Here is a 72,089-nt window from a genome sequence, read left to right as displayed (position 1 = left end):
TTGCCTTTTAGTACATGAAGCTGAAAAATGTATTGCTGGAAAAGCGCAGCAGGTCAGGCAGCATCCAAGGAGCAGGAGAATCGACATTTCAGGCATAAGCCCTTCTTCAGGAATGAGGAAGGTGTGCCAAGCAGGCTAAGATAAAAGGTAGGGAGGAGGGACTTGGGGGAGGGGCGATGGGAATGCAATAGGTGGAAGGAGGTTAAGGTGAGGGTGATAGGCCAGAGAGGGGGTGGGGGCAGAGAGGTTGGGAAGAAGATTGCAGGTCAAGAAGGCGGTGCTGAGTCTGAGGGCTGGGACTGAGAAAAGGTGGGAGGAGGGGAAATGAGGAATCTGGAGAAATCTGAGTTCATCCCTTGTGGTTGGAGGGTTCTTAGGTGGAAGATGAGGCACTCTGCCTCCAGATGTCATGTTGCCATGGACTGGCGATGGAGGAGTCCAAGGATCTGCATGTCCTTGGCGGAGTGGGAGGGGGAGTTAAAGTTCAGCCACGGGGCGATTGAGTTGGTTGGTGCGGGTGTCCCAGAGGTGTTCTCTGAAACGTTCCGCAAGTAGGTGGCCTGTCTCCCCAATGTAAAGGAGGCCACATTGGGTGCAGCAGATGCAGTAAGTGCTGTGTGTGGAGGTGCAGGTGAATTTGTGACGGATATGGAAGGATCCCTTGGGGCCTTGGTGGGAAGTGAGGGGGGAGGTGTGGTGCAAGTTTTGCATTTCTTGCAGTTGCAGGGGAAGGTGCCATTAGTGGAGGTTGAGTTGGTGGGGGGTATGGACCTGACGAGGGAGTCGCAGAGGGAGTGGTCTTTCTGGAACGCTGATAGGGAAGGGGAGGGAAATATATTCTTGGTGGTGGGGTCTGTTTCGAGGTGGCGGAAATGATACGATGTATCCTGAGGTTGGTGGGTGGTGGGTGAGGACTAGTGGGGTTCTGTCCTGGTGGCGATTGGAGGGGCAGGGTTCAAGGACAGAGGAGCGGGAAGTGGAGGAGATGCGGTGGAGAGCATCGTCAACCACGTCTGAGGGGAAATTGCGGTATTTGAAGGAGGAGGCCATCTGGGTTGTTCGGTATTGGAATTGGTCCTCCTGGGAGCAGATGCGGCGGAGGCGAAGGAATTGGGAATGTGGGATGGAGTTTTTACAGGGGACAGGGTGGGAGGAGGTGCAATCTCGGTAGCTGTGGGAGTCGGTCGGTTTATAGTAAATGTCCTTGTTGAGTCGGTTGTCCGAGATAGAAATGGAGAGGTCTAGGAAGGGGAGGGAGGAGTCTGAGATGGTCCGGGTAAATTTGAGTTGGGGTGGAAGGTGTTAGTAAAGTGGATGAACTGTTCAACCTCCTCGTGGGAGCACGAGGTAGCGCTGATACAGTCATCGATGTAGTGGAGGAAAAGGTGGGGGGTGGTGCCAGTGTAGCTGTGGAAGATGGACTGTTCCACATACATGACAAAGAGGCAGGCATAGCTGGGGCCCATGCGGGTGCCCATGGCTACTCCTTTGGTTTGGAGGAAGTGGGAGGATTGGAAAAAGAAGTTGTTCAGAGTGAGGACCAGTTCAGTCAGTCGAAGGAGGGTGTCAGTGGAAGGGTACTGGTTAGTACGGCAGGAAAGGAAGAAGTGGAGGGCTTTGAGGCCTTCGTGATGGGAGATGGAGGCGTATAGGGACTGGATGTCCATGGTGAAGATAAGGCGTTGGGGGCCGGGGAAGCAAAAGTCATGGAGGAGGTGGAGGGCGTGGGTGGTGTCCCGAACGTAGGTGGGGACTTCTTGGACTAAGGGGGACAGGACCGTGTTGAGGTATGCAGAGATGAGTTTGGTGGGGCAGGAGCAGGCTGAGACAATGGGTCGCCCGGGGCAGTTGGGTTTGTGGATTTTGGGCAGGAGGTAGAAACGGGCGGTGCGGGGTTGTGGGACAATGAGGTTGGAGGCGGTGGATGGGAGATCCCCTGAGGTGATGAGGTTCTGGATTTTCTGGGAGATGATGGTTTGGTAGTGGGAGGTGGGGTCATGGTCAAGGGGGCAGTAGGAGCAGGTGTCCGCATTGTTGCTTCATTCAGACTTATCAGCTCACAGCATTTCTGCCTTGCCTTGCTGCTTAATTCAAATGGGAAGCCAGACTTAAAGTAGTGAGACTGGCAGACCATGGCCCTTGGAGAGAGCTGTGTGTAATGACAAAGTTACATTAAGCATGAGGTAACCTTGCACACCTCAGAAGATCATTTACTTTCTTACAGTATTGCTGGGTATTTCTTCTCACTATTGATGCTACATGCTTGTGCTCTGTGCTCTGTCTTGTGCTCTGCCTCCTTTTGGTGGTCCTGATGAAAGAGGATGGTCCTCCTCTTCAACATCTCATCTGTCTGGACTTCCAGGTTCCTTTCTATGAACTGAAGTGTCAATGTCATTATCTTGGCCACCTCCTCAAGAATGGTGGACAGTAGCAGACTTTGAATGATTGTTCCCGGTATGCAGGATGTGAAGGGATGTGCAGCTAGGATTAGTGCCTTAAGTTCCCCGCAGGGGTGAGCACTTGTGCCTCTGTGAGTGTATGATTGAACAAGAAGGACACATGGAACCTGGATGCCTAATTACAGAGGTGAGCAGTGGAAGATTCTGTGAGAGAACTTGCTATGGTTCACAGAGAGAAATCTTCCATGAAACCCTCTTAAATGGTAATTTGCCAACACATAGGAAGATTGAGCCCAAAGTAAGATAACATTCAAATTGAGAATTTAATGGTTTTAAACTCTCTAAAGACAATTCAGAATGTGGATGAACAAAACAAGTCATAACAATGTTTTGGCAACAGAGAAGTTGATTAATAATTACGATAATGTTCTAAAAAGGATATTATCATCTCTCATCACTAGCTCTAACCACCTCAGATTACTACATGGTTCAATTTGTATCTACTTTGCAGCTTCGTGGCATTCAATGCTTGTTAATGGTGAGGTAGAGAATGAAATGCAATTTTGAGAACAGCACAATTCAGGCAGCAAATTTTGGATATGGACATTTAATTGAACAACTGCTCCTTGACTGAAGTTACTGTAACATTTAGGCAGAAATAACAGTGAACGACATTAGTCTTGCTGCTTGACAATAGAATCTGGGTCAGTGCAGAAGAGCATTTGAAGAAATTTGTTCACAGATGTGTTTGATGTTATCTTTCCCTCATTGTTTTGTCTTCCTTTGTGGTCTTCTTCAGTTGGTCTACATTAATAGGCAACATTGTCACATTTTGACCTAGTTCCAGATGTGACTTGGTAAGCACTAAAATACTGGTTTGAAATTATGTAACAATAAACAATGAAATATTTGTTTTGGCTGACAAAATGAGCTTAACTAGATATTGGCATGCTCAAATTGACCACCTGGACGCTGAATTCCAGCACCACTCTATTCTAGACTCTGATTTCCAGCATCTGCAGTCCTTGTTTTTACCTAGCTGAAAATCTGCGTGTCAAGCTTTTGGCATTTTAAATGATAGAATGTACAAATCAGAACTGTTTATCTAAGTCCAAACAATCAAGGGGCTGTTCCTTTCATTTGGATGGGACAGGCAGACAACTGTACCATTTGTTTCCCACCTTGATTGTCTGTCCATCAAAGACAGCTACATATTGCAGCATACCAGTTATAGGGTGATATTAAGAAAGTGGGAGTGCAACTTCATTTGCTTTATTAGAGGTCCAGGACGCAAAGCAGATACACTTTACTTTTGCCTTCATGGGCTAATGTGCTTGACCTTACTTGGTGTATTAGCCTACTATTTCCGTAACACGGTAGAGACTTATAAACATCAGGCCCAAAAGTATCTGTCATTTGTTCCTGTATGAACCACAGGCAGTCTGTGGTTCAGGTAGAGTGCTAATACCAATTCCCCTTTCTAAGGGCCTATCTAATTAGCAATGGTAGAGGATAAATTGCTATTGACTTTTAACAAGAAGAGGAGCTTGTCTTAACAATAAGTGCAGTTTATTGCATGTTGACAATAGGTACAGATACAGAAAGAAGTTAGGCACAATTACAAACATTATTAGGAGCTGGAATTGACATGTCTGTCTCCATCAGGAGGTCAGGTTAAACTCCTGGTCCTCCACCCAAGATTGTGTGACATCATCAGTTTGAGTGGAGGCCAATGCAACCTCCAACATTCACCCTTTCAAAACCATGACCTTATGCAGCAGTATCCACCTCCTGCTACACCAGCCCCACCTCCACCCCATTCCATTCCTACATCAGCAGGTTTGTGAGGAGCAAATGGAAAATCCGCTGTTTAGTAAGCAATTCAGTAACCCTGACAGAAGGCTAGGGCAAGGTATTGAGGCCCTGATCTAATTCACTGCTCTTCTGTCATAATTCTGGAAGAACAGCTTGATCAGGAGCAAAAGTGAACTGTTAGTTTCTGTTACTTATTGCTGTTCTTTGTTCTTATTGAGTCATGCAGCAAGGAAACAGACCCTCCAGTCCAATTAGTCCACGCTGACCAAATTTCCCAATCTAAACTAGTCCACTTGCCTGCATTTGGCCCATATCCCTTTCCTATTCATGTATTTATCCAAAAGTCTTTAAAATGTTGGAACTATACCTGTATCCAACACTTCCTCAGGCAGTTCACTCCACATGTGAATGTAAAAAAAGTTGCCCCTCATGTCCTTTTTAAACCTTTCTCCTCCCACCTTATAAATATGTCACCTAGTTTTGAACTCACCCACCCTGGGGAGAAGACCCTTGTTATTCACCTTATCTATGCCCCTCATAATTTTATAAATTTCTTTAAGGTCAAGACAGAGGCTGGTGGTGGAGGGTTGTTTTTCAGACAGGAGGCCTGTGACCAGTGGAGTGCCACAAGGATCGGTGCTGGGTCCTCTACTTTTTGTCATTTCCATAAATGATTTGGATGCGAGCATAAGAGGTACAGTTAGTAAGTTTGCAGATGACACCAAAATTGGAGATGTAGTGGACAGCGAATAAGGTTACCTTAGATTACAACAGGCTCTTGATCAGATGAGCCAATGGGCTGAGAAGTGGCAGATGGAGTTTAATGCAGATAAATGCGAGGTGCTGCATTTTGGGAAAGCAAATCTTAGCAGGACTTATAAACTCAATGGTAAGGTCCTAGGGAGTAATGCTGAACAAAAAGAGACCTTGGAGTGCAGGTTCAAAGCTCCTTGAAAGTGGAGTCGCAGGTAGATAGGATAGTGAAGAAGGCATTTGGTATGCTTTCCTTTACTGCTTTCAGAGTATTGAGTACAGGAGTTGGGAGGTCATGTTGCGGCTGTACAGGACATTAGTTAGGCCACTGTTGGAATATTGCTTGCAATTCTGATCTCCTTTCTATCGGAAAGTTGTTTGTGAAACTTGAAAGGGTTCAGAAAAGACTTACAAGGATGTTGCCAGGGTTGGAAGATTTGAGCTATAGGGAGAGGCTGAACAGGCTGGGGCTGTTTTCCTTGGAGCGTCGGAGGCTGAGGGGTGACCTTAAAGAGGTTTATAAAATCATGAGGGGCATGGATAGGATAAATAGACAAAGTCTTTTGTCTGGGGTCGGGGAGTCCACAACTAGAGGGGATAGGTTTAGGGTGAGAGGGGAAAGATATAAAGAGACCTAAGGGGCAATGTTTTCACACAGAGTGTGGTACGTGTATGGAATGAGCTGCCAGAGGAAATGGTGGAGGCTGGTACAATTGCAACATTTAAAAGGCATTTGGATGGCTATATGAATAGGAAGGGTTTGGAGGGATATGGGCCGAGTGCTGGCAGGTGGGACTAGATTGGGTTGGGATATCTGGTCGGCATGGATGGGTTGGACCGAAGGATCTGTTTCCATGCTGTACATTTCTATGACTCTATGACACCCCTCAACCTCCTGCACTCCAGTGAAAAAGTCCCAGCCCTATTCAACCTATTTTTTAAAAATTCAAACACTTCCTGCCCGGCAACATCCTGTTAAATCTTTTCTGAACCCTCTCCAATTTAATAATATGCTTCATGTCACAGGGGAATCAGAACAATGACATTGTTTTTGTCATTGTTTTTTTCAATCAATTAATTGACCTTCTCAATCCTTTTTGGAATACAGTTACAGCCATTTCACTATGTGGATCCTCACAGTTGAGTATTTTTTGCCCAAACTCATTTTCCACACCAACAGCCCCAGGAGGAATATATAATTACTCTCTACCTACCCTTAGGAATAATTCAATCAATTGCAGAGATCAACAATTGCATCCCCAATGCTACCATCATGTTGACACCTGAGATCAACTAACTCAGGATAGAACTGGGTTTGAATTTGGGATCATCTTGCGCATAAGACTCTGTTACTTGTTTGAGAAATTATTCCTTAGTATTGTTAATAATGTCTTTCTTGGTTAATTTGTCTTGACTGCTGCTTTTGATTTTTCTTTTTAATTTTTATTTCTCTTTAGATGATTCTTGCAGAAATCAGAGTGGAACAACCTTTCAAAATCTGAACACCTAGCATGGAAATTTTCTTGACAGTCTCATGACTCAGACAATTTCAGAGAGAAGGTAAATATATCTGTTTGTTGGCGTTTGTAACTATCCAATCACCAAATGCAACACCTCTCTTTAATTTACCTCAGTAACATACAAACATACAAATTAAGAGATGGATTAGGCTGCTCGGTCCTTCAAACCTGCCTTACAATTCATTAAGATCAAGGCAGATTTGATTTTAACCTCAAATCTACATTCCTGCCCACCTGATAACCTTTCAAGTCTTTACTTATCAAGAAACTATCTACTATTCCCTTAAAAATATTGAAAGATTCTGCCTCCACCAACCTTTGAGGAAGAAAGGACCTATGATCTTCTGAGAGAAGAATATTGTCCTTATTTTGGTCTTAAATAGACAACTTTATTTTTAAACAATGACTCCTGGTCTAGATTCTCCCACCAGAGGAAAGGTCCTTTCCACATCCACTTTAGCACAATTCCTCAGAATCCTGTAAGCTTCAAGTGAGTCACTTCTTACTTTTCTAAGCTCCAATGGGTAAAAGGCTATCCTCTCTAATCTTTCATCATAAGAAAAGTTGCCTATTTCACATATTAAACTTGTGAAACCTTCTCAGAACCGCAATCAATACATTTGCATCCTTCCTTGAATAGGGAAACTGATACTCCACACTATACTCCAGATGTGGCCTCACCAGAGTCAAACAGTGATGCTGGAAAAACACACCAGGTTAGGCAGCATCCAAGGAACAGGAGAATCGACATTTCAGGCACAAACCCTTCATCAGGAACACGGGGGAGGGGAAAGGAGGCTGAGAGATAAGGAGGAGAGTGGGGTTGGGGTGGGTGTGAGGCAATTAGGAAGATGAGAGTCAGATGCAGGTGGGGGATGGTGATAGGTCAGAGGGGAGGGTGGAGCGGATAGGTGGAAAGGAAGATGGACGGGTAGGACAGTTCAAAAGGGTTGTGCCAAGTTGGAAGTTTGGATCTGAGATGACGTGGGGGGAGGGAAGATGAGGAAACTGGTGAGGTCGATGTTGATACCATGTGGTTGGAAGGTCCCAAGCCGGAAGATGAGGCATTTTTCCTCCAAGTGATGGGTGGCTTGGATTTGGCTGTGGAGGATCTTTCCAAATCTGGCAGAGATCTTCCTGTATGTCCAAACATCTCATCTACTGTGTCCATTGCTCTTGATGTGGTCTCCTCTACATTCAGGAGACAGGACGCCAACTCGCGGAACGTTTCAGGGAACATCTCTGGAACACATGCACCAAACAACCCCACTACCCTGTGGCTGAACACTTCAATTTCCCCCTCCCACTCCATCAAAGACATGCAAGTCCGGGGCCTCCTCCACTGCCAAATCCAAACCACCCATCACCTGGAGGAAAAACACCTCACCTTCTGTCTTGGGACCTTTCAACCGCATGGCATCAACGTCAACTTCACCAGTTTCCTCATCTCACCTTACACAACCAGATCCAACTTTCCAATTCGGCACTGCCCTCTTGAACTGTCCTACTTTTGTATCTTTCTTTTCACCTATCCGCTCCACCCTCCCCTCCGACCTAACACCATTCCCCCCACCTCCATTTACCTAACTCCTTCCCAGCTATCTCATCCCACCCCCAGTCCTCACTCCCCCATTTATCTCTCAGCCCTGCACCCCCCCAACATTCACGATGAAGGGTTTATGCCTGAACCATTGATTCTCCTGTTTCTGTTATGCTGCCTGATCTGCTGCGCTTTCCCAGCACCGTACTTTTCGACTCTGATCTCCAGCATCTGCACTCATCACTTTCTCTGAGTCGCTGTTGCTTCACCAGTACCCAGTATAACTAAAGCATAACCTCCCCACATTTATTTTCAATGTCCACACAATAAATGATACCATTTTATTCACTTTATGAATTACTTGCTGTACTGGCATACGAAATAATGTGATTCATTCTCTTGGACACACAGTTCCCTCCGCAACTTAGAGCTCTGTGATCTCTCATCCTATTAGATAATGTGCTTCTTTTTATACCTCCTACCAAAACTAACAATTCCACATTTTCCCACATTATAATCCATTTGACAAACATTTTGCCCACTCTTCAGTTCATAGTCTTCTTGTTTCCTTTTCACAACTTATTTCCCTACCTATCTGTGTGCTATCAGCAAATTTAGCAATTATACTTTCAGTCTGTTCATCCAAATCATTTACATAAATTATAAAAGGTTGAGGTCCCAGCAGTGATTCTTGTGGCATACCACTCACTATGTCTTGCCAACCAGATAATGACCCATTTATGCTGACTCTCTGCTTCCTGTTAGTCAGCCAATCTCCTATCACTGTCATGAGTTCTCTGCCATAACCAAATGCTTTATGTAAATCTAAGAGCAGCACATCTACCAGTTCCCCTTCTCTCACACCACATATTACTCACATACAAATTAGGAAATAGCAGTGTGAGTAGGCCATTCAGCCCTTCAAGAACTATATTTATTCCTATCTGATTAATTTACTTTCATTAATTTCTTAACTAATTAAGAATAATTCCTATGTATTAGTGTGCTTATTAAATGCCAGTACCATCAACAGTTAAAGTTTTACTTTGTTTAGTTACACAGATGAGTTCCCGATATTTATTTTAATTATTGACAAATTCCAATTCCCAGACTCCATTCTCTCACAGTCCCCTCTCAAAATCCCCTCCCTCACCTACAATCCTCTCTCCCCCTTGCATTCCCCTCACCCTTCCCCTGAACCCCCTCCCTCTTCTCTGCACAACCCTTCTCACCCCTGCATCATCCTTCTTCCACTTCCCTTCTCCCTGCTGTCAGCCCTGCTCTTCCCCTCCCTCTGCATTCACCTTCTGGCACTCTCTGGCCCCCATCCACCCTTCCCCTGCATTCCGTTCCCCTGCATTCCCTTCCCTGCATCTCCTCCCACTGCACTGATTCCCCCAAACTCCCCTCCCCATACTTCCTTAGCCCATACTCCCCTTCCCTGCACTTCTTTCTGCCCCCACCCCTCACTGAACTGCTCTACCCCATACTTCCTTCCACTGGTCTCCCCAGGGATTTCCAAGAGGCCATCATGAAAAGAGGACAGATATCTTCAAGGTTTATGTGACTGAAGAGGTGGAAATAGCAAAGACATAGTGGGATTTCAATCCAAGGATGAAAATTGTAAACTCAAGATGATGCTTGCCTGGGAGTGGATGTAAGTCAGTGAGCAGAAAGGGGTTAAGTGAATGGACCTGCTGTGTGTTCAGACACAGATATCTGAGATTTGGATGACTTCAAGTTTACAGAGGGCAAAATGTGGGAGAGACTAGCTCAGAGTGCATTGGCAAGTTGAGTGTAGATCTCACAAAGACATGAATGAGCGTTTCAGCTGCAAAAGGTCTGAGGCAGTGTTAAAAAGGGAGGCTGCAGAAAGATTTAGACACCTTAGGAGAGTGGTCCAGGAAATGGCTGATGAAATTCAATGTGAACAAGTGCGAGGTCTTGCACTTTGGAATAAAAAATACAGGTATGGACTATTTTCTAAACTGTGATAAAATTCATAAAGCTGAATTACAAAGGAACCTGAGAGTGCTAGTCCAGGATTCTCTAAAGGTCAACTTGCAGTTTGAGTCAGTGATTAAGAAAGCAAATGTAATGTTGTCATTTATCTCAAGAGGGTTGGAATGTAAAAGCAGCAATGTGCTTCTGAGACTTAATTAGCTATAGTTAGGGTCCGTTTAGAATACTGTATCCAGTTTTGGGCCCCACACCTGGATGTACTGGCACTGGAGCGGGTCCAACCAAGATTCACACGGATGATCCCTGGAATGTAGACCTAACATATGATGAACAGCTGAGGATCCTGGGATTGTATTCATTAGAGTTTTGAAGGTTTAGGACAGATCTAATAGAAACTTACAAGATAATGCATGACTTAGAAAGGATGGATGCTGGGAACTTGTTTCCATTAGTTGGGGAGACTAGGACCTGTGGGCAGAGCCTTAGAGTTGGAGGGGGTAAATTTTGAACGGAAATGAGACATTTCTTCAGCCAGAGAGTGGTGGGCCCATGGAATTCACTGCCATCGAGCGCAGTGGAGGCCGGGATGTTAAATGGCTTCAAGGCAGAGATTGTTAAATTCTTGATCTTACAAGGAATTAAGTGATACGGGGAGAGTGCAGGTTAGAAATGTCCATCAGCCTTGATTAAATGGTAGAGTGGACTCAATGGGCTGAATGACCTTACTTCCACTCATGTCTTACAGTCTTATGGTCTAAAATTTGTACACTTTCTTAAATCAATATCATCATCACGATGAAGTATGTTTGAGGTTGCTGTGGAGTTTATCTTACTTTTTGGTAAAGTTAGTTTATGCACGCACAATCTATATGCATATATCAAACATATAACCAACTTATTCAAATTAAGGTTTGAGTTAAATGTATTTTTATTGTTATACATCTCGATGCCCAAATCATGAAGAGATCATCTACAGTTATTTTGTTTGCATTGAACTCAGTGATTGTAGTTCACAAGTATAACCTTTAACTATCATTAATGATTAAAATCTGCCTGGTTACAAAATATAAACATCACTGGGAAAAAGGCATTATTTTCAAGTCATCAGTCCCTTCTTTATGGAGCTTTTTCTACTTCAGAAAAATTCAACATAAAAATAAATGCAGGCCACACAGCTATTTCTCAATTTCCTGTATTTATTATCACACAGATTGGATGATGCTCCGTTAGCCAATTTTACAAATCCACACCAAGTAAATGCATTTTTCTAAGCTTTTGACAGGAGAAGCTTCTTAAACTGTCAACTGCTTGTTCACTGCTTTTGTTTCCTATCAAAAGGATGAAGATGTGAATAGAAGACATCCATCTCCAACTTTACCAGTTTTGTTAGGAGGTTTTTTCCTTGTTTGTTCCCATTTGAAGAATAATCAATTCCCGACTTCACATGCTTACAGTTTTGAAATTTCAAGGGCTTTTATCAAAATAAGGCAGTATTGTTTAAAAAAAGACAGCAAGCAAACATGATCCCTGAGTGTACCTGTGGTGTTTGCAGTTTCAGACAGCAGAAACTTTGGCCAGCTGAGCAAACACAAAGACTCACTCACATGTGTGACCTTTTACATTTGCCACTGTCCTGTCAGAGTAGAATGATTCATTAGCATGACTCTCAGACATTTGCAAGCCTTCTTTGTCATTATCAATCTCCAAGTGATAGTTCAACAATTCAAAGTAAGGTACTTGCAGTGAATATGGGAATTTGCATGATTAAATTCATCTTTCGATTTTGTCCATCTGTGGTTTAATCCAGGGTTACCCATGTGTCACTCATGACCCACTTCTGATTTTCTAATTACCATTTAAGCACGATTGGATGCAAAGGTAGATCCTACACTTCAAATGGATCAAATGGATATTCTTGTCATTCAATTCTGTTTCCTCCTTCCTTTTGTACATGCAGCTTATTGTCAGGGAAGTCTGCCTTAAGTGATCACAGTGGATCTATACCAATATTTGTCATCCATTGAGCTTTTGCTTGTAAATTAAATCCCTATTTAGGTTGACATATTAACTTATCTAAAATGAATCAGGACTTTAAAACATTTTTAAACTGAGCAATGTGAAATAAAAATTTACCTGCTGAGAATCCTTCAGCTTTAGTTATCTCAATTGCTGGCTTCCTGGCTGCACTCAGCTTGTTGTGGAGAAATACTGAGTTTAGCTGAAGCACCTTGTGAAGGTGTTGAAAAATCAGTAATTCTTTGTGAAATAGCTCCAAGCAGGCCAACTCTGCTCATCTTCCAGGTATGAAAAATTTGAACCACACATGGGCAAGGTTCAGAAGGCAGAAATCTTTTCTCTGCTTAAAATATATGAAACTAATCTGCATAATATATTTACATTATATCATTGAAAATTAAGACCAAAATTGGATTTCTACATATATAAAAACTGCAAGTTTTTTTCCCCCCAGCAGATGCTGGAAATTAGAAACAAAAACAGAATTTGCTAGAAAAACTCAGCAGGTACGGAAGCATCTAGGGAAAGATATCAGAGTTAACATTTTGGGTCAGGCGACTCTCCTTTAGAACATGTTTCTTTTAACATAGATGTTTATATATTACTGAAGAAGTAATCAAAAAGCTTAATGGAATGTCAGTCTTCAGCTCAAGGGAGTTGAAATCCAAACGTGAGGATGTTATGTTTCACAGGTATCACCTCTGCAGACTCGATCATGATACAGGAAAGATATATTAGATAGAATCTTGTTTAGGAACCTGAATGACATGGGCTATGATGGGATTTATAGCAGGATCACACAAGAAGGGCCGTGAGACCCATCTTCATGCCAGGAGCATCTCGTTGTTTCATCTAAGCATTTCGAAAGCAGTGAGGCAAGATTATTTAATACTAAATAAATACTAGTCCAGGGAGCTTGGACTTGATCAGTTAGCAGGTTGGGGCAGTTAGAGTCAGGATGCTCTTCACATGAGGGACGAGGAGCCAATCATTGGGCAGTCACAACCCGTTGTGACTCTTTCTGCTCCTTCATGAGTTATTCTCCTCCTGAAATGAGAGAGAAGCAGTTCAGGGTACAGCTGCACACATGCTGCAACCGGCAGGGTACCCTTCGTTGTTCAGTACTTCCCAGGAGCTGAAAAACTATGCCATGTTCTTTGTGACCTGCAATACATTAGCAATGAGAATGAGCACCTCGCCAAGACCTTCCCCACACCTCCACTGCTTGCCTTTAAACAACTGCCAAACCTCAAACAAATCATTGTTCGTAGCAAGCTGCCCAGCTCTCAGGACAACTCCATACAACCCTGTCACGGTAGGCGCTGCAAGACGTGTCAGAGTATGGACATGGATACCACCATTACACGTGGGGACACCTCCCACCTTGTATGTGGCAGGTACTCATATGACTCAGCCGACGTTGTCTATCTTATACGTTGCAGGGAAGGATGCCCTGAGGCATGGTCCATTGGGGAAACCAAGCAAAGGCTATGGCAATGGATGAATGGGGAACATTTCAGTGGTCCAGGACATTCGACTGTGGACCTTTGGGTGACCATCCTCCAAGGCGGACTTCGGGATAGGCAGCACTGAAAAGTGGCCAAGCAGAGGCTGATAGCTAAGTTCCATACACCCATAGGGAGGACCTCAACTGGGACCTTGGGTTCATGTCACACTACAGGTGATCACCATTGCACTACACACACACAGACACTCCTCCACACACAGACACACACACAGACACTCCTATACACACACATACACACGGACACACATATACACAGACACCCACACACACTCTTAGAGACACACACACTCTCACATGCATCCTCTCAGAGATTTAGACCACTTTACACTCACGCACACCTACATATACACTCTCTCACAGACACTCACAACCCCCACCCCAGACACACACACACACACACACACACTCCTACAGACCCACACACTCCCACACTCACACATGCACCTCCTCACAGACTTAAGACCCTCTACACTCACATACACACACATATACACTCTCACACTCACAACCCCCTAACCCAGACAGACAGACAGGCACACAAAAACCCACAAGCACACATATACATATATATTTGTGGGGTGAATTTGTACTTGCAGAGTTACATTGTACTTTGCTGCAATGAATTAATTTTAGACTCTGTTATCTCACTTTTCAGATTAGAATCAGTCTAAACATTATGGCACAGACAGAGAACACAGGGGGCTAACACCTTCAACATATTGTCTAGCTAACACCAATTGTTACAGTTAACCTGAGAATGCAACTTTTTAAAAAAAAGTTTCGTGATTTACACCATGAAAGAAGTGAAACTATCATGGTATTTGAACAGATGAAAGACTCACCAAACAATCAAGTATTTTTCAATGTATAATTTCAGTTACATCACACATTAAACTTTTGCTATAAATTCTGTGTCTAACAATTGTGTCCTCCAGAACCACCTCACGAAGGAGCGGCACTCTGAAAGCTAATGTACTTCCAATTAAACCTGTTGGACTATAACCTTGTGTTGTCTGATTTTTAACTTTGTAACACAGCAGCAGAGATTGAGTGGGTGTGAAGTATTGGAGTGATAGTGGTGGCAGGTTGGAGAAGGTCAATTACCTTCTTCTTAGAATGCTGGGCATTCCTCCAGATGGTTGAGACTGCACTGACCCAGCTAGCAGCTTTGTACCAGGCTGGCAAGGTCTGGTATTATGGCCTCCACTCCTGGTCCTGGAGGAAGAGGATGTTCACTGTCTGCAGGACCTCCAGGTCCGCGTCCAGAAAGCAGGGTTGCAATTTTCTTGTGACTGCCATGTCCAGGAAAATGTCAGGAACCATGTAGGACAGCTCCAGACTATCAGTGCTTGGCAGGATACCCCTGGGTTTTTAAAACTGGCATGAGCACAAAGGTTGGCAGTTTTTCAGCAGACATCCACTGAGAATAAACTATTTCTAGAATGGCATGTGGTAAGGTGGGAATAGAATCAAATACAAAGGGTATTGTGGAGGCAAGGTCGATAGTCAATGTGGCGATTTTAGTAAGATACTTCAAGAAATCCCGCTGGGCCTTACAGCAAGAAAACACCAAAAGACTTGACAAAACTTGCTGTTTGATGAAAAATACAATGGTTTTGGACGGGGTGCAACATGATTTCACCAGAAAAAGGACTGAAGAATTAATTTAGGACAACGAGTAGCATAAACCTGACTTACAATCCTTGATTTTAGAAGATTGAGCTGTGACCAACTTAAGGCATTCAAAATTAATTGATAGAATTGGTATAGAGAAACCATTTCTTCTGGTGGGGAGAATCTTGATCAACAAGATATTGTTATAAATAAGAGTTTGACCAATTCAGAGTAACATCAAAGATCACTCTTCATACAATGTGGAAAGGGAATCTGAAACATGTTCTTCTGTTTCAGTGGATGGTGAGTCAATTGAAATGTTCAAGATTGAGATTGCTGGAATATTGTTAGTAATGGTATCAAGGGGAGGTCTTGTGTCACAGTGGCTCAGTGGTTAGCACTGCTGCCTCACAGCGCCAGGGACCCAGGTTTGATTCCAGCCTCGGGCGACTGTGTGTGTTTGCACATTCTCCCTGTGTCTACGTGGGTTTCCTCCTGGTGCTCCGGCTTCCTCCCACAATCCAAAGATGCGCAGTTAGCTGAATTGGCCATTCTAAATTGCCCGTAGTGTTCAAGGATATGTAGGTTAAGTGCATTAGTCAGGGTTAAATATAGGGTGGGGGCAATGGATCTGCGTGAGTCGCTTTTGGGAGGGTCGGTATGGACTTGTTGGGCTGAAGGGCCTGTTTCCACACTGTGGGGATTTCTATGAAGTGGTAGCGTCCAACCTTTGAGCCAAGAGCCAATGTTCAAATCCCACTTTAAGACTTGATGACCAAGGAACAGTGTTCTTTACACAGCCAAATAGTTTGAGGATTAACCTGTAAATCCTTCGAACATATTTCAGTGACATGTGGTTAGAGCAGGAGAAATTCTAGAGCAGCAATGGAAAGAATATTGGAGTCCCTACCTTCACTATCCATTGCTCCAGACTACAATGTGCGAGTAAAAATGTATGTTTCCACAGTAACTCGGACCACCAGTAAGGGTATCAAGGGATTTGGAACAAAGGTAGATAATCCTTGATTTAACTGAATTGCTGAACAGGCTTGGGAGGGTGAACAGCTTACTCATTTTTCTTGAATTAGAATTAACTATTGGGAATTTTAGTTTCAAGTTTCATTCTATCAATATATGAGAATTTCACATTAGGTATAATTGAATAAGACATTATTTCAATCAGCAAACTCGATCATATAAGTAGACATGATGAAAAATTGCTCTATGTAATTTTCTGTATCAGAGAGAACACAACTGTTAACATTTAATCAGTGTGTTGCCTCTGTTCAGCCCAAATATGTACAAGCTACATTTTCCACCTGTTGGTTATAAATGAATGGAAAATCTAATTGAGAGTCTAGTAATATTTGTAACTGGTGGGTGTTATCACATAAGCAGACTAAACCAAAAACCCCATGTATTGATAAAAGATAAATATGTAATCAGACTTTGGGATCCTACACGGACAAAGACACCATAACATTAGCAATGTATCTAAAATGATTTAGAGAAATATAAATCATATTATCTGGCCACCTTTTTATTTATTGCAGTGTTTTGTCAAAACATTTGCATTGATCGAGTCATCAACAGAATGGAATGAAATCTTTTTTTGTTGAATGTCTGAGAGCTATGAAGGGAAACAATTGTGGGCAGTTGAAAGTTTGAACCTAAAGTATTTAGAAGGAAAAAGTAACATTTGAAAAGTCTGCAGACTTAATGGAATTTTCTCCTTACAGAGCATAGTCCTGTGAAGCAAGAACAGAATTGCTGGAGAAACTCAGCAGCTCTGGCAGCATCTATGGAAAGAAAGCAGAGTCAACCTTTCTGATTCAGTGACTCTTCTTCAGAGTAGCCTTGTGAAGGTTTGTTATGCAAGGTTTCCCGCCAGTAAAATCCTACCCACACAATGTATTGGACAAGCTGTTCCTTAGTCAGCTGTGATGGGACTGACCTGACATTGGCAGGCTTCTCTTGTCATGGATATAACCGCTGAGAAAAAAAAGCAGAAAAGATGCACCAGATAAATCTGAAGGCTGTTTGGCTGCATTTAGCTATATAAGTCAATAATTAAAGTTGGGGTGAACAATGATCCTTGCAACTATGTAAGACCATAAGAAATCATCCCCTTGTGCCCAATCCATCATTACTAGGATCATGACTAACCTGACATTCTTCACATCCACTATGCTACGTTTACCCCTACTGATCAAGAATCAATCTATCTTAGCCTTAAATATACACAGGGACTCTATAGCAAAGAGTTCCAAAGATTCACAACCATCTAAGAGTAGAAATTCCTCTTTACCTCAGTCTTAAATTGGTGTCTCTTTATTCTGAGATTATGCCCTCTGGTCCTAAGCTCTCCCATGAGGGAACATTCTCTCAGTGTTTATCCTATCAAGCCTCTAAAGAATTTTACATGTTTCAAGACATCACCTCTCATTCTTCTAAACTCCACTGGGTAGAGTCCCAATCTGTTTAATCTTTACTCATAAGACAATCCCTCCATACCAGGCATCATCCTAGTGAATCTTCTCTGAATTGCCTCCAATGAAATGATATCTTTCCTTAAATAAGGGGACCAAAACTGCTCACAATACTCCAAATATGGTCTCACTAGCACAGTGTACAGTTGCAATAAGACTTCCCTGCTCTTAAGCTTCAACCCCAGTGTGCTAGCTTTCTGTGTTTTGTTTTTTTTCCATTTAAATAATATTCTGTTCTTTTGAACACCTCAGGCAAGGGGAGAGGTTGAGAAGAAGAATCCTTCATGGTGGGAATTGAATCCACACTATTGACATCACAAACTATTTGACCAGCCAACTAAGCTAACTGGCCCTCAGCAGGTAAATAGGGCACATCTGGTAAGAGGTCTGAAAAGAAAAGGGGGCTCTCACTGAAAAGGATCACAGAAATGCGACAACAGTACAGAATGGAGATTAAAGTGTGTGGTTTTAGGTGACTGGAAGGATTTTGGGGCAATGGAGGGAGCAAAATAGGATGCACAAAGGAGAGTAACAATGCTAGGGGCAGGCAGGGTGAGGAAGGTGGAGCTGAATATTGAGACTGAAAATACAATAGGGTAACTAGGTGCAATTGGGGGAGGAGAATGAACATATGAACTGAACAGGAGGTAATGTAAGGGTAAACCTGGATATGGGAATTTGGATGGGAGTAGAATCAGGAGCTACAGCAGGAATTAAGGAAGGCAGTGAAAAGACCAATACTGGGAGGGGAGATCAAGGAAGGACAAAGAGGATACCAGAGGAAAGGAGAAAGCCATCTACTATGATGTGGGACCAGAAGGGAAGAATGGAAAGTAAACAATTCAAAGGAAAAGATGAACACCATCAAACTAAAGCAATTACATTTGTTTCAAAATAAGGCCTCTGAGAACCTGAAAAATATTCTGTGGACATTCAGTTAGGGACTTTGAGCTGAAAGAAATGGCTAATAATCTCAGTGTACACTATTTCGATTGGTGCCAAATAATGCCCCGATAACAGAAATTCTTGAAGAAACTCAGCAGGTCTGGTAGCAACTGTAGCAAGAAGACAGAGTTAATATTTTGATTCAAGATACCTTTTTTCAAAACTGATAGTACCTTGGAAAATATAGTATTTATGCTGATGATAGGGGATGAGGTGGGGGCGTGGGGGGTGTTGGGAGGATGGGGGGGGGGGGTATTAAAGAGATGGAGAGTATGAGTGAGAGGATAGGTGGAGACAGAGCCCAGAGAGAGAGAGAAAGGAAGTTTAGCAGACCAAGGGATGATTGATCATAAGCCAGAAGTAGGATGGAGAAAAGCTGATAGATGAGTAAGTGAAGATGGGTTGGCTTATGATCAGTAGTGTGCTGTAAGGATTGGTGCTGGGTCCACTGTTGTTCATCATTATTTAAACAACTTGGATGAGAATGTAGGAGCCATGCGGATTGGTGATATATTAGACAGTGAAGAAGGTTATCTTAAGAGTACAATGGAATCTTGATCAACTGGCCTGCAGGCCAAGGCATGGCAGATAGAGTTTAGTTTAAATGTTGCATTTAGGTAAGGCAAGCCAGGGCAGGATACACACAGTTAATGATAGGAGTCTGGGGAGTGTTGTCGAACAAAGAGACCTAGTGGTGCAGGTACATAATTCCTTGAAAGTGATGTCATAGGTTGGCAGGGTGATGAAGAAGGCTTTTGGAACACTTGCCTTCATCTGTCAGAGCATCAAGAATAGGAGTTTGGACATTATGTTACAACTGTACAAGTGTACAAGCTGTAAGGCCACATGTGGAGTACTGCATACAACACTGGTAGTCCTGCTTTATGAAGGACGTTATTAAACTGGAAAGGATGTTACCAAGACTGGAAGGTTTTGAGTTATAAAAGAATCTGGATAGGTTGGGACTTTTTTCACTGGAGTGTAGGGGGCTGAGGAGTGACCTTATAGAGATTTATAAAATAATGAGTGGCATGGATAAAGTGAATAGCCAAGGTCTTTTCCCTACAGGAGAGGAGTCCAAAATCAGAGGGTATAGGCTTACATTGAGAGGAGAAGGATTTAAAAGGGGCCTGAGGGGCAACTTTTTCACACAGAGGGTGGTGCGTATATGAAATGAGCTGCCAAGGGAAGTGGTAGAGGCAGATACAATTACAACATTTGGACAGGTACATGATTAGGAAAGGTATAGAGGGATATTGGCCAAATGCAGGCAAAAGGAACTAGTTCAGATTGGGAAACCTGGTCAGCATAGACATTTTGGGCCAAAGGGTCTGTTTCTATGCTGTATGACTCTATAGCTGTATGATTCAGTGTGTGCATTCCCTGATTGTGAAGAAAGGTCAGTGAGTTGATCATGCGTGAGCTGATGAACATTGTAGCTCCTTTGATGTTTTAAGTGTGAATCCTGGAAGATATGTGAGAGTCAGTAACACTGTGGTGCAAGTGGTACTACATTATTAACTGCTATGAAGTGACAAACACATTTGTTTCACATGAGGCATCAGATGGAGATGCCTGGCACCCAATCCTGATGCCTGGCAGTTTTGTGCACTGGCAACCTTATAATGCTAACTCATGCTCACAGGGGCATATCTTAGCTCATCTGCCCACAACATTTGGTGTTTGATCCACACATGAATATGCCTTCACTGAGAAGGATGTGATCAGTCAGGAGAACCTGACTCAGTTCTGAGCAGAAGTTACTCTCCCTTTTATGTCCACATCCGCCCTTAGTGTCAAAAAACAAAATTTTACCCTTTAACTCTGCTTCTTTTTCCACAGTTGCTGACAGACCTGCTGAGTTTCACAAGCACTTTCTGATTTTATTCCTCTGTATACAGTATCTGACTTGATTGCCTGGCACAGGGCTAGGGGCAAAGCTGCTGCATCCAGTATTTTCCCGAGTTACCATCCTCCTATCTTCATACTGAACTAGGGAAGACCTGTCGTGAACTTCTCACTCAAGTAGCATCCACCCACCTCCATAACCAGCACTCCTCAAACATTCCAGAATATTCCCCTGGCCTCGGAAACGCCATTAGCCATGCGGCTGACGCAGCTACCACCCCCACGCTGAGTGATGATGTCACTTCCGCCCACATCATGGCCACTCCCACAGCCACTTCCGACCCTCACATCATCGCTGATGCCACACGCTCAGTGACTCCCGCCACCCCTACTGCCATGATCACCACCACTTCCGTCCCCACCAGCGCCACTCACCTGCATTCTGCTGACACGCCCCCCACAGACCCCACTGTCACTATCCCCACACCCCAGAACCCCGAGGGCAACATCACCCCAGCTCGTGCCTCCACCCCCATTCCCCCCACCATCACACCCACTCCAGGTACTGGCTCCGACCCCACTCCCAGCTCCACACCCACACCAGATCCCAGCTCCCGGCCCTGCCGAGTTTTCACCATCCCCCCAGACCTCCCCCTCACTGAGGACGAATGATCAGTCCTCAGCAAAGGACTCACCTTCATCCCCCTCCGTCCACGCATCAATGAATTTAATACACGATGTGACATCGAACAATTCTTCCGTCGCCTCCGCCTCCAAGCTTACTTTCACAATCAGGACTCCCGCCCGCCTTCCAAGGACCTCTTCGCCCACCTCCAACACACTGTATCCACCTGGACACCCCGCGCTGGCCTATTACCTGCCCTCGACCTCTTCATTTCCAACTGCCGCCGGGACATTAACCGCCTCAATCTGTCGTCCCCCCTCCCCCACTCCAACCTCTCACCCTCACAACGTGCAGCCCTCCATCCCTCTGCTCCAATCCCAACCTCACCATCAAGCCAGCGGATAAAGGGTAGTCTGGTGCACTGACCTCTACACCGCACTGACCTCTACACCGCTGAAGCCAAACGCCAACTCGAGGACACCTCTTCCTACTGCTCCCTCGACCATGACCCCACCCCCCATCACCAAACCATCATCTCCCAGACCATACAGAACCTCATCACCTCAGGAGATCTCCCACCCACAGCTTCCAACCTCATAGTCCGGAAACCCCGCACTGCCCGGTTCTACCTCCTTCCCAAGATCCACAAGCCTGACCACCCTGGCCGACCCATTGTCTCAGCATGCTCCTGCCCCACTGAACTCATCTCTACCTACCTTGACACTGTCCTATCCCCCCTAGTCCAGGAACTCCCCACATACGTTCGAGACACCACCCACGCCCTCCACCTCCTCCAAGACTTCCGTTTCCCTGGCCCCCAACGCCTTATCTTCACCATGGATATCCAATCCCTCTACACCTCCATTCGCCATGACCAGGGCCTCCAAGCCCTCCGTTTTTTCCTCTCCAAACGTCCCCAACAGTACCCTTCCACTGACACTCTCATTTGTTTGGCCGAACTGGTCCTCACCCTTAACAATTTCTCCTTTGAATCCTCCCACTTCCTCCAGACCAAAGGCGTAGCCATGGGCACATGTATGGGCCCCAGCTATGCCTGTCTCTTTGTTGGCTATGTAGAACAGTTGATCTTCCGTAATTACACCGGCACCACTCCCCACCTCTTCCTCCGCTACATTGATGACTGCATTGGCGCCACCTCATGCTCCCGCGAGGAGGTTGAGCAATTCATCAACTTCACCAACACATTCCACCCTGACCTTAAATTTACCTGGACTATCTCTGACACCTCGCTCCCCTTCCTGGACCTCTCCATCTCCATTAGTGACGACCGACTTGACACTGACATTTTTTACAAACCCACTGACTCCCATAGCTACCTGGATTACACCTCTTCCCACCCTATCTCTTGCAAAAATGCCATCCCGTATTCCCAATTTCTCCGCCTCCGCCGTATCTGCTCCCAGGAGGACCAGTTCCACCATAGGACACACCAGATGGCCTCCTTCTTTAGAGACCGCAATTTCCCTTCCCACGTGGTTAAAGATGCCCTCCAATGCATCTCGTCCACATCCCGCACCTCCGCCCTCAGACCCCACCCGTCCAACCGTAACAAGGACAGAACGCCCCTGGTGCTCACCTTCCACCCTACAAACCTTCGCATCAACCAAATCATCCACCGACATTTCCGCCACCTCCAAAAAGACCCCACCACCAGGGATATATTTCCCTCCCCACCCCTTTCCGCCTTCCGCAAAGACCGTTCCCTCCGTGACTACCTGGTCAGGTCCACACCCCCCTACGACCCACCCTCCCATTCTGGCACTTTCCCCTGCCACCGCAGGAACTGTAAAACCTGTGCCCACACCTCCTCCCTCACCTCTATCCAAGGCCCTAAAGGAGCCTTCCACATCCATCAAAGTTTCACCTGCACATCCACCAATATCATTTATTGTATCCGTTGCTCCCGACGTGGTCTCCTCTACATTGGGGAGACTGGGCGCCTCCTAGCAGAGCGCTTTAGGGAACATCTCCGAGACACCCGCACCAATCAACCAAACCGCCCCGTGGCCCAACATTTCAACTCCCCCTCCCACTCTGCCGAGGACATGGAGGTCCTGGGCCTCCTTCACCGCTGCTCCCTCACCACCAGACGCCTGGAGGAAGAACGCCTCATCTTCCGCCTCGGAACACTTCAACCCCAGGGCATCAATGTGGACTTCAACAGCTTCCTCATTTCCCCTTCCCCCACCTCATCCTAGTTTCAAACTTCCAGCTCACTTACTGTCTCCTTGACTTGTCCGACCTGCCTATCTTCTTTTCCACCTATCCACTCCACCCTCTTCTCTTTGACCTATCACCTTCATCTCCTCCCCCACTCACCCATTGTACTCTATGCTACTCTCTCCCCACCCCCACCCTCCTCTAGCTTATCTCTCCATGCTGCAGGCTCACTGCCTTTATTCCTGATGAAGGGCTTTTGCCCGAAACGTTGATTTCGCTGCTCGTTGGATGCTGCCTGAACTGCTGTGCTCTTCCAGCACCACTAATCTAGCCATGTTTTTAGTGTTGACCTAAATGGTGAGTGCTGAAGGCTGTCAGACCACAGAGGAAATCACAGCTCAGCCAAATCTTGCCCTCACTCAATGTCCACCTATAGATACTTTCCAGTAACGTTTGCTGGAAAGTGATCAGAATTAGTTTAAGTCACCATTATTCAAAATTGAATTTTGGATTTGACATATTACCAGAATGTCCAGGAGTGATGGGGTCCTGGCTAAGTCTGTTTATATCTGAGCTGTTCCACGAGGGGTTCCAGGGTAGAAACCACAGATGGGCATGCTAGCAAGTTATCCCGTGGGCACTGGATCAAATACAACTCCACTCTGTCCTTGCTGCAATCAGTTCAATTTTTCCCAATTACATTCAAACCTGAAATTTTCCAGTTTGCTACCGATCAGCTGCTCATCACAAGAACTCAGAGAGTCATCAGCTTTGTTAATAAGAATACACCACGCTTTAAAGGACTTACATGTTGGACATCAGGCACCAACATCTCAGGACACATTCCAAGGACAGCTGGTCAAATAGACTTCCATGTTTATGGACATAAATATCCAACTTGAGGCAGCCTCTCGGAACCCTCTTGGCACAGCTCCAATCCATTTCGTTGTTGCACCTCAGGCTGCATTGGTAACTGTTATTGTTGTGCTGCAGCAAGGACATTGTGTGTTCAAGGACACTCATCCAGTTCCTTGTGCACCATCTCCAGCCTGTTCACTTGCTGTCATCCTGCTTGCTCACTGTGCACCGATGTGGATGCTCACATTGTCCTTGCCTTGCCTTCCCTTTTTATACTTTGCGCCCCCCCACCCCACTCCCCCCCAGCTTACAGTACAGCAGGTCAGACAGCATCCAAGGAGCAGGAGAATCAATGTTTCGGTTCGATACCAGTCCAGGGTCTTAGACAAGGTCAGACAATCAGTTGGCGCAATCAGAGTCAGGATGAGGAGCCAAATGCCAGCCTTCTGACTGTTTCCACCTTATTGTGGTCTGTTTTCCTATTAAAGTGACAGAGAGGAAGGTAAAGGGAGATGAAAGTGGGGGAGCAGCTGTTACTGTTGCTGATGGTGAGGAGGTTTCCTTAGTGAGTGAGTAAGCAGCATAGTGGGCAAGTAGGGTTGGTGCTGTCAGTGGGTTGGGTGGATGAGTGTAAATGGGATAGATTTTGTTGCCAATAATTAGAGTGAGACAGCATGAACTTTGGAATGAATAGGTAAGTAGTAGAAGCAAAGTGAATGAGATATCAGAGAGAAGATGGTGGCACTTATACTGTCAGTGCACAGAATGCCATTGACCTTCTTCCTGCAACACTGTGTTTTCATAGAAACATAGGAGTGGGCCATTCAGCCCCTCAAGCCTGGTCCACCAATGAATAAGACCATAACTAATCTGTGGCCGATATATCCCTTAATACCTTTACATTACATAAAAAAAATTATCACAGATTTAAAATTAACAGTTAATCAAGCATTCATTATCATTTGTGGAAGAGAGTTCCAAACATATTTAGAAGTGCTTCTTAACACATGACCTGAATGTCTGGCCCTAACTTTCAGCCTATGCCCCCTCGTTCTAGAATGCCCGAGTGGAATTAGTTCATTTTTAGCTACCCTTTCTTTTCCTGTTAATATCTTGAAGACTTTGATCAGATTAGCCCTTAACCTACTAAATTCCAAAGAAAAAATGCATAATCTTTTGTATAATCTCTCCTTGTAATTTAATCCCTGAACTCTGGATATCATTCTTATAACCAATGTGTGTTCTCCCTGGATGGCTGAGTCTGCACTGACCCAGATAGCAACCTTAGACCAGACTGGCATGGTCTGGTATCAGGGCCTCTTCTGCTGGCCTTTGGGGGCAAGGTGATGTCCCAACTGTGCACCACGCCATTCAGCAGAACCTCTAGGTTCCTACCACAAAGTGAGGAGGCAATTTCCCTTTGTCTTTCAAGTCTGAGGAGAATGTCAGGAACCTTGCAGAGCACCTATAGACTGACAGTGCTTGTCCAGGTGAACAAAGACCTTTTAAAGATGGTGATGATGCCAGGGATGCTGATCTATATTGGGATATCCAGGCAGTGGCAGTCTATTCTGGGAATGGCACATGGTAAGGTGGGACTACAATCAGAATAAAGGAAGATCATTGGGTGGGGTAGTCAATGAGATGAGTTGGATAAGATTCGGCATGAAAGTTTGCCTCGTCATGTGACAAGGATCACTCCAAAAGACTTGACACAACTGGCACTTAGCCAATAAAAAATCAGATTCAGTCCTTTGATACTGCACACTACAGGTGGTTTTGACTCGTGCCTGGTATTGGGTCCAAAAGGGAAAGCTGTCTCTGCAGCTTTAAGTGGAGACCATAACACATCCTTATCCACTCTGTTCTCCTCTAGCTCCCTCATGCTCTGTGACATATCATGTATATGTCCATCTTCTACACTACCCTAAATCTCCAAGGGGCCTCCAATTTCTGAGTGGATGTCTGCTACATAGAAGGCAGTTGGCGAAAGGAGTGAGATTGAGGTGTTGGGAGAGGGCACCGATGCCACATGGGGCAGGCTTGTTATCTTTGTGATTGTCAAAACCGTTCAGGAGATAGCAATTGCTTTCCTCCTGTTCCTTGCTGTTTTCCTGTATCATGCTGAAACAGCAGAAACAGAGGAAAAGAGGTAAGAAAGGGTGTGAAGCATGAAGAGAGAGTGATTGAATAGAAACAGCTGTGGAAATTGATGCTGCTCATTTTTTTGTTAAATTGCTGGAACAGGTGCCTTGCTCCACATCACTCACAGCTGCCATTGGCTCTTCACACGCATCAGCACCAACTGCCAAGCATTCTTGTCTCCTCATTGCTCTCCTGTGTCTCAGGGATACCACTAACACTGTCCTGTGTCTCTCATGGTATACATAGCATTAAATGAGTAGATAAGTGATGTCTCTCAGCTAGCAGGAAGGAGGTGATATCACGTGAAGAACATTGAGAAAGGCCTTGTCATGTGAGTATTGGAGATGTGGGGTATGATCCCTTGCTCTTGCCTTGTCAGTTTATTGTGTATGATTTTTTAACTGCACTTACCTGTCTGAAAAGTGAGACGGTTTGCTTTTAGGCATTCATGGGTTGTGAGCATTGCTAGCTAGGCAAATATTTATTGACCATCCCTAATTGCCTTTGAGAAGGGTGGTGAGTCGGGTGTCATTCATCATCACTGTCGCCACCTGATCCTGGTGACTGATTTATTTAAGTTCCTTCCTTGTGACCCTTGTCTGTAGCCTTACCTTTGGAGGATTCTGGGCTCATCCCTTTCTTTCACTATCAAGTCTGAATCTTTTACATCGTAGAATTCCTACATGTGAAAGCAGGCCATTTAGCCCATCAAGACCACACCAACCCTCTGAAGAGTATTCCATACCCCCATCCCACCCCACTAACTCTGCATTTCCTATGGCCTGTACAATCCTTGGAGACTATGGGCAATTTAGCGTGGCCAATCCACCATCTCTGGACACGGGGGAAACCCACACAGACACAGGAAGAATATGCAAACTCCGCACAGACAGTCACTGAGGCTGGAATCAAACTCGGGTCCCTGGCTCAGTGAGGCAGCAATGCTAACCACTGAGCCACTGTGCCTCCATATAATCCTCCAGGGTGTGTGATGTTCCAGCCATGATGAAGAATTATTAAGTAATATATTGTTGGATAAGAAAACCTTGAATTTGGCCATTCTTGCTGAAGGAGAAAAGACACAAGGGTTCTGGGCCTGTGGCTCTAGAATAAAGGGAATTAGACCTTGATACTGGGTACAGTTACTGAATGTGTGTCAGCAGAGTGACATCAGATTTTATGGAAGTGAAATGTGAGTCTGCAGGGTTCCAAGTCAAAAGTACTCTCTTACTATCCACTGAATGTAATTATGCTAAATAAAGCTTGTAGCTGTTCACCCACAAGACTGTAGATCTTATATTATGACAGTCATCATTTCAGTCAGAGGAGGAAATCTACGCAGCAAATTCTTCCATTGTGGGCTCTGAAGAAATGTTGCTACTCCCCCGGAGATGTGTTACATTTACTTACCTCACAAAATTGTTTGTAAGCTGTGGTTCAGTTGGCAGCTTTCATGCTTCTGACTCACAAGATTAAAGATTTAAGTCCCACTCCAGGACTAGAACACAAAAATCAAGGCTGCTACTTCAATGCAGTACTGAAAGAATGTTGCACTGTTAGAGGATGAGATGTTCAAGCACGGACCCATCTGCCTGTACGGGTGGACGAAAATGAATCGATAGCGCTATTTCAAAGAAGAGCAGTGAAGTTGTGTCCTTATTTATTCCTCAATCAAAATCACGGATTGAAAAAGCAGATTATCTGGTAATTATCACATTACCGTTTGTAGGAATTTGATGTGAATAGCATTTCTTACATTACAAATATGATTCCACTTTAAAATTATTTTCATTGACTTTGGACATCTGTTGGCTGTGAAAAGCACTACATAAATGCAAATTGTTTGTTCTTTCTCTTTGATTGTCTGACCAGGTTCTTTCAGCTGGAGGAATTGATGGGATTGCCCCTTGTGATGATGGCATTAAAGTTCTATTGATGTACTGGAGCAACAATTTGCAAAAATATTTAAGGTTCCTACTCTTAAATACCTAGCAAATCAGGTATTGAAAATTGCATGCAGGATGAAGGGCTTATACCCGAAAAATCGACTCTCCTGCTCCTCGGATGCTGCGTGACGGTCTGTGCTTTTCCAGCACCACACTCTTTAACTCTGATCTCCAGCATCTACAGTCCTCACTTTCCCCAATATTAAAACAATCTAATGTTTTAAATTCTTTAAGAATAAAGATCTTGATTTTATTCAGTTTACTCATTGAATATTCTGAAGAGCTTATTCAGATTATATTATGTGCTGAATGCAGCAGAAAATTTTGTTGAAGCTTAATAAATTCTGTTTCCTTCTTAGAGCAGTGTCTGTGTTTACTGTTGAAGACGTGAAATGCATTTAAACTAGTTCGAGTTTAATATAGGATACCAATTTAATTCTAATAAAGAGAACAGAATTTTCTATTTCATACTGAAATGATAATCCTCAGACAATGGTAAATCTTCTTATTAACTCTTAATGGCTCAGTGTTACATGTAGAGTTCAGACCAGGAAAGGTTTCCCCAGTTTTTTTTAGATTCCTTACTGTGTGGAAACAGGCCATTTGGCACAACCAGTCCACACCAACACTCCGAAGAGTCACACCCAGACCCATTTCCCTCTGACTAATGCACCTAACAGTATGGTCAATTTGACATGACCAATTCACCTGGCCTGCACATCTTTGGACTATAGGAGGAAACCCACACAGACACAGGGAGAATGTGCAAACTCCACGCAGACAGTCGCCCGAGGCTGGAATTGAACCTGGAACCCTGGTGCTGTGAGACAGTAGTGCTAACCACTGAGCCACCATGCCGCCCCAGTTGTTTTCACTTTTGGAAGCTATCCCCAATAGGGAACTCTTCTGTTCTCAGATGGGTTTACAAATAAACCACTATAATTCATGTCAATGACCCTAGGATGGAGGTTAGGAGAGGGGAATATTGAGTAATGTTCCTGCTCCTTTTTCTAGCAAGTAATCCTGGCCAGAATTTCCAATGGCAGAAGGGAGCTTGTTCTTAGGGCTGAAAGTGGATGAGGATGGACACATGTTGGTGTTAATCCATTGTATGACTGCTTCTAGGGCCAACATCACTCAGAAGGATGGCTCCATGCTTCCAAAAACTGGAGGATGAATCAGATGGTGAGCAGCCCAGGAGCCTTATTGTCACTGGGAGTGTTGGCCATAACTGGGATTGCACCTGGAAGAAGAGGGCACACAAGTGGCCCTTGTGCCCTCACAACAAGGTAAATGCATTTTGGGCACCAGAGGTAGTCAGACAGGCCCCGTCAAAAGGTGAGGAGAAGAGTCACTGAGGGCAGGAAGTGCTGATGCCTCATGGGTGATCATTGTTGCCAAAGTTTCCTTTCATGGATCAAAGAGTACCCAAAAAAAGGAGCTTTAGCTTAGAGCCGCCTAGAAGGCTGCCAGCATTTACATTGGCAGAGGGGTCACCTGTTGCTGGTAAAATGGCAGTGGAGACTGGATGAAGCTCTGAATTGGCCAACTCAGTTTTCCAATAGGACTCTGGATGGACTGTTTGCCATCTTTTCCACTGCTGGAAAAATGGAATGGGGTCAAAAAGATGATAACTCATAAGTCCACAAGATATATGAGCAGAATTAGGCCATTCAGCCCTTCAAGCCTGCTCCACTATTTGATCATGGCTGATATGTTTCTCAACCCCATTCTCCTGCCCTATCCCTGTAACCCTTGATCCCTGTACCAATCAATAACCTATTTAGCTCTGTCTGAAATACACTCAATGACTTGGCCTCCACATTGCTCTGCAACAATGAGTTCCACAAATTAAACACCTTCTGGATGAAGAAATTCATCCTTATCTCAGTTCTAAAAGGCCACCCCTTCATCCTAAGACTGTGCCGTCATGTCTTAGTCCTTTCTACTGGTGGGTGCCCAGAACAATATCTGGGTTTCTGGATTAACAGTCCAGCGATAATACTGTTAGGCCATTGCCGCCCCCTAAATGGAGGGCCAGAGGAATGGCCGATGAGCTGGAGTTGCTAGGTACCTGCTCTGACTTTCGGGAATTTACACTGCCTAGTTTCTACTTGGTGGTGGGAAAATAGGCAACTGTATATTGAAGTCCACAAGGACATTAATACATGCTAGTTTATACGAGTGGGTTTATAGTTGCTCACTAGCAAGAATCTCATCTTGCTGTTTAAAAGGTGGTTGAAAAATGGGACTATTAATGTCAGGAATCTCCTTATTGCTGATCATACGTGATGCCCCAGCTTTCTTGTAAATGCCCATGTGTTTAATACCTGTGGAAATTCAGCTCACATTTGCATTATCTCTGAATTACTTTCTTAAGCATACTCCTTACTGGCCTCCGTCAACCATCATCCGTCAAAAACATTAGATAATACAGACCATGTCAAGTTATTTCCCTCCTGTCTTTGTCAGGTTTCACAGATTTGCTGTACCTCAGAAAATCAATTTTGAAATCTTTGTTCTCACTTTCAAATCCATCCCTAACTCTGTTGAAGGAATCCTCTCCAACTTTGCATTGCTGCCAAAATTCACTGCACCTTTGAAACAGGATTACTGCTTGTTCACTCTTCCCTTGTTCTACTACATTCAATCAGTCTCTTAATCAATATGTTCCTGTTCTATTTAATTCTCTCTTCTAGATCACTTTGCTGTACTATATCCCTGTCTGCTGTGGAATAAAAATGCTGTGTAAATTAATTTCAGCCTAGGTTTCAGATGTGACACCAGGGCTCACCTGGAATTAGCCTTTGTGTCTCATAGCATCTTGCTCGACAGTGAAATGTGAACCTCAATTCAACACTGCAAGACAGCTTCATGACAACTGCATGAGGATGTTGTTGACCTAACTGACTCAGATGGGTTATGGGAAGAGGAAAGTAATCAGGAGGGGAGATGGCAATTGGGAGGGGGCAGATAAAGAAGGAGAATGAACAGGAGTCAGCAACAGTCCTTGCCATTGCAACATACTGTGCTCTTCACATCCAGGTTGTTTTTTTTTTCAAACTGAGCATTTTGGTGGAGCACTCCAGCAGTGCCTTTAAGGCTAGATTGCACAACAACGTATTTATCTGAATACAGCTGATTGGGAGCTTTTGACATTTGCCCTTTTTCATATACGTAAAGAGATCTAAAGCCCATTTCAGGCTTGTGAGCCAGATGCTTGTTTTTTGCTCCTATCTATATGGTGTGCCAGAGACATGTATCTGGAGTGACTTCACCATTACCCCTGCTATAATCAGTGCACTTGGCACAGATTTAGCACAGCTTAGACTGCAAGTTTTACTGCCTGTCAATCACATTCCCCTGGAAATAATACCCAGAGTTTATTGGCATTTTATTTCCTTGTTGGCCTGCATTGCTATCTGTTCTCGTGGATCATTTGGCTTCTCTACTCTCTTCAGGTTTCCAAGGTGTAAGTGGCCTCGTAATTTCTCTGACCAAAGTGCACCACCTCACACTCACCAATATTAAAATTAATTTGCCATTCTGAAATGTTATTAATATTGTTCCTAAATTCTTTCTATTCTTTTCTACATCTCAACCTTATTTTCCTTCTTTCAGACATTCTTTAAAACCAGTCTTCCTGATCAAGCTTTTGGTTATCTGCATTATCTTAATGTGACTCCACGTCAAATTTTGCTTTCTCAATACTTTGATATGTTTAATTACAGTCTAGATTAGAGTGGTGCTGGAAAAGCACAACAGTTCAGGCAGCATCCGAGGAGCAGGAAAATCGACATTTCGGAAAAAAAGCCCTTCATCAGGAATAAGGTTTTACCTATGTTTAATTACAGTAAGGCATTATATAAATACAAGTTGCTATTGTTGATATCATATAGCTCTGTATTACAGTAAACCATCAATATTTCAGGGATAGGGTGGGAGATTGGGGGTCTGGGTAGGATGATCTTCAGATAGTCTGTGTGGACTTGATGGTCTGAATGGTCTGCTTCTACACTGTAGGGATTCTATGATTTGATTAGCTCATTGGGATTGGAATAGATGGATGTTTGATTACCAGGCACAGACACAACGGGCTGAAGGGCTCATTCAACACAAAATTGGGAAGATGTTGGTCTTAATGTGCTGAGCATACTGTAGATGAAATTCACTTCAACATTTAAAAAGTTCTCTGCATTTCTAGTTGGTAAAGGCATGAACCCAAACAAATCAGAAACTTCCTGTTTCATGCTGATCTCATGTAATACAATGGTTTGACAGTTAATGTTAGGGAGGGGATAAATCAACTAGAGTTTCCAATTTTAATCCCTTTCCAGCACCACCAGTTGGAAAATACTTACATATGGATGTAAAGTAAGGGAGTGATGAAGGGAATAAAGAAGTATGGAAACAGAAAGGGAACATGTAATTAGGACTACTGTTTGTGTGGAGCATAGATACTAATTACCAACTGGCTGATCTAAATGACTTGTTTCTGTGCGATAATTTCTATGTAACTCTACCCATCTTCACACATTAAGAATGCTGACTTGAATAAGATTTTGGGAGACTGCAAATCTCCATTGAACAGGCAGGAATTCCAAAGGAGGAGGGAAAAAGGGGAAAGATGTGTTAAAATCAATTTCATATTTGTCCCTGATTTTGATTGCCCATGTAACCTGATATCACTTTACAGCACCCTGCTTAATCTGCATTTGTCAACAAAATTAGCTTAAAAATCCTAAATATTTAACAGAAAAGCTTACAAATGAAATGCATAAATAGAACTCAGAGCAATATATGAGTGCTTACACAAAGTTATTATCGTTTCCAGAACCTCAACCAGAATATCTATGATCTTGAGTGATTTTAAGGATATAACTTTGTACTTTATTTGACTCTGGTTCTGACCTGCATCCTGTGCATGTGCCTGCTTGACAATGTTTAATTTATGGTTCTCATATTCATAGGGCACTTTAGTTACTGTCTCTATGGAGACCAGGGTGGGACCAAGTAAACCAAGGGGAATTATGGAGGGCTAACTTTCTGATGCCATCCCAGCTCAGAGGAAGTTTTTCAAGGCCAGCTGGGAGCAAAGGCAGCAGGCTTTCTGGGAGGTGGGCAGACCAATTAAGGGACCCCTCCCCAGGGGCTATTTTCCAATGGTGATAGCTGTTTCCAACCATCTCAGCAGCCCCCATGGACACAGAGCTGGGAGTGGCAGGAAGCCATCGAGTTACGGACTGTGCACTGCAAAGAAGAAGCTGCCTGAAAGAAAAGTCTCAGCCAGTATTGAAGCCAATGCTGGGATGAACTCCAGCAACCAACAATCTGTGGGCCCCCTTATTCTTGGAACCACCTTCACCTTGCAGTCAGCTTTTTGCCTCAGAAGCACCTACCTCTTCTATTGGAGTTGCTGACTTTCCTGTGTTTACCTTAGTGTGTCATTCAAGGGCACTTTGGGAAATAGTGGGCCTGGGGATAATGGAAGGATTCAATTCCTGATTACCAGATTTTTGGGCATCTCTCCATTCATGCTATATTGTGATGCCCACACAACAGAAACAGAAGGAGCACTCATGGGCACCACACAATAACATTTATAGACAGTGCGAGTGAAGTAGGCATTATCCTTCTGTTGTTCAAAAGGTCCTGCCATGCGACTTGAACCCACAACGGCTAGTCCAGAGGTTGGGACGCTACTTGATGCGCCAAGACTTGCTGTCCTGTGTGGTGAGCACAGAATATATTGTTCTTCCTGCTTTGGGAGTCTCACTTGAGGCAGCAAATGCAGAAGTGGTCCAGTAGGAGGCAGTCTTTGGAAAGTTGATTAGAGTAGTGTTGATGAAGGGCTTTTGCCTGAAACGTCGATTTTCCTGCTCCTCAGATGCTGCCTGACCTGCTGTGCTTTTCCAGCACTACTCTAATCTTGACTCTGATCTCCAGCATCTGCAGTATCCACTTTTGCCTAGTCTTCAGAAGATCACACAGCGAGTGAGGTGCCCTGATCACCTGCACAGGCTCGGGATCGCCATTTCATCCTGATGACAGATTCCCGGTGTTCCTCACTCCCCCTAATCAAAGGCAAAAAAGGCAACAATACTTAAACATTACAAAATGATTAGGAATCATATTTCTCAAGGGTTATTTCTCACAAAACTGACTTTCAAGTTACACCCCAGTGCATGATGGCGTGCAAAGAAAGAGGACCAATTTTGGGCTGCATTTTGGCTAAGTCTGATGTCTGTTAAATTCAGTCTGTCCATGGAGGTGAAAGCAAAAGATACAGCGGCCTGCCTGCAGTATTGCTCAGCTTTTAGGAGTGTGTTGGTAATCTCCTGCTGCCAAGAGAGCTGGCGTTGACCTCTCAACAAAGAGCAGGATCAATCTGCTTCCCCTCCTCCACCCCCAGGGAGACTGATGAGGGTCACATGACCTTTCTAGACAGCAGAGAATTTGGACAGGAATATGTGGGGATGGGGGAAGGGCATGGCTGAGAACCCACAACTGGTGGTTCTGTCATTACTGGAAGTTTTCGGAACAGGCCCAGCAAAGCCCAGGAAACCGCTTGTTCTTGCGATTGTAACAACTGTTGTTATGGAATGGGTTTTTTGCTGCTGAAAGATTAGAGAGGCACTTGAAGAAAGCACAAAGACTAGTAATTAAAGGGATGAACTAATCATTTTTTATATCAGGGCCTAATAAAGGCGATTCACAATCATTTGGTTTACACATTGTAGTGTGTGTTAACTTGAATAATGATAAAACCTTTCTTTAAACCAGTACAGGTTATGGTTCCTTTTCATCATGGAACACATTCTGTTGCTGATCGCAGTCTCTGGTATGCAGATGATGTAATCTATGCTGCAACATCTGCACACCCATTGGTAAAACCTCCAGTTAGTCTGCAGAGGAAAGGAAAATACATTAAGATTAAACAACGTGGTTAAGATCTGCAGTCTAATACTGGTGGAATGTGCTAGCAGGTATTATGGGATGTTTAGCTGACACCCATTTTGTCAACGATTTTTGCAAGATCATGTGAAAGCAATGTTGAACTAATAAAAGGTTTACGGATATAAATTTAAAAGGAAATTCAAATATCAAAGACTTATGTATTATGCCTCAACAGTACGGCTTGATTTTGACACTTATGAAATATATTCTTCTTTCAAGCCTCAATTTTTCCTTCGCACTAACTTTCCCTCCCTTCACCCTTACCTTCTCTGGTGTTCGCAAGGTTTTACCCCTTTAGGCTAAATTTTTAGGCTGCTGTTTGGGGAGCCTGGAAGTAGGTCAGCCTTGGATTCCACACAGCCAGCCAGACTTGTTACCAACATCAAACCAAACCCAGGCTATTTTGCCTGAGGAGGCAATGGGAGGTCAGCAGGGTTGCTGACAACAAGTGAGTGTAAAGTCTCAGAGGCTGACTAGAAATTTCCAGTCACCCTCCAGCGGCCCCTCCCAAGAAACAAAGGGGCTGCCTTTAGATGGCCTCCAGGTGCCTCACTGGGGAGCTCATGTTAGATTTGGAGTCATCATGCCTTCTTGGCTTCAGCAGCAGTCCACCCTTTCCAGGGGTTTTCCCTCCACACAGTTGGGCTGACTGCTCGGTCAATCTTTTATTTAATCATTTGATGCTGGGATGCTTTGAGAGAGAGAGAGAAAACCCTCTTTCTTGTTTCCCTGAAAAGGCAGCTGCTGTTCCTTCAGTGCTGCAGGGCCTCCTACTGGCCCTCCAGTTTTGAAAGCTTTTCCTTGGACGCTGTTCTCTGGCCATCGATTGGCCAATTTGGGGGAAGAAACAGAATCATAGAACTTTACAGCACTAAAGGAGGCCCTTCAGCCCAGCATGCCTGCACTGGTTCTATTGCCTATTGCCAAACTTCTGCCTTTTCCCCCAGATCCATGCACACCCTTTCTATCCAAGTAATCGTCGAATGCCCTCTGTGTGACTGTTCTGTGGAGATTTCTGAGCCCTGATCGACTCTGATGTTGGAGTCCCATAGACAGTGGGAAAAATATTATCCCTTATTATTGAATTATGGTTTAACCAGTATCTTACCCAAGTGGCGAGTACTCAGAGGTGAATTTTGAAGAGACAAGCTACAGCATAGTGCTAGAATAGTGGTGAAACCCTCCTTATTTCCACATTATGACTTTTATAAGGCATCTTTTAGCACTCCTTCGCTCTCCTGAGATTAGTGAGCGCTGGGACATGAAGACACCTGTAATTTAATACATTGTTAAGCCCTTATTTTATCCTTCTCTTCTCCTAAAGGGGCTAACACAAATGATGACTATAAAATTCTGAGTGATTGTTTTCTTCCTTGGCCTAATCAATTCCAGACTACTACGCAGAAGATTAGGATGGTTTGTACCCTGGCATGGCCATTATTAGACTTTTAACTCCATTGAATTCAAATTCTACCACCTGCTGTGATGGGACTGAACCCAGATGCCCTGGATCTCTGGATTAACAGTCTAGCAGTAATACCACTAGGCCATTGCCCCCTCTCCCATTAAACATTGGCTCTTAAAAATTACACCCCTGTATGGGATTGTGTAAGTACAAGTATTTGTAAATCAGATGTTTGTAAATGGGGGATGCCCTAAATAAGAATTAGACTGAAGTAAACTCTGTCAGATTAGACTGAGAATCAAACATGGGAACTGAATGTCTAATTGTTCTGCAAAGCATGGTGTGCTAATGGTCAAGATTACGAATAAATTGATTTTATCAGCTGATACAAATAATGGGAAAGCCAGAAGGCTCTACTGAATGGAGCCATACTTACCAAGTGTGAATTATGCATTGTAAAATTTAACCCAATTTCTGTGCTGTAAGCACTGGAGCATGCCCTGTGTTCTATTTCTAAATTATTTACAGCAGCATTAAGAAGTGTGATCTAAGTTCCATTTTGCTGCTTCAAAACAAATGCTTGTACACTGTACTTACTTCATATTCTTCATACATAGCACAATCTGGATTAGGGTATGTTGGGTCTGGATTTCTCTTAAATTAAATTTTACCCACTGGATCTGAAATAGGTTCATGAAATTATTAATCCTATAATCAGACAAGATGGGGAGTAATAAGCTCTTTTAAATGAGCCTCTGGCTAATGGCAATTAAGATATGAAAATTTATGTGATATTCAGACATGCTCTGTATTAGTTGAGACAATGTTAACTTTAAAGAAAGACTCATTATAGGATCCTTAGACATTACGTCTGGCATCTAGAGCCCAGGAACTGTTATGGCTCTGGATCTGTTCCAGTTTTGTAAACATGTTGGGATTTTATAACGAGGGGGTCACAAAAATAAAATAGTCAGTATTCCAGTGAGGAATTCAGGTGAAAGGACTTGACCCAGATAATGGTTAGAAGTAGAAACTTGCTTCATCATTGAATAGATAATATGAATTGCTGAGACACTTTGAGGAGAAGTGGGATGAGGATGGGGAGAATAGAAAGATGTGCTGATTGGGGTTAATAAAGTAGGGTAGGAGGCTTGTATGGAGGATAACATCCATTACAGGCCAGTTAGGCTGAATAATCTCTTTCCTTTCATAAATTGTTTTAATCAGAAAGCATACTTCAGATGAGTTAGACTGTCCTCACCAACATTTTCTGGAGTAGCACTTCACAATACCCTTTTAATGCAATATGTGGTGGAGAATCAGGATCTATTTTAGATTGTGCTCCAATTACATAATAGTCAAGATCTTAATAATAAAATCAGAAAGTGCTGCAGAGGCTCAGCAAGTCTGGCAGAATCTGTGGAGGGAGAAACAGAGTTTCGAGTCTAATATGACTCTGTGGATATCTTATGCAATCACTACTGGATGTTTGAGAAAAGCACCTGGTTCATTCTGTGAATTGCATTTCTCACGTGGATTGTTGCCCATTTTACAGTCATTCTGTTTACAGTTGTGCAAAGCAGTACATTGCTTCACATAGTCACAATTTGAACAAAACACTCTTTGAATTCAGTGCTGTGAATTGCTCATTTTTTAAATTAAGATCAGCAGTTTCAGAAGTCCCATTTAGATTTCCTCTCTGTGCTTTTCTGTCAAGTAAAGCTCGTACTTAGTCAACTGGGGAGTGGAACTTATGGTTTATGTTCCTGTCTAGTGGTTTTACTGGTAACGTCCAGGCTTTTTTAGTGCAACTAAGAAACATCAATTTGAGGAATTAACTTTTTTTTCAGATGGACAACACTGACGTGAACACATTTTATTACATATTACCCATCTCTGGTTACTCTGAAATCATCAAAATCAAAGCAGATAGTGTCTGACTGGAATCACACATATACTATACAGGGTAGAACTTGAAGGTATCATTCCCACAAAGGCTTTAGTGGATCAAATATGTTTTTAAAATGATAATCCAGCAATGTTCTGTTGCTGGGCCACAAATGACCAGATTGCTAAAATTCAGTGTCATCATTCATGTGTTGGGATTTGAACTCATGACCTTTCAGTTCCGAGTGCAGTTCCAAAACCACAAAGATATACTAACGCAATCCATGCATGCTACATGGGCTACAATTCATTCCAACATACCAGTCAGCACAGTACTTCCTTCAGATGAGGGACTATTGATGAAATCCTGCATTTTCAGTCTGAGAACAATAGAATGGAGATACAGATTAGATTCCCTACACTGTGGAAACAGGCCCTTCGGCCCAGCAAGTCCACACCGACCCTCCAAAGAGCAACCCACCCAGACCCATTCCCCTACCCCCAACACTACGGGCACTTTAGCATGGCTAATTCACCTCACCTGCACATTTTTGGACTGTGGGAGGAAACTAGTGCACCCAGAGGAAACCCATATAGACACGGGGAGAATGTGCAAACTCCACACAGACAGTTGCCAGAGGCGGGAATTGAATCCAGGTCTCTAGCGCTGTGAGGCAACAGTGCTAACCACTGTGCCACCATACCACCTCAGATGATAATAGCAACACCAACTTATAATTGCATTGTGCCCTTAATCCCAAGACACTTCACAGGAGAGTTATAAAACAAAATATGACATCAAGTCATATGGGGACTTATTGGTCAACGAGGTGGTCTTCAAGAGCACTTCACAGGAGGAAATCAAGGCAGAGTCCAAGAGATGTCAGGAAAGTATTCCAGAGGGCCTCAGTAACTGAAGGCACTGTTACCATCGATTGAGAGGTTAACAAAGGACAAACTTGAGATGCCAATATTAGAGGTGTGTGGATATCTCAAAGGGTTAGAGACTTGAAGGAGATTGTCAAAAGAGAGAGGTGAAGCTACAAGAGCACTCTCATAATTGTCCAATAAATGATAGAATTTGAATAGTTTTACTTGGCACTCAGCAAAGAGGCCACCCTAAAATCCTTTCCCTTTTCTAAAAGAACAAACTCATCTCACCTGGGACGAAGTCATGAGGTTAGTTAACAGGGCAGCTATGGATGGATAAGTAAGTCACCAAAGGATAAGTAATCCAATAACTCCATGCTAGCTTCTTGCTAAAGATGCTGCAAATATCCCCAAGTGACAGTCTGTCCATTGTGCACAGCAATGCACCATTAACGCAACAGTATGAACACAAAAATGAACAACATGCCTTAAAATTGTCTATCATTTCAAATTCTACAAAACATTAAAAGAAGTTGCCTAGTAAGTAGAAACAAATGGAATGTTGTACCAGAGGCAGATACTGGTGAGAATCAGTAATTATTTGAAATATAACTGGTGATAATATGATTCATGTGAGAAAAATATAGTTTATTGCAAAAACATCACTTCTATTTTTCTTTCTAAGAGTACATAAAGCTTATTTCGCACAGACCAATGAATCAACAATCACCCCATCACCATGATTTTATTATTCAATTCTCCTTCGCAAGATAAGAAACGTCTTCCTTTACAATGGATATGAAATGTATATGCAGTGGGAACTTGACTCAGATTTCTGTACAGAACAGGAAACTGTCAGTTTTGATTCCCAGGGATTTATTTAGGCATGATTGGGACTGGTGAGGAGACGCAACTGGGCAATGAGAAGAGATTTGATTCTATAGCTTCAGCTTTCATAGAATCATAGATTCCCTACAGTGATGGAACAGGCCATTTGGCCCAACAAGTCCACACCAACCTTCCAAAGAGTAGCCCACTCAGACCCATTCTCCTACCCTATGAGTCTACATTTCCCCTGACTACCTCTGGAACCTACGGGCAATTTAGCATGGCCAATTCACCTGACCTGCACATCTTTGGACTGTGGGAGGAAACGGAGCACCCAGAGGAAACCCATGCAGACACGGTAAGACTGTGCAAACTCCACACAGACAGTTGCCCAAGGCTGGAATTGAGCCTGGGCCCCTGGTGCTGTGAGGCAGCAGTGCTAACCACTGAGCCGCCATGCAGTCCAAAGTTAGACAGGGAGGCTTCCTCAGAAAAGCATCTATAAACTGTAATTTCCAAAAATGGGTCATCGATGTCAGATTACCAAAGTAAATTAAAATTCTGTCCCTTATGCTACAGTGGATATGCTCCTGCCTGAAAATGTTCTTCATCTTCCTTTTCCTTGGATGACATGATAAACTTTCACCTCCTCTCTCCTTCAATAGGGATGGTGGTGTGGTTGTGGGGAACAGGGAGATTGGGTGTTGGGGGAGCAAAGCTGTGAGGTAGAGTTACTGGTGAAATTTCAGGATTGAATCTACAGCCAGGGATCCTTACCCACTGGTCACAAATTTTGGGTAATCATGGCAAACTAAACAAGAACTTCTGCCCATTAGTCTAATGGACAGAAACTCAAAGCCAGCCCTGCTAGGACATCAACAACTTGTATTTATATGACACCTGTAACATGAGCACAGGATGTTACTGTGTGATGAATCCTACAATCCTCTTGTGCAGGTGATGTACATGTAAATATGTTGCTCTGATTAATAGTATACCATTGGCAGCAAGAGCACTGCAATCCTTCAAGACGGTATATAACCGACGGTATATATCTCGGTTGCCTCTCCTTTGTATATATGTCCAGGACTCGAGAGTGCATGAGTCCTCAGAAGTGAAGCTGAAAATGTTGATCATGTGTCTTCCTGAAGCAGTCTGATAGAAGGTGTATAACTCACAAACCCAGCCTGTTTAGCAAATTGGAAGTGTTTTACAAACAAAATCAACATATTAGTTTGTCAACATTGACTGAATAGAGTCAAATCTCACTAAGATAAGTTGACCTGGAATTTGTGAGGAAGTTCCTTTTTGAAAAAGAAGGTAAAACATGCAGTAATTCCTGAATTCCCAATGTGGAGGGGTTACATCACAAGTTTGAAAGCCAGAAGTGTTATCTGCATTTCACCATCTATTACTTATAAACTGTTACAAGTGGATAATTAATCTACATGGGGTCATGGTATTGACATATCATTGCAGCAAAAACAGACATGCGTACATTCCCTACAGTATGGAAACAGACCCTTCGGCCTAACCATTCTGCACAATCCACACTGACCCATCTCTCTCTGACTAATGTACCTAACACTATGGACAATTTAGCATGGCCAATTCACCTGACCTGCACATCTTTGGACTGTAGGAGGAAACCAGAGCACCCGGAGGAAACCCACACAGACAGTCACTCAAGGCTGGAATTGAACCTGGGCACCCTGGTGCTGTAAGGCAGCAGTGCTAACCATGCGGTTCTAGAAAAAACACTGATACCATCTGTAAAGAGAACAGACATGTTCATGCTACAGATATGGACCCTTCACCAGAATAGATTCTGATACCGCTGTAGCATCCACAGAATTTTGTTTCTAGTTCAAATTTCTCCGCATGTTGCCCTAACATATTAGGCGAATCTATTCAATGACATAAATCATCTTTCTCCCAGTATCCCCCACCTATTGTCATAATGGGGCCAGCTATGATACAACGTCCGCTTAAAAGTATTGTCTATATTAATTTGAATAATAAATAGCTGGAAGTCTTTGTTTATTAATTCTTTATTCCCAGACTTTAATAAAAACAAAAACAATCTCTTTCACATCACGACAGTTCTATGTATTTTGCTTCTAGTCTGAAATTGAGCCTTTTTAAAGAAAATTATAGAAGATTTGATATTGGATCAAGTGCTGACCCACGCACTGCACAATGAGCACATTAATGCCGAGACATCAATTTACTGTGCTGGATTTCCTTGTTGCCTGGATACGTGTGGTCTATTTCAAGAGGAAAACTGTTCAGTAATTCTGGTTCTCAGTTACCACAGCTTCAGTGTTATTAACCTTGTAGTGCACACATATGAACCTTACAACCTAGGAGGGAAATTTAACCAGAGATGGGAAGGAATGGTGATGCTAGAAAGAACTATATACGCATTGTAGTAAGGTTTAGAAAATGGTGCTTACTGTACTGTGTAAAAATGCTCACATTTTGAGCAATTTCTGGAATGTTTAGACGTCAGAACTGATGACTGTAAATGTTGCATAAATAGCTGTGACTTAACTTCAAGTAAATGTACTGATTTTATTTTCTTGTCTACTTCCTCCTATTAGTTACATTTCCTTTCCACCCTATTTAGTCCCGACTTTACTTCTCAATTCAATATTCTGTTTTCTCACTGTGGGTATTTATTAGTCTCCCTCCCTCGCAATGGCTGCCTTCTAAAATATTGCTCAAGTATTGGAAATCGCTGCTAATTGACCACACATCCATAAAAGGCTTCCATTGATATTGGGCCTTTCATGACCTCAGGCCATCACTAAGTGCTTTACAACCAATTAAGCACTTTTGATGTGTAATCACTGTTGCAATGTTGGAAAATATGAGTGTTGAATCCTTGTTGAAATTAGTTAACTCATTACAAATTAAAGATGTATCCTGGGAGCTTTTAGTTCAATTCCATACTGGCCAACAAATTCACAAACTGGAAAGCGGAAGGCATACAAGAGCAACTATTTTTCCCTTCCTATCTGTGTTTGGTGAAATGTTTTACCTCCACTTACCACCTCTCTTGATCAATCAGGTTGACACCAAAGTCTCACTGTTTGATGAATCTCACTGTTTGACTTGATCTAAGCCCTACTAACCTTTAAAGGCACAGTTTAAAAATTTCAAGTTTGCTCAAATTTGCTTCCTGAGAAGGCTACACCTTGATGAAAATATTAAGTCATGAAATCACCATATAGTTTCAAAGATCTTCCAGTTATTAGACTTCATGAACTTTCCAAAAACATTTATGGGATGTGGGTATCATTGGCAAGGTCAATAGTCATTGCCGATACCTAATTGTTCTTTAGAAGGTGAAGATAAACCACCTTGTTGAATGACTGCTCTCAATGTGGTGTAGAAACATTCAGAGTCCTATTAAAAATGTAGTTCCAGGATTTTTGACCCAGTAGCCATTTAGGAATGGTCTCAGCAGGGATATGACATAATGGTAGAATCAAATTGTTACTAATGCAGAGGTTAATGCTTTGGGGATATGGATTAAAATGCCATCAAGTCAGTTGATGGACATTAAGCTAAAATATTAACAAATAATGAAGCAAGTAATGTGAATTGCTGTAAAAGCCTTTCCAGTTCGGTAATGGCCTGCTGGGAAGGAAATCGGCCAATCTTAACTGGTCTGGTCTACTTGTGGCTCCAGACAGATGCAATGTGGTTGATGAGCAATTTGTTGGAGGCCTGGCTTCTGGTGAACATAATCTGAGGGTTTTAAAAGAAATGACTAAGGTAAAAGTGAATTTCAAATTCCAAGCCTCTCTTTATTCAGCGCAGGTTCCATTAAACTGGAAAATGGCAAATGTAACTCTTTCATGCAAAGTCAGAAATCAAGTAACATCAGACTACAATCTTTCAAAGCATTGCCCCTTTGTCAGGTGAAGTGAGAGAGAAGCACACAGGCACAGAATTTAAAACCCTCCCAAGCTCTCTAAACCTATTAAAATTGACACTTAGCTGATTTCTGGTCAAACTCTGTCTGCCATTTTAAAATTTCTGCAGAGGTCTGTACAACTCCTTAAAATCAGGCCCTATGAGGGAACATTGGTTGTGTGTTGAACTCCAAAATGGCCCAGGAGTTGTCCAGTCAGCATTATTGACTGACTATCAGCATGACCTGTCTGCTCTGCATAGTCTTAGCTGCATGTATTTCAGCCCTTATCAAATCGGTGTCCTCTGTGACATGGCAGAAGTTTGCACGTTCTCCCCGTGTCTGCGTGGGTTTCCTCCGGGTGCTCCGGTTTCCTCCCACAGTCACAAAGATGTGCAGGTCAGGTGAATTGGCCATGCTAAATTGCCCATAGTGTTAGGTAAAGGGTAGATGTAGATGTAGGGGTATGGGTGGGTTACGCTTCGGCGGGGCGGTGTAGACTTGTTGGGCCGAAGGGCCTGTTTCCACACTGTAGGTAATCTAATCTAATCTAATCTAATCTAAAAAGTGTAAATATATGTATTGGAAACTTTATTTTCCTGAATGGCATCTATAGCAACCAAACAATAGCATTAGCCCATTTCACTCTCATTATCTTGAAATAATTGATTTTGTATCACTATTAAAGCTTGTTATAAATTTACATCCAGAGTAATAATAAAGGTCAAATTAAAGTACAGCATTCATCTCCAGGCAACAAACAGACAGTCTGTGTTTGGTTAAACATTAGAATGTTACAGACCTTCCTGCTTGTCTTGTGGCTAAACTGTAAAGTTCAAGGTCTCCAGAAATACAAATATTGCAGGCCTTGCATTTATTTCCTCTTTAAATTTGCTTTTCCCTTCCCAGTTTTCTTGTCAAAGCGCTTCTCCCTTGCTGGACTCTGATTCTACTGATGCAGATCATACAGTTTGCCAGGATTCCGAATTGAAAAATCACAGAAAGGTTCCTGTCGACAGGATCTCCCAAGTTTGAATAATTGATCTTCCCCCAGCCCTCAGTGTTTTAATTTGCTGTCTCTCTGAAAGTCCAATTGGAAATGACTGTGAGGTAAAAATGGACCTGATCCATGTTGTCACATTGCAATGATGAAATTTAATATTCGAGCCATCAGCAGCAGCAGCAGCTATGTCATATCCTCTGGGGAGCAAAACATGACAGATATTAAAAAAAATAACTTGGCTAATTCTGGGTGAGAAAGATTTACTGAGAAATACCTCCAAGGACAATCCAAGCAAGTCCCTCAGGGACAGAATGATGATGATTCAGACTCCCCAAAATCTCAGCATCCTTTCATACTCACTGATTTCAGCCAGGAACCTGTCAAGCCTCTTTTTAAACTAGGTACACAGTGAATTTGAACACAATAGCATGCAGGTAACCTGTTACCAAGTTTAATAACCCTCTGTGACCAAAGAAATTCCTGATATCTAATCTAGTCCGTCACTCACTCAACTTACATACAGATATTCCTGATTGTGCCCTTAGTTATCTAATGCCAAAGTTGAAAATCACACAACACCAGGTTATAGTCCAACAGGTTTATTTAGAAGCACTAGCTTTCTGAGCGCTGCTCCTTCATCAGTTGCTTATATAACCTCCTCATGAAAGAGCAGTGGTCCGAAAGCTTGTACTTCCAAATTTCCCCAAATATTTGAATTGGCAGTAGTACTATATGATAATCTTGCTTCTTAAATATATACTAATTTTATTTCTTCACCATTTTTCTGTAGAAGGCAATAGCTTATGCTGACAACTTTTCAGTACCTCACCAAGATATCATATGTTATTTGGGAGCAAGAAAAGCAAACACTAATTTGGCCCCCAAGCAAAACCGTCCTAACATGGCTATGTAACAAACAGCAGAAAGCAGGACTGGCTTTTACTTTCCTCTTGATGCACTCTTACTACGTCTTTAGCAGAGGTAATGGTAATGGAGTAAAGAGCTCAGATGAATTCGAGATTACACAAAACCAGGTTATAGTCCAATACTTTTATTTGGAAACACTAGTACATCGTGCTTCCAATTAAACCTGTTGGACTATAACCTGGTGTTGTGTGATTTTTAACTTTGTCCATCCCAGTCCAACACCTGGTCCTCCAAATCATTATTCAGTGCCCACACTGACACAATTTAGTTGTTTCATAGTTGTAAATACCCCTGTCATATCACCACACTTTTCCAAAGTGAGAAGACACAACTCCCGAAGGTAACTGAGAGCTTGTAAACTCTCAATGTAGTGTGAATATAGTGACCCTGCTCTGAAACCAATGGATCAGCTGACTTTGTGAAGCACCACAAAGGAATTTAAACAGGGCACCTACAGGTGGGAAACAGGAGGGTGCAACTGTACGTTAGAGTGTTGCACCATCTGTGGTGCTCTGGCCCATTTTGTGATTTTATTGTTGGCCAGGGAGCTATTATGTAGGTTATCAAACTGAGGCCCCACAGTGGGCAATAAATGTCCCATTTATGGGCATCCACCTCACTGTCATTGTTCTGATGTGGGGTGGGGAGAGGCCTGAGGCCAACTTGTGGCAAAGTAGGCTAGCCAGTGATGTGGGGTACAGATGGTGCCTCATTTCCAGAATCCCTATGCCATTAAAGGGCCTTACCCCCTTCCCTCACCCCAGCCCCACCCGGTTTAACCTCCCCATGTCCACCTTCCCCATCCCCCATCAGATTTCCTCACCAGGGCCTGTTAGCCTGGCCACCACCTCTGATTGGCTCCCGTGGGTGGTTGGTACTCTGGGAAAGGGAGCTTGATCTCCTGGAGATGAACAGATGTCATACTCATTAAAGTAACGTCACATGAAAAGTTAAAGCAGGGTGATCCGGCCAAAGGTAGGTGGCCTTGCACTCAAAATATATTCTGGACTGTGGGGGTCCCAACTCCAGCATGTAATCCAGGATCACTGATCTTCAGGAACCTGCAACCGGAGGGCGATTTCCTGTGCAATTAGCAGCGCCACCATTTCAGCTAATCCTTTCCTTCATTAACTCCAAACTGTTGCAAACAAATGTAAAGCCTGACCTCTGCTCTGGCTGATATGATCTAACTCAGATCAAACTGGGACTCAAATCTGGGCTCTTTCTGTTCCACGTAGATCCACAGAGTCAAAAGGATTGATCAGTGTTTACACTGGCCAACAGAACAGATTGGAATTTTACTTGAACTTGTAGTTCTGGTTGAGATCTGTGCACTTTGTGGAGATAAAGGGTGGGGGGAAGGGGGTGGGTAGGTAGAGGTGGAGAGTCTTAACCAGCTCAGGAAGGTTAACATGAGGAGAATAACCCCAAACACAACCTACTGTGAAAGATTATGTATTTTGTTTGAATTGTGGTAGCTTTGGCTGTCTGAGAAACACACCCGGAGAGACAGCTTCTGAAGTTTACTACCTGAAGAAAGAACTGTTCCTTACATTTAAACAATAATTGTTTCCATTTCCATTATTTAGGGCTCAGAAACCCCGCAGTGGAAGAGATATGGAGGAGCTGGATCCACCTGGATACTGTGTTTTCAAGCAAAAACACAGTATGCTGGAGAAACTCAACCAACAAGAGGAGTCTCTCTGCCCTTTAAGCCTGATCCACCATTCAATAAGATCTGATTTTAACCTCTACTCTATATTCCTGCAAGCCCCAATAATCTTTCATTCTCTTACTAATCTAGAATCTAGCTCCCTCAAAACTAACTAAAGATTCTGCATCACTAGTGAGTTTTGAGAAGATTTTTATTTAGAATCCCTACTGTGCGGAAACAGGGCCTTTGGCCCAGCAAGTCCATACTGACCCTCCAAAGAGTAACCCACCCAGACCCATTCCCCTATTACTCTACATTTATGCCTGACTAATGCACCTAACCTACACATCCCTGTACACTCTGGGCAACTTAACATAGCCAATTCTCCTGACCTGCACATCTTTGGATTGTGGGAGGAAACCCACGCAGACACGGGGAGAATGTGTAAACTCAACACAGACAGTTGCCCAAGGCTGGAATTGAACCCAGGTCCCTGGCACTGTGAGGCATCAGTGCAAACCACTGAGCCACTGTGCTGCCCCAAAGTTTGTAGCTCAGGTTGAAGTTCTGGATGCAGGTTTACTCACTAAGCTGGAAGGTTTATTTTCAGACGTTTTGTCACCATACTAGATAACATCATCAGTGAGTCTCTGGAGAAGCTGGGCTGGCATGGCCCGCTTTCCATTTATGTTTTTAGGTTAACTTTCCAGTTGAGGTAATCCAGGCATCACTGCCTTTTTGAGGAAGGGAATTCCCAAGACTCACAACTCTCAGAGATATTTATTCTCATCTCTGCCTTAAATTGGTGCAAAGTTAAAAATCACACAACACCAGGTTATAGTCCAACAGGTTCAATTGGAAGCACACTAGCTTTCGGAGTGATGCTCCTTCATCAGGTGATTGTGGAAGGCTCGATCATAACACAGAATTTATAGCAAAAATTTGCAGTGTGATATAACTGAAATTATACCTTTCATCTGTTAGAATACAGTGATAGTTTCACTTCTTTCATGTGTAAATCACAAAACCCTTTTTTTAAAAGTTGCATTCGCAGGTTAGCTGTTAACAATGGTGATAGCTAGACAATATGTTGAAGGTGTTAGCCCCCTGTGTTCTCTGTCTATGACCTGATGTTTAGATTGATTCCAATCTAAAAAGTGAGATAACAGAGTTTTATATAAATTCATGCAGTTTTTGAGCTCAGAATTCTATATGAATGTATGTGGTTTTTGAGCAAAGTGCAATGTAACTCTGCAAGTACAAAAAAATTCACCACACAAAATATATGTGTGCATTTGGGTCTTTGTCTGTCTGTGTGTGTCTATCTGGGGTGGGGGTTGTGAGTGTGAGAAAGTGTGTGTGTGTGCGTAGTGAGTGCAGAGTGTCTTAAGTCTGTGAGGGGGTGCATGTGTGGGAATGTGTGTGTCTATAAGGGTGTGTGTGGGTGTCTGTGTGCACGTCTGTGTGTACCTGTGTCCGTATATGTCTATCCTATACGTTGCAGGCAAGGATGCCCGGAGGCATGGTACATTGGGGAAACCGAGCAAAGGCTACGACAACGGATGAATGGGCACCGCACAACAATCAACAGACAGGAGGGTTCCCTCCCAGTTGATGAACACTTCAGTGGTCCAGGACATTCAGCCTCTGACCTTCAGGTGACCATCCTCCAAGGTGGACTTCGGGACAGGCAGCAGAGGAAAGTGGCCGAGCAGAGGCTGATAGCTAAGTTCGGTACCCATAGGGAGGGCCTCAACCAGGACCTTGGGTTCATGTCACATTACAGGTGACCACCATTGCACTACACACACACACACACACAGATATTCCTACACACACACACTCTCACATACACACGGACACAGGTACACACAGACGCGCACACAGACCCTCACACACACCCTTATAGACACGCACACTCCCACACATGCACCCCCTCACAGACTTAAGACACTCTGCACTCACCACACACACACACACACACACTCTCACACTCACAACCTCCAACCCAGATAGACACACACACAGAGACAGACAAAGACCCGCATGCACACATATATTTTGTGTGGTGAATTTGTACTTACAGAGTTACATTGCACTTTGCTCAAAAACCAAATACATTCATGTAGAACTCTGAGCTCAAAAACTGCATGAATTTATGTAAAACTCTGTTATCTCACTTTTTAGATTGGAATCAATCTAAACATCAGGTCATAGACAGAGAACACAGGGGGCTAACACCTTCAACATATTGTCTAGCTATCACCATTGTTAACAGCTAACCCGAGAATGCAACTTTAAAAAAAAGGGTTGTGTGATTTACCCATGAAAGAAGTGAAACTATCACTGTATTCTAACAGATGAAAGGCTTAACAGACAATCAATTCTTCAATGTATAATTTCAGTTACATCACACTGCAAAGTTTTGCTATAAATTCTGTGTTACGATCGAGCCCTCCACAATCACCTGATGAAGGAGTGTCGCTCCGAAAGCTAGTCTGCTTCCAATTAAACCTGTTGGGACTATAACCTGGTGTTGTGTGATTTTTAACTTTGTCCACCCCAGTCCAACACCGGCACCTCCGAATTTAAATTGGTACATTCTTCTTTTTAAACTATGACCCAGAAGGGGAAACCACCTTTCTGCATCTAACTGATCAAGTTCCCTCAGGAGTTTTATGTTTCAATTAAGTCACCTCTGACTCCTCCAAACCCGAGAGGATAAATGCCTGCCCTGTCCCACTTCTCCTCGAAAGGAAGCCTGCTAATTCCAGGTATTGGTCTTCTAGACCTTCTTTGAACTGCTTCCAATGCATTAACATCCTTCTGTAAGTGCAGTGCAGTACAGTAAACAGTACATCAGTTTGGCCTACGACCCCTGTATAAAACCTGGAGTGAGAATCAATATCCTTTGACAATTATGGACACTTCAATAAAATTTTGGCAGGCAGTGGCTTTGGGGAATATTACGGTAAAAATAGAACAGCGGTTCAATATTTTACAAGATATGCTTACCCAAAGAAATACAATCAGAGAAGGGTTCAAATGTTACATCAGAAATATTCCGAGTAATAACTAGTTTGAGAATAAAACTATTTACATATTCAGCTTATTATCCACAATTACAAGGAGTATTATAAAGATGGCATCAAACTTTAAAAGGTACAATTAGAGGGCATCGTCAGGAATGCATAATTATTGGGATAAAGGATTTCCATTGTTATTGTTTACCTTTAGGGATACCCTTAATGAGTCCACAGGACTTTTGAACTGATATATGGATATGAGGTGAGAGGATCCCTTCAACGAATTAAAGAAAAACTTCAAACCAAAGCTCAGAGAAAATATTTGCAACTTCCATGGGAAATATACAAAAACAACGAAAGCTTATAAACAGGCAATAAAGCATTTGAAAATGCTCATGAAAGGTGAAAATCAGTGCAGGGAAAAAAATGTCCAAGCTTGGTGAAGACAAAGTGTTAGTATTGTTTCCTGTCTCTGCAGAACAATTAAAGTCAAGTCTCACTGGACCTTATCAAATCAAAATGAAATACCAAAATGAAATTATCAAAACAGAATTAAAATGATGTGAATTATCTGGTGAGTACTCCAGTCAGGACAAAAACCAATGAATGTATCGTGTTAATGTATGATCAAACAATGTTACAATGCCACGACAGGAAAGGTAATCAGAACATAACTGTATTTATAGTGGTGAAAGAAAATGGAGTGAAATAAAAATATCAGAACAATTTGAAAGTGAATCAAAATTTGAAAATTTAGGAGTTGTCTCTCCAGTAATCAGACTAGTTAACACGGCAGTGCTAAAAACATGAGGTGGAATATTTCTGAGAAAATTATTGGAGGTGACTTACAGAAGATATAAGACTCTTAAATTGATTTGTGTAATTAGGTTGAGAAAAACATGGCAATACATAATGCTAACTTAGGGAATGGCTTGCCTATAAACTAACATTGTTCCAGATTTAACTCAGTGAACTGATGGAGTACAATGTAGGAAAGTGTGAGGTTGTGCACTTCGGTAGGACAAATAGAGGCATGGACTATTTTCTAAATATGGAGAAAATTCAGAAGTCTGAAGTGCCAAGAGACTTGGGAGCCCTGGTCCAGGATTCTGTCAAGGTAGACTTGCAGGTTGAGTCAGTAGTTAGGAAGGCAAATGCAATGATGGCAATTATTTTGAGAGGACTTGAATATAAAAGCAGGGATGTACTTCTAAGTCTTTATAAAGCTCTGGTCAGACCACATTTGGAGTATTGTGTGTAGTTTTGGGGCCCCATATCTCAGGAAGGAGGTACTGGTCTTGGACCGTGTTCAGAGGAGATTCATGAGAATGGTCCCAGGAATGAAAAGCTTAACATATGAGGAACATTTCAGGATTCTGGGTCTGTACTCAATGGAGTTTAGAAGTATGGGGGTGTGTTATAATTGAAACTTACAGTATACTGAATGGCCTGGACAAGTGGATGTTGGGAAGATGTTTCCATTGGTAGGAGAGACTAGGACCCAAGGGCATAGCCTTAGAGTAAAGGGAAGACCTTTTAGAATATGAGATAAGGAGAAACTTCTTCAGCCAGAAAGTGGTGAATCTATGGAATTCATTGCCTCAGAAGGCTGTGGAGGCCAGGTCATTGAGTATATTTAAGACTATATATTTAATTCCATGGGCAAGTGACATCAGAGGGTAAGTGCATTCACCTAATGTGTTATTCAGCCCAATAGAGCGATTGCTGCATGTGTCCCTCTGAGTCAGGGAAAGAGAAAAGGCCAACAAATATTCCTGAAGTACCAACCTGCACATGACACTTTGGTGGGAACACTGTTATTCACATTTACTGGCAAGCCTGAGTTAATAGCAATCTAAAGTTGTTCCATCCATATCCTAATATGAAGCAATAGAAGGAATCTTGTGTTGCTTTTGAAAGCAAGGAAAGCAGCGGACCTTAAGTTGCAAAAATTCAAGCTCCTGATGATAGGATGAGGGCGTGTAATTAAGATTTTAGAACTTTACAAGCAGGCAGGCCAAGTTTCCCAAAGGCCATTGTCAGAAAGCCCTTTTGTATGTATTTGGATCTCATGAATGCACATTAAAAGGTCAGCATACCAGCATCAAGTTCCCCTTCCGAATAAATTTCTCCAAGAACTTCTCCAGCAATATTTAAGAAGAAAGCAGCAAGAAGGTACTGCACTCGTTAGATTTCAGAATGCATTGCTCAGAATGCTCATCCTCTTTGGAAAACATTTACCAAACAGGGGCATGATTGAGAATGGGCTTGGGTCAAGAAGGCTGGCCATCTGTCTGGGGAAGTGGGGTAGGGGGTGGGTGGGTGCAAGAAATGAAGCAGATTGGCCAAGGAAGTGTGAAAGGTTCAGAATGTTTAGCTGACAGCATGGAGAGCCTGAGTGATGTTCTTGGATTGCACCGAGTGAATGTCCATCTGAGTGCTCTTTAAATTGGTGTCAGGACCCTCTGATTCTGAAAGGTGATGCCGGTGTCAACTGCCTGCCATTCAGCAAATTATTCCACATCCATATTCACTAAGAACTATATAACTGCATGAGTAAAACCAAACTGACACTTATTTCCACAGCTCATACTGAATCTTGACTGCAGACCACAAGATTCTCACCACTCGGTGAAGCATTTCTGAAAATTAGGGATATCAGAGTAACTGGGGATATCAGAGTAATTGGGTATATCAGAGTAACTGGGGATGTCAGAGCAACTGGGGATATCAGAGTAACTGGGGATATCAGAGTAACTGGGGATATCAGAGTAACTGGGTATATCAGAGTAATTGGGTATATCAGAGTAACTGGGGATGTCAGAGCAACTGGGGATATCAGAGTAACTGGGTATATCAGAGTAACTGGGGATATCAGAGTAACTGGGGATATCAGAGTAACTGGGGATATCAGAGTAACTGGGGATGTCAGAGCAACTGGGGATATCAGAGTAACTGGGTATATCAGAGTAACTGGGGATATCACAGTAACTGGGTATATCGGAGTAACTGGGGATATCAGAGTAATTGGGTATATCAGAGTAACTGGGGATATCACAGTAACTGGGTATATCGGAGTAACTGGGTATATCGGAGTAACTGGGGATATCAGAGTAATTGGGTATATTAGAGTAACTGGGGATGTCAGAGCAACTGGGGATATCAGAGTAACTGGGTATATTAGAGTAACTGGGGATGTCAGAGTAACTGGGTATATCAGAGTAACTGGGGATGTCAGAGAAATAGCAAATGCAGCAAAGTCAGGCCTGGAAGGGCACATATCTGGGACAGATGCTGCCCAGTTTCTGTCTTTCAATTTGTTTCTCCTCATGCATCCACAGCTTCTCCTCCTCCCGACCCTGGAAGGCAACATGAGTTCGCAAAAAAAAACCCTCATCCTACAATGCAGCAGCTGTTTCAAGCAAGGGCGATGAAGAGTCATCGAGGCTCGAAACATTAGCTTGCTTTATCTCCATGGATGCTGCCTGACTCACTGTGATCGCCAGCATTTTTTGATTTCAGTACAGAATTCCTGAAATGGTAGGTGCAGATGGGTAGGGAAAGAAAGGAACCATTCAGAGTAGAACATGGTGTCATGATAACAGAGGAACCTTGAAGTATTTATTTTTAATTCTTAATTACATGCGCTTTAAAAAAAATTATACATCCAAAAAATGTATTGGATTTGAGTTCAGTTGTTGCGTAGAGAGACAGAGAGACCCTGGGCTATTACACTTGATGAGATGCAAAAGAAATTTCAAAACAATGGACTTAAAAGGGAAAAGTGCACTACAAACTGCTCTGTAATCTCCTGGGAGTTTCCTCAGACTGTAAACAAAATAGGAGAAAAGACAGCAGTCTGGGAAAGATGTATGTTTTGTATCTTCTGCTTTTAAAAATACACAAGCACAGCCATTAAAAGCCACCTTGTGAGACAGTGGAAGAAGCTGGGCACTCAGGAAGAGGACTCATGTACTAGTTCGGGTTCAAGTGCTTGTGAGCTGTGAAGATCACAGATAAAGAACCATTCACTGTTCACCAGTGCATTTACGGTTAAGAACACTCTGAATGAGTGCTGGAAGTCTGCTAGCCAGTGCTGTCTACCAGAAACTGTCAAAAGAAAATAGGATAAAAGCATTTCAACTAAGTTGCAAAGGAATTCTGAAATTGATTGCTCAACTCTCAATATCCACTATTTAATTTCTCAACTGATCAGTATTTCTTTTAATTTTTATTTTTTTCTTTTGGAAGCATGTCTCACTTCTAATCTGTGCATGTGTGTGTTTCAATCCTTTTTCTTCTTGCACTTCGTAATGAATAAACACAGTCTTTGTTAACTCAAAGATACCTCGCCAACTTGACTCCATTCAAAACATCATTTTATTTGTTCTGGGTGAACATTATCCACAAAGTGATGTCGATAGTAGTCATGATTTAGAGATGTCAGTATTGGACTGGGGGTACAAAGTTAAAAATCACACAGTGCCAGGTTATAGTCCAACAGGTTTAATTGGCAGAGCGGGGCTCCGAAAGCTAGTGCTTCCAATTAAACCTGTTGGACGAAAACCTGGTGTTGGGTGATTTTTAACATTATCCACAAAGGAGGTGACTCCTTTGTGAGTTAACCTTGTTGTAACCAACTGAGACATTAGGTGAATAATGAAGGGAAGCCAGTTCACCCCTCCTCACCTGGGAGCCGTCAGGAATCATGATAAGTTGGTGAACTTTGCTTGGGAACTAGTTGGGACATTAGAAATGTATCAAATGACAATAGTTAAAACTCAACACTTACACATCACTTGCAATACATCAATGTCAACACTGAGATTTATGGATTTTTTTAGGTAAATGGGATCTGGAAGAAACCCAAGTTATCTGAATTGAGATACCAATGAAACAAGACTTAATGGGATGAGAGATTGTGTAGATGGGCTGAATAGACTATTTTATTTCCTACTGGGCCAATGAGAAGTGTGTGGCAGGAAATTTCCATCCTTGTAAACAGTTTTTGAGACTTAACTGAGGACCTATTCACTCCAAGAACTGAAATTGCCCTCTGTTTCCTGTAAGGAATCCATTCCATTTTCCCATTTCTCTCTCTCCATTGCACCCATTCTGATGATGCCCCCTGCTTTAGGGGTATTTTAAATGTGGCACTCCTTTTCCCTGAACTGAGGACTCGCCCTCCCCTTAAACAAACCCTGCCCCTTCATTGACAGGGCTGTCAGCCATGTCTAAAGCATTTCTCGCACTCCTGCCCTCCCTCCCAAAACAACGATAGGATATCCCTCATTGTTCTGAAGAAGGGGCACTGAACCTGAAACGTTAATTTTGCCTTTCTCTCCACAGATGGTGCCAGACCTGCTAAGTTTTTAGAGCAATTTCTGTTTTCATGTCTGATTTCCAGCATCCACAGTTCTTTTAGCTTTTTTGCTTTATCGTCATTTTAACTTGCCACTCCACCAGCCTCCACATTCAAGCGATTATCCTCTGCCATTTCTGACACCACTGGCTGTGTGCTGTCATTAATTGCATTTCCCCTCCCCTGTCAGCAGTAAGCCAGGACCATTTGTCACTCCCCATCCAACCTCCCCCCCCCCCCCCCCCCCCCCCATCCACCTACTCCATCATTACTCTGAACACTTCATCACCTACCACCCCAATGCATCTACCCAAGTAATGATAAAACTTGCAGAGGAACATAGATAGGACAAGTGAGTAGGCAAGGGTCTGGCAGATAGAGAACAATGTTGGTAAATGTGAGGTCATTCACTTTGGTAGAAATAACAGGACTATTATTTAAATGGTGATAAATTGCAACATGCTGTTGTGCTGAGGGACCTGGGTATCTTGTGCATGAATCATGAAGAGTTGGTTTGCAGGTGCAGCAGGTAATTGAGAAGGCAAATGGAATATGGTCCTTCCTTCCAAGAGAGATGGAGTTTAAAAATAAAGAGTTATACTCCAGCTGTGTAGGGTGCTGTGGAGGCCACACCTCGAATACTGTGTACAGATTTGGTCTCCTTACTTGAGAAAGGATATATTGACACTGGAGGGGATGCAGAGGAGGTCCACTAGGTTGGTTCCAGAGTTGAGAGGGCTGGCTAGTGAGGAAAGATTGAGTAGACTGGGACAATACACATTGCAATTTAGAAGAATGAGGGGGGATCATATAGAAACCTATAAAATTATGAAGGGAATAGATAAGATAGAAGCAACGAGGTTGTTTCCACTGGTGGGTGAAACTAGAACTAAGGGGCATAGCCTCAAAATAAGGGGGAAGCAGATTTAGGACTGAGTTAAGGAGGAAGTTCTTCACCCAAAGGGTTGTGAATCTGTGGGATTCCCTGCCCAGTGAAGCTGTTGAGGCTACCACATTGAATATTTTTAAGGCAAATTTGGATAGAATTTTGAGCATTAAAAAGAATTAAGGGTTATGGAGAGTGGTGGGGAATGTAGAACTGAGTCCATGAAAAGATCAGTCGTGTTCTTATTGAATGGGGGAAGAGGCTCGACAGGCCAGATGGCCTATTCCTGTTACTATTTTTTATGTTCTTATGTCGCATTTGTCCTCCAACCTCCTCCCTGTCACTGCCCAAAAATTACATTCCAGTTGAAACAGCAGTTTAGAGGGGTACTTCTACATTTTTCAACCTAGTGACTTCATTCACTGCTCAAAATCAGTTTCCATTATATTGGTGAGCCTGAATGCAGACTATGTGACTGTCTTGTGGAATACCTCCATTCTGTGTGTAGGAATGATTCTGACATTCCATTTGCTTGCTATTTTAATAAACCATCTTGCTCTCATGCTCACCTTTCTGTTTTAGTTCGGCTGTAATGTTATAGTAAAGCTCAACACTAGCTGGAAGAACAGTGTCTGAGTTGTCACTCAGGTACCTTATGCCCTTCAGAACTCAACATTGTGCTTGACAATTTCAGACAAGGAGAGTTTTTCTCCATTTGATTGGACAACCTCCCTGGCAGCCTCCTAGTGTCTTGTTTGAAGGGGTTTGCTCTTAGCAGACATATTTTTGACTATTTATACCTACCATGATCAATTATTCCTCATCTATAACTCTCCTCTCCTATCTTTGACTTTTTCCTGGGCACTCTCCTCATCTGTTCTCCTCAATTGTCAACAGCATGAAGAAAACTTTATATTCCAGCCCTCTTCGGTTTGGAAGATGAAACATATTGACTCACAACATTACCTCTGTCTTGCTGCCAGAGCTGCTGAATTTCTCCAGTACTTTTAATTTTTAATTCCAAATCTCCAGCATCTTCAATGATGGATACATGCCTCCTACGCCTGGGAAAATAGGCCTGGAGGCTGCTGTTACCTGGAAAATGTTTGGGAAACTGAGCCCCAGCCATTTGATTGAGTCCCAGCTGACTTTTCACAGCAGCCTGAAGTTAACGAACTGCTGCAGGGCTCCAGGGTTTAGCAGCCAGTCCTCCTGCATGGCAAAGGTTGTTGTTCGAATGACAGCAGCAGCAGAAAGTGAACCCTCTTATGCCACCCTTCACATTACTGACAGAACGCCATGGTGGGGAGGAAGTGATGGGTATTCCACTCGCATCTGCCTCCACATCCATCTTCCCTCCCAATTTATCCCCATCCGCAGCTCCCAGCCTACTCCTGTAGGCCACATAGGATTCAGTCCAGAGAGTGTACTGCATTCTGCGTACATTCATAGTTTGGAAGTAAGTGGGTGAACTTCTATTCCCACTGTACTCACTGCACGTGTATAACAGGGTGCATAGGAAAGCAAAATCCCTCCTTTAATTGCTGTATAAGCATGTTCCAGATAAAATTGTTCAACTATAAATTATGGTAGACTAGAGGACACAGACAGCAGTACTTAAGAATGTAAGAATGGTATTGGGGGCAAAGTACTAACATGGATTGAAAGTTGGTTGGCTGATAGGAAACAAAGAGTAGTGATAGACGGCTCCCTTTCGGAATGGCAGGCAGTGACCAGTGGTGTGCCGCAGGGATCAGTGCTGGGACCGCAGCTTTTTACAATATATATTAATGATATAGAACATTGTATTAATAGTAACGTTAGCAAATTTGCTGATGATACAAAGCTGGGTAGCAGGGTGAAATGTGAGGAGGATGTTAGGAGATTACAGGGTGACCTGGACAGCTTAGGTGAGTGGACAGATGCATGGCAGATGCAGTTTAATGTGGATAAATTTATGGTTATCCATCTTGGTGGCCAGAACAGGAAGGCAGATTACTACCTAAGTGGAGTCAAGTTAGGTTAAAGGGGCAGTACAAAGAGATCTGGGTGTTCTTGTACACCAGTCAATGAAGGCAAGCATGCAGGTACAGCAGGTAGTGAAGAAGGCTAATAGCATGCTGGCCTTCATAACAAGAGGAATTGAGTATAGAAGCAAAGAGGTTCTTCTGCAGCTGTACAGGGCCCTGGTGAGACCGCACCTGGAATATTGTGTGCAGTCCTGGTCACCAAATTTGAGGAAAGACATTCTGGCTATTGAGGGAGTGCAGCATAGGTTCACGAGGTCAATCCCTGGAATGGCGGGACTATCTTATGTTGAAAGATTGGAGCGACTGGGCTTGTATACCCTTGAGTTTAGAAGACTGAGAGGGGATTTGATTGAGACGTATAAGATTATTAAAGGATTGGACACTCCGGAAGCAGGAAACATGTTTCTGCTGATGGGTGAGTCCCGAACCAGAAGACACAGCTTAAAAATAAGGGGTAGGCCACTTAGGACAGAGGTGAGGAGAAACGTCTTCACCCAGAGAGTGGTGGGTGTGTGGAATGCTCTGCCCCAGAAGGCAGTGGAGGCCCAGTCTCTGGATTCGTTTAAGAAAGAGTTGGATAGAGCTCTCAAGGATAGTGGAATCAAGGGTTATGGAGATAAGGCAGGAACAGGATACTGATTGATGATGATCAGCCATGATCATATTGAATGGTGGTACAGGCTCGAAGGGCAGAATGGTCTACTCCTGCACCTATTGTCTATTGTCTATTGAACGAGGAATAGGAATATAATTATGGCTGATCTCAATCCTGGCCTCAACCCCACTTTCCTGTTGACTCCCTATAGCCACACAACTCATTGGCTCAGTGGTTAGCATTGCTGTCTCATGGTGCAAGGGACCTGGGTTCAATTCCAGCCTTGGGTAACTGCCTGTGTGGAGTTTTCACTTTAATCCTATGTCTGCATGGGGGTGCTCTGGTTTCCTCTCACCATCCAAAGATGTGCAGGTTAGGTAGATTGGCCATGTTAAATTGCCTGTAATGTGCAGGCTAGGTGGATTAACCATGGGAAATGCAGGGTTACAGGGATAAGGTGGGTCACTCTTTAGAGGGCTTGTGTGGACTAGATGGACTGGATGGCCTGTTTCCGCAATGTAGGGATTCTATGATCATAACTAATTTAATATCCATCTATCTCCTCCTTAAATTTACTCAAAGTTCTGGCATCACCACAATGTATGATAATGAATTCAACACATTCACAGCCCTTTGAGAGAAGCAATTTCTCTTCTGTTTGAAATCTGCTAACCCTGATCCAAAACTATGACCTCAGAGAATCATAGATACGTACAGCACAGAAACAGACTCTTTGGTCCAACTTGTCCATGCCGACCAGATACCCTAATGTAATCTAGTCCCATTTGACAGCACTTGGCCTATATCCTTCTAAACCCTTCCTATTCATATACCCATCCAGATGCTTTTTATATTTTTTGGTTGTACCAGCCTCCACCACTTCCTCCGGCAGCTCATTCCATACCACTCGTTTCATGAAAAAGTTGCCCCTTCGGTCCCTTTTATATCTTTCTCCTCTCACTCTAAACCTATGCCCTCTAGTTCTGGACTCCCCTCACCCCAGAGAAAAGACTTTGTCTATTTATCCTATCCATGTCCCTCATGATTTTATAAACCTCTATGAGTTCATCCCTCAGCCTCCAACACTCCAGGGAAAACAGCCCCAGCCTATTCAGCCTCTCCCTATAGCTCAAATGCTTCAACCCTGGCAACATCCTTATAAATGTTTTCTGAACCATTTCAAGATTCACAGCATCCTTCTGATAGGAAGGAGACTAGAATTGCATGCAGTATCCCAAAAGCGACCTTACCACTTTTGTACCTGTACAGCTGCAACATTACCTCCCAATTCCTGTACTCAATGCTCTGACCAAAAAAGGAAAGCGTACTAACCATCTTCTTCACGATCCTATGTACCTGCGACTCTACTTTTAGCGAACTATGAATGTGCACTCCAAGGTCTGTTTGTTCAGTAACATTCCCCAGGACCTTACCATTGAGTGCATAGGTCCTGCTCTAATTTACTTTTCCAAAATGAAACACCTCGCATTTAACTAAATTAAACTCCATCTGCCGTTCCTCAGCCCATACTTTCTAGATGGAAACATTCTCTCTACTTCACATTAGTATCTTATATAGTATCTTTAGTATCTTATATACCTCAATTAGGTCTCCTCTCAGTCTTCTAAGTCCTAGAGAGTATAGGCCCAAACAGCTCAACCACTCTCTGTGAGACAAACTCCTCATCTCTCAAATCAAACTAGTTAACATAACATAGAATAAATCAGGTAAGCCATTCGGGGTTAAATCAGAGTTTCATCTCTTACAACTGAGCAAACGAGAGTCATTTTATTTAATTTTGCATTTCTGAATAATAATTTTCAAATTAGTTTGATATCATTCAGCTTTGTTGATCCAAAGCTGTATTCATTCTTGCCTTGATAATAGTAGTAATTAAGTTTGCAGCCATTGTGCTGAATCATTGTATTTGAGCTGAGTATTAACCTGTAAGTTGTTGACAGGGCTGCAGTTATTGCTTAAAGGATCATCAACTGATGACACAGCTCCAGGCTTGTCAATTATTACAAACAAACTCATTCACCTGCATTCACATGGGGAGATTATTTTCCACCAACCCTGAGGTTGTTAAGGCAAACCTGCAAAAAGGAGAATGCACAACAATAAATAAGGTAATAATTAATACCCATTCCATATAGTTGCACATTCTGAACACTGTACACTGCATACAACAGGAAGTCAGACAGTACTGAGTACAGACCAAATATCAGTGTTCCTTTCAGTTCAGAAAATACTTGTTGATGAAAAAGAATGTTTGTCCCAATTGAATACATCCATCCACTATTCTCCTTAACACTGCATCCAAATGTTTCTTAAATTATCACATTTTTTAATCACTAACTTCAGCTTCCAACTCATTTAACATACTGTCAAGAACCCAAGTGCTGACATATTTTCAAGGTCCCGATATCCTAATGTTAGAAGGAAAGCACCATATTCCCAAAGTAGTCAGTGATCATCAGGGAAATCTATTCATATGCAACAACACACTTGATTTGCCTTTTGCTTTCCCATCTGAAATGGAATTATTTAGCAGTGGAATATGAAGGTAACTTGGCTAGGGATGTCCACTTTTGCATCTCTACTGCTGCACTGTCCAGCTGGATCTACCTCTGTTTCCATCATAGACAAGCACACTGCCAGAGCCCAGGCTGCTCTGTGATTTGGTGAACTGCTGCTACCAATATTAGCACTAGAGTCTGCCAAGAGAATGGTGGTGGTGTATACCATGGCAGCAGAAGGAAGATCCTCTCAGGAGAATATTAGAGGCAACAGGTCTATTGGAGGACTCATCTCACACTCTTATATGCCTGATGCTGAAGAAAGGTCATTAGGTTGAAATTGTTTCTCTTTACAGAGTCATCCTGACATGCAATATTTTTCCAGCCTCTTTTGTTTTATTTCAGATTTCCTGCATCTACAGTATTTTGCTTCTGTTTCAGCCCTTTTAGAGGTTGCTTGGCTCATGAAGAACTTTGTCAAACATTAATAAAGACAGTCATCTGGACTCCTATCCTTTTATCCATGCTGCCTCTTCCTTTTGCTGCTGCACAGCCAGCTAATTTCTGACTTGTAGCAGTGAGTTTCTGGGGGACTGAGGTAGCAGGACAGAGTCCAACTCTGACACTGGCAGAAGTAGCTGAGTTGCTTCTGTAGAGAGCTGGAACAGACACAACAGAATGAACAGTCTCTTCCTGTGCTGTACACATTATTTGATTTTAAAAGCGAAATCAAATTCAGAGGTGGAGGAAAATTCAGAAGTGTCTTGATTGTGGGCATCCTGTAAGGTTGAGAACTCCAGTGAGCACTTATACCTGATTAACCTGATGCAACCTGCACTGTAAAGTGCGAGCACAAGGACATCAGGATTAGACAGGATTGGTTCGGTTTTTATGGCTGAACACATTGTTTGCATAATTGGGCAAGAAATTAATTGGCACTGTTCCCACTCTGCTGGTTTTATTGCACTATAAGCACAGTGAAAGTCCTGTCTACACACGTAAGTTGGAACATGGACAGCTCTGAACAATTTCCCAGACTTTGTCTGGATGCTTAGTTGGCTAGATCAGATATTGGAAGCCTGCAGGAGCACATAAACTATTCCCAGTACTTCAAGAGACAAAGAGATAAAATTTGGAAGAATCAGGATGAGTAAGTGGATTCGACGTTTTGGACATGAGCCCTTCCTCATTCCTGAAGAAGGGCTCATGCTCGAAACGTCGATTTCTCCTGCTCCTTGGATGCTGCCTGACCTGCTGCGCTTTTCCAGCAACACATTTTCAGCTCTGATCTCCAGCATCTGCAGTCCTCACTTTCTCCTGAGGAAGTGGATTGCCAGGTTTCGGAAAAAAACTAGTACTTAAGTAAAATTAAGGGTCAGCCTTGAGGGACACAATGCCACAGTGGTATTGTCACTGGGTTAGTAACTTCAGGAACCCAGGTAATGCTCCGAGAACTTGGGCTCAAATCCACGTGATATCAAGAAATGACTGAAGATGCTGGTTACTGCAACAGCTGTCGGCCCTGTTGACATTCCAACAATAGTAATGATGACTCACGCTCCAGAATTTGCAGTGATCCCAGCCAAGCTGTTCCAGTATAGCTACCACATTTTCATCTACTCCACAATGTGGAAAATTGCATGTTTTGTACACAAGAAGCAGGATAAATCCAATCAATTAACACCCTAACAGTCTACTCTCCAACATCAGTCAACTAATGGGAAGGATCATCACACGTGCTACAAGCAGTATTTGCTTAACAATAAGCCGCTCTGTTTGGGTTTTTCCAGGGTCACTCAACTCATGACCTCATTACAACCTTAGTTCAAACATTGACAAAAGTGCTGAATTCCAATGGTGAGGTCTAGCAAAGCCAGAATCAATGGAAATTCATTGGGCTCGTACCAAACATAAACAAAAGGGATTGTTGGATCTCAGTCTTCTCAGCTCCAGGACATCAGTGTAGGGGTTCCTCAGGATAGATCCTTGACCCAACTATCTTCAGTTGTTTCACCAATGACCTTATCTCCATCATAAAATTAACCTGTTTTACTGGCCCCACATTTACAGTCAGCCCTTCCATCACCAGAGCTCAGTAGCCACAGAGCGAACTTTACACAAAATGCACTGCAGAAATTCCCCCAAAGCTCCTTAGTCAGCACCTTCCAAGCCCACAACCACTACTGTCTAGAAGGACAAGGGCAGTAGCTACATGGGAACACCATCGTCTGCAAGCTCTGCTCCAAATCACTCCCCATCCTGACTTGGAAATATATTGCCGTTCCTTCAGTGTCGCTTGGTCAAAATCCTGGAATAATCTCCCTAACATCACTGGGGGGGTTACCTTCGCCACATGGGCTGCAATAGCTCATGAACACAGCTCACTACCAACAAGGATGGGTAATAAATGCTGTTGCAGCCAGTTAATTCCTAAACCCATGAATGAAAACAAAACCGTTATCGAACTTCCAGAAAATGTAATCTAGGTTGACAGTCCATGCCTTTGACAATTATATACAGGATATGGGGGATAATTTTCCCCCTCTGGTAAGTAGTGAGCATTGGCAAGAAGCATTGGGAAGATACAGAAAGAATGAAAACTCATGGCTAAATTTTACCAAAACTCAGTTTAGTGTCAATTTGAGGGAGTTTCTTGGAGAGTTTCTCTTTGTGAGTTCTTGTAAGTTATCTTGCGTGATTCTTCACTGTGTCCCATATTTAGTATGCAGCATACCTTAACGGTGCTTCACTAACGCTACTGTCTTTCCACCAGTGATGGAAGTACTCACTACTCTGGGGACCGACCAGGATTATCAGTATCAGGTAACGATGTCTAAAACCCAACTGTATCCAGGCAGTCTTCCTGCTAATTTTGTTTTTCTATTGCATGGACCTCCAAGATCTGTATGTGACAGTGACTTCCAGAACCAGATATTGATGCTGCAAATGGTGTGGGCATGCTGATTGCATTCATAAATGTGTACTTATCTTATACTGTCACCTTTCTGATTGCTTGTCATTGTAACTCCAGCGACAAGAATCAAGCTGCAGAACCTCCCTTTCCTGAGTGCCATACCATGTTCAAACCCTGTCTAAGACTTTCCCAAAACCAAGTGCAGTCGACCATTTTATCATTGCCCAATGTGGGAACATCACATGTTGGAAAGCCTTCAAACAGCTCAAAAGTGCTCTCTTTTATAGACCAACAGTAAAAGCAAAGAAATAAAATAACAAATTTTTAAAAAAAGGTACATTTACTTCTGGGGCCAAAGAAGGGTTGCTTGCCTTTGAATGGCAACGAAGTTGCACCCAGCTCGCTACTATTGGAACCAGAGCTCAATTAAGTCCTGTCTGGATCTTGCACCAATGCTGCATCTCTGTATCATATTGAAGGTAATGTTCCTCCTGCTCTATGTCCTCATTTTCCTCCTTGGGAGACTGCCAGCAATCTCTCAACTCTTCAGCATCTATTACATCCCCTCTCCATATGTTCCAGTTAGGCAGGGCACACATTCAAAGATTATATTGCACACTTAACTGCTCCTCTTCCACCCTCCCCAGATCAGTCCAAGCACTGGAACCTCATCGCCATTGTGGCTATTATCTGTCACACCATGGTCCTGGTGGAAGAATGGACTGCCTTGTATCTGTCCTCAGTCTTAGGTGATGGGGTCATCAGCCATGGCTGCAGAGGTTAGTCCTTGTCAGTCAGTAACGATCCTTCTAAAGCATCCAGCTTTTGAAATAAAGCAGTTACATGAGAGATAGAAAGAACGCATGTATCATAGCAGCCTCCAGGATACTAAATGGACATTTCTAAGATGTGCCACAAATAATTACAAATGACTTGTTCATTGATTGGTTGAATTTGGAGCCTTGTCATGTTTAGATCGACTGAGCAATAATGACTCAAACAGGCTGACACTACCAAATAGGTAGAATATCTTACTTGGCTATGACAAAATGTGTGACAGAGTCAGCTGAGAAGTCCGCCAAAGATCATCTTAATGTCAAAAGGAATTTGCACCATCCTTTTCACAAGTGGAATGGTGGGACTGTCCCCAGGCAGCAGTGAGTTGCCAATTCATGGTGATTCTTGCTTATTGAAGGCCTTATTAATGGACCGACTCTCCTCTTTAATGTTCAGCTTCTTATCTAACTATACTCACCAAACAAGCTCAATGTGGAGAAAACTCGACATGGAAACCACAGCGGGTACCTGGCAATCTGTTTCTATTGCAGGGTACAGTTGGTTCTGCTATAATGCGTGTCTCTTCAATGTGATTTGGCTTTAAAACAATTGAAGAATTTAAACTGTTAGTTGTAGAACATGAACTTTCCTTGGCCATATTGCAATTCGGGTCCTATTAATTTAAATGGTGCAGCTATTGCGTGATTTTCTTATAGTGCAAGCTCACATGAGAACGGAAGTATCATGTTATATCAGAACCGACTGTATGTGACGCCTACAATGAGGTATAAGCATGTGGGAGTGCATGCTTTTGAAAGCTGCGGTGTTCGGAGGAGACCCATTCAAGCCTGGCAATAGGAACGCTGTGTTGTCAACTTGAATAGTCAAGTTGAGCTTGGAAAGCAGACAAATGACAAATTCAACTGATTCTTCTAAAAATAAAAACAAGGTGGAGCGTGGGGGAAGTGAAACATTTCTCTCAGTTCAACTGTAAACTGCTTTTCCACTTGAATCTCATACAGTCACAGAGTCATACAGCATAGCATCAAGCCCTTCGGCCCACCACGTCTATGGCAACCAACAAATACCGCACTACACTAATTCCGTTTACCTGGACTTGCTCCATATGCCCTGGCATTTCAAATTCTCATCTAGGTGCTTTTTAAAAGTTGCCTCCACCACCGTCTCAGGCGGCATGTTCCATATTTCTACCACTCTCTGGGTGAAAATGTTTTCTCACAGATCTTTCTAAACTACTTACCCCTTACCTTAAACTTAGAACTTAATGACCTTTTCTCAGATTTCCCCATGATCTTTCAAGATGAATAAGGTTGTTAAGGATAACGTCATTTCATAGTGCTAGACTTTGCTGTGTTGTTCTGTTCACCACTCAATACTTCCCTGGGTCAAGGCTAAAATTGTGGACGCTCCTGAGGTTTGTACAACTTAAAAGCACAGCCAGAGCGAACAGTTTTGTTTCCATATTTTTCACCTGTTGTCTAGCCAGAATAGCCAATAGGTGAGGTTGAGAAATGTTTTTCATCATTTGGATACCTTGCTGACTTAGAAAATAAATGTAATAACTCAATGTTATGTGTTAACATCACAAAATCATATTCACACAGCTCTTACATTATAAAGCTATTAACCAACAAAAAAATGTAACAGCTGGAAATCTATAGAGGCTGGATTAGAAGGCTGTACGTCCTTGTATGATTACCACATTGCAGCTATTCATCCTAACAGGGTGGGGCTGCTTTCACGAGAAAGGCGAAGATAGATGCGTGAGCTGAAAGATTTCTTAAAAGTATGAAAGCAGCTGATAGTGTTGAGAAAGTATTTCCATTTGTGTGGGAACCCACATAATTAAGGGTCAGAAATATAATCTAGTTATTAGTAAATCCAGTCACAAACTCAGGAGAAGCTTCTTTAATCAGAGGGGAATGAGAATGTGGAACCCGTTGCATTCGATATATAATGGGCAAAAGAGAGGCAGAAGTCGACTTTGGGGTGCTGGAAAATGACACTGGAGAGATAGTAATGGGGAACAAGGAAATGGCTGAGGAACTGGACAATTACTTCATGTGGTCTTCAAGGTAGAAGACAGAAGTAATGTCACAAAAATTCAAGAGAGTGAGGGGGCAGAGCTTAGTATAGTGGCCGTCACCAAGAAGAAGGTGCTAGAAAAACTGAATGGCCTGAAGGTGGATAACTCTCCTGAACCAGGTGGACAACACCCCAGAGTTCTAAGGGAGATAGCTGAAGAGATAATAGAGGTATTAGTAGTGGTCTTTCAGGAATTGTTAGAATAAGGGAGGGTCCCAAAGGACTGGAAAATTGCTAATGTGACACCTCTGTTTAAAAAGGGAGTAAGGCAAAATACTGAAACTTACAGACCAATTAGCCTAACCTCAGTTATGGATAAGATCCTGGAATCCATTGTAAAGGATGAGATTTCTGAATACTTTTAAGTGTATGGTAAAATAGTGCAAAGTCAGCACAGTTTCATCAAGGGGAGGTCATGTCTGACAAATCTGCTAGAATTCTTTGAGGAAGTAACGAGCAGATTAGACCAAGGAGAGCCAATGGATGGTATCTACCTGGACTTCAAGAAGGCCTGGGACAAGGTGCTGTACAAGAGGCTATTGACTAAGGTAAGGGCCCATGGTGTTGGAGGAAAGGTGCTAGCATGGATAGAGGCTTAGCTGTCTGGCAGAAAGCAGAGAGTGGGGATAAAAAGGTCTTTCTAAGGATGGCAGCCGGTGGCAAGTGGTGTTCCAAAAGGCTCAGTGTTGGGACCACACCTTTCACTTCATACATTAACGATCTAGATGAAGGAACTGAGGACATTCTGGCTAAGTTTGCAGATGATACAAAGATAGGTAGAGTTTCAGGTAGCATTGAGGAGGCAGAGAGGCTGTGAAAGGATTTAGACAGGTTAAGAGAGTGGGCAAAGAAGTGGCAGATGGAGTATAATATGGGAAGTGTGAGGTCAGGCACTTTCGTAGGAAGAATTGAGGTCTGGACTATATTCTAAATGGGGAGCAAATTCAGAAGGCTGAAGTGCAAAGAGATTGAGAGTTCTAGTCCAGGATTCTCTCAAGGTAAAATTGCAAGTTGAGTCAGTAGTTAGGAAGGCAAATGCAATGATGACATTTATTTTGAGAGGACTTAAATATAAAAGCAGGGATGTACCGCTGAGGCTCTATACGCCTCTGGTCAGACCACATTTGTAGTATTGTGTGCAATATATGTGGGCCCCATATCTCAGGAAGGATGTACTGGCCTTTGAGCATGTTCAGAGGAGGCTCACGAGAATGGTCATAAGAATGAAATGCTTAACATATGAGGAATGTTTGAGGGCTCTGGGTCTGTACTCAATGGAGTTTCAAAGGATGAGGGGGGATTTAATTGAAACTTACAAAATACTGAATGGCCTGGATGTTGGGAAGATGCTTCCAGTGATAAGAGAGACTAGGACCAGAGGGCACAGCATTCAAGTAAAGGGAAGACCTTTTAGAATGGAGGTAAGAGGAACTTTCTTCAGTTGGAGAGTGGTGAATCTATGGAATTCATTGCCACAGAAAGCTGTGGAGGCCAGGTCATTGAGTATATTTAAGATTGAGATAGATAGGTCTTGGGTATCAATGGTTACAGGAGAAAGTGGGAGAATGGGGCTGAGAAACTTATCAGCCATGATTGAAAGGTGGAGTAGACCCGATGGGCTGAATGGCCTAATTTCTGCTCCTATGTCTTATAGTCTAATGTCTTGCAGTTGATGTGTGACATACCATTAAGCGACATGTTTATGATGTCAACAATGCATTGTGGCATGCGACAATTGAATAAACCTTGCAAAGTTTTTACAACAAATCCGAATTGCTAAGTTTGAGCCCAGACACATTGCAGTCTGTAATTATAGTGTATGTCTGCAAATATCAGCTACACGTTAACATTCAATGTATTGTCCAGTGCTTCCTAACCAATGTCTTGTCCTTATATTATGGGAGCCCTATGTGAGTCATAGCCAAACAGTCCTGGGCATTGGCAATTAAGACAAGGGGCTGAAATGTTCACTTCCACAAATGGGCGTTAAGAGGGGGAATTCGCGTTGCCCTGCTATAGGAAAGATGTTATTAGACTGAAAAAGGTGCAAATACAAAACAAGAATGTTGATGGCACTGAAAGGTTTGAGTTATCAGGAGAGTGTGGATAGGTTGGGCCTTTTTTCATTGGAGCATAGCAAACTGAAAGGTGACTTTACAGAGTTCTATAAAATTGTGAGAGGCATAGACAATGTGAATAGCAAAGATCTTTTCCCCAGGGCAGGGAAGTTAAAAGCTAGAGGGCATAGGTTTCAGGTGAGAGGGGTAATTTTTAAAAGGGACATTACATACAAGTTCTTCACACAGAGGGTGGTGCGTATGTGAAATGAGCTGCCAGAGGAAGTACTAGAGGTGGGTTCAATTACAGCATTTAAAAGACATTTGGACAGGTACATGTATAGAAAAGGTACAGAGGGATATGGGCCAAACACAGGCAAATGGGAAGAGATCAGTTTAGGAAATCTGGTCAGCATAGATGGCCTGAAAGGTCTGTTTCCGTGCTGCATGCTTTTATGTCTCTATGACCAGGAGCAAAATGACAGATCAGTGCATTTCCCCATTACATTCCTCCCTTGGACCTCTCTTGATGGGGTCTTCCTAGTTGCAAATAAGCCTTCTGCTGAGGCCAAAGCCTAGCTGTAATCTGGAGGCTCCCTGCAGTTGGCCAGGGTGCTAAATAGTTGTCCTTTTAAAGCGCTCAAACCCCTCCCCACCCTATAGGATTCAGGATGACTGCTGTGGCCAGGCTGATTTTTTTTAATAATCCCATAATCCTTCAGAAACTGCCTCAATCATGAGGCACAATCAAGGTTTTCTACCTGCAATACCATCAGCCACCACTCCTTGCGTGGCTGCCAGGAGGACCCCACCGTACAGCCTGTGTGTTCCCTCGGTCAGGATGGGAGATCTGCTTTCCATCATTCAGCGGGGCTCCTGGGTGAGGCGACTGATGTGGGTTCTCGACCCAGTATCACAGTCAGCAATAGAATCACAAGCCAACGAGGAAGAACCAGTCCAACAGGGTTCAGGGATTGAAGTGTAACTGGGTGGCACAGTGCACTAGGGCAGAACTTGATTAAGGTGAGATTGGAGGCAGGAAAATGGTGGGGGTGAGGGGGGGGGGGGGGTGGCGTGGTGCACAAGATTTTGAAACGAAACCACTAGACCTTGAAACTTAATAGTCACAGCAACTGTTCCGAGAATTGCTCTACCAATGAACTTCTAGCCGTAAATCTGTCATGGGCAGCATGAATAAACTATTAATCAACTGCAAAAAACTGTCTTCTTAAACCTAATGCACAAACTAAAAAAAAGATAACATTCAACAGGCAGATTGCCCACCTGCCACTAACCAGCCTGAGATTCCTTGAAGCTCAGTATTAAGTGCTTATACCTACATCTCCAACCTCGATGCTGTTAAATTTAGATTTCATCACTATATTTTTTTTAACAGCAATTTACAAATACACGTTTTTTTTTGCACTAATGATATTTTAGAAGGCAGCATTTGCATGCAAATCTTTTCAGCTGCCGTGAGATTAATTTGGAGGCAAGTAATGAATTCTGTTTTGCTCAGCAAACAGATGGGCTCATTATTGCCTGGGTCAACTGAAAACTGATTCCATCAATTTGTTTTACCTAACCTATTTACAGAGAAGCAGGGGGCAAAATCTGTAATGTGTGAATAATCAACCAAACCAGCACATGCACTTCTTAATGTTTATTTCTGATAGTTTTAAAAAAAAGCCATACTATTGTTTCTACACATTATTTGACAAAGGTTCAAGGTACAAAATAAATACAGCTTGCTGGGCTGGTGCAAAAGAACGACAATAAACAAATTCTGAGCCCAGAGATGTGTAAAAATTCAGGGGATAAACATGCTGTACAGACCAATATAGTATTGCACAGAGATGGGAAACTCTATGCTCAGATTTCGCTGTGTTGCCATTTAGTACTCTTGGAGTTAGCTTTGGCTCCCTGCTAATTCTGGGCTTGTGGGCTTTGTTGGCAATGGCAACATTTTGCTATATCCTGAGCTGCCCCGACAAAATTGATGGAGAAACCACTTCCTTCCCTGAATCACTGCAGTCCATGTGCTGAAGCACCAAGTTATGAACTCGGAAATTTCATGATTTTGATCAATGTAGCTCATGTTTGGAGTGGACAGATCAATAATTTTGAGTGCCCACTCTATCCTCTTTAAATTAGCCTTTTATTTTTCATTCCAGCTGATT

General features: G+C 43.0%; 2 long non-coding RNA genes across 2 annotated transcripts in view; one reads left to right on the top strand and one right to left on the bottom strand.

The window, feature by feature from the left end:
- The window catches only part of LOC140481235 (uncharacterized), a 19,080-nt gene extending 5,019 nt beyond the window's left edge, over positions 1 to 14,061 (top strand). Inside the window, exons 2-3 of the long non-coding RNA XR_011961483.1 lie at positions 6,425 to 6,527; positions 13,448 to 14,061. This is a non-coding gene — a long non-coding RNA (uncharacterized lncRNA). The remainder of the gene's footprint in view (positions 1 to 6,424; positions 6,528 to 13,447) is intronic.
- A 20,748-nt stretch (positions 14,062 to 34,809) lies between these two features.
- LOC140481234 (uncharacterized) lies at positions 34,810 to 70,883 on the bottom strand. Its single transcript, XR_011961482.1, has 3 exons — positions 70,671 to 70,883; positions 38,755 to 38,813; positions 34,810 to 35,089 (listed from the first exon to the last, which is right to left on the bottom strand). It is a non-coding gene; the product is annotated as an uncharacterized lncRNA (long non-coding RNA).
- Between the last annotated feature and the right edge of the window lie 1,206 nt (positions 70,884 to 72,089).

The sequence above is a fragment of the Chiloscyllium punctatum genome, chromosome 9 (genome assembly GCF_047496795.1).
Source record: "Chiloscyllium punctatum isolate Juve2018m chromosome 9, sChiPun1.3, whole genome shotgun sequence".
Taxonomy (NCBI): Eukaryota; Metazoa; Chordata; class Chondrichthyes; order Orectolobiformes; family Hemiscylliidae; genus Chiloscyllium; species Chiloscyllium punctatum.
This window is presented reverse-complemented; position numbering and strand designations above follow the sequence as displayed.